Source organism: Lactuca serriola, chromosome 8 (genome assembly GCF_051521515.1).
Source record: "Lactuca serriola cultivar US96UC23 chromosome 8, Lser_US96UC23_V15, whole genome shotgun sequence".
In the NCBI taxonomy this organism is placed as follows: domain Eukaryota; kingdom Viridiplantae; phylum Streptophyta; class Magnoliopsida; order Asterales; family Asteraceae; genus Lactuca; species Lactuca serriola.
This window is the reverse complement of record NC_136415.1, coordinates 161116027-161188115: the sequence shown is the minus strand read 5'-3', so window position 1 is coordinate 161188115 and position 72089 is coordinate 161116027. Positions and strand designations below refer to the sequence as shown.

General features: G+C 38.8%; 3 protein-coding genes across 4 annotated transcripts; 2 read left to right on the top strand and 1 right to left on the bottom strand.

Moving 5' to 3' along the window:
• The first annotated feature begins 3913 nt into the window (after window positions 1–3913).
• On the top strand, window positions 3914–6306 carry LOC145068531 (uncharacterized). Its single transcript, XM_079015511.1, has 4 exons — window positions 3914–4815; window positions 4968–5198; window positions 5318–5782; window positions 5906–6306. Exons 1-4 carry the CDS (start codon window positions 3922–3924, stop codon window positions 6155–6157), a joined length of 1842 nt encoding a protein of 613 aa, XP_078871637.1. The 5' UTR covers window positions 3914–3921; the 3' UTR covers window positions 6158–6306.
• Window positions 6307–38559: 32253 nt separating this feature from the next.
• On the top strand, window positions 38560–55791 carry LOC145065701 (mannose/glucose-specific lectin-like). Of its 2 annotated transcripts, XM_079012751.1 has the most exons (7): window positions 38560–38661; window positions 38749–38789; window positions 38896–38961; window positions 43933–44186; window positions 54224–54448; window positions 54573–55037; window positions 55448–55791. In XM_079012751.1, the coding sequence occupies exons 4-7, from the start codon at window positions 43947–43949 to the stop codon at window positions 55694–55696; spliced, it is 1179 nt and encodes a 392-aa protein (XP_078868877.1). In that variant the 5' UTR covers window positions 38560–38661; window positions 38749–38789; window positions 38896–38961; window positions 43933–43946; the 3' UTR covers window positions 55697–55791. The 2 variants fall into 2 exon arrangements, with proteins under 2 accessions (XP_078868877.1, XP_078868876.1); XM_079012750.1 differs by having other exon boundaries at window positions 38617–38789.
• On the bottom strand, window positions 45242–52511 carry LOC145065703 (uncharacterized). The gene is made up of 2 exons (XM_079012752.1): window positions 47519–52511; window positions 45242–45484 (listed from the first exon to the last, which is right to left on the bottom strand). Exon 1 carries the CDS (start codon window positions 51795–51797, stop codon window positions 51042–51044), a length of 756 nt encoding a protein of 251 aa, XP_078868878.1. The 5' UTR covers window positions 51798–52511; the 3' UTR covers window positions 45242–45484; window positions 47519–51041.
• Window positions 55792–72089: the final 16298 nt, after the last annotated feature.

Here is a 72089-nt window from a genome sequence, read left to right as displayed (position 1 = left end):
GTGTTAATTAAGAAAAGATAAAAAAAAATGAGAAAATGAAAAATGAGAGCATTTATTTAAAAATACCAAAAAGTGACACGTGTCCTAGTTAATAAGAGAGTGACACGTGACAAAATTATTTTCATTTATTTGGGAGGATGTCTTATTCCGATCTAGTTATCTTTGTATAGATTTATACCATAACTAGGTGAATGTCCGCACGTTGCGTGAGATATAAAAAAAATATTTTATATTAAAAATAACTAAATCATTGTTATTAACAATTAAGTAATAATTTCATAAAAAATATAAAAAATGATTTTTAGTATTGTTATTATGTTGAACTATATTATAAGAGATAATGTTGGAACTTGAAGTTGTTTTGCATATACAATGGTATATGATTAAAATAGAAAAAAAATTAATTTTTAAAAATAAATAAATCGTTATTGTTATCTATTAAATAATAATTTCATATTAAATTAAAACGTTTATATTAAATATTATCATTATGTAGAAAATACGATAATAAAGACATCTTTTTATCTATCTTAAATTTGATCATTGTGTACGACATATGATAATAAAGACAACTTTTTATCTTAAATAGTAAAAAAATGTTTTGTATCATAAATATTACCATAATTATGTAGAACATATGATAATAGTGATGTCTTTTATAAGGTTAAAACTTTAAATTGTATTACATACGGGGTTGGAAAACTTGACTAACACAACCAAATACTCGGCATGTTACTTAAACTCGGCCGCTAATGGAAGCGAGTTTGCCTAACTCAGTCAGAAGACACTCGGATCCTTATTAAACTCGATCCAAATCTAAATGATATGATCCAAAATCATTTTCGAAATTCTGAAATTTAATTGGCTACTTGTCGACAAAGACAATCTCACCAAAGAATACAATCAACGTCCTACAAAGTTAGATGCAAGGAAGATCTCATGGCTTAGTCCCTTTAAAATACTCACAATCTTTCCTATTTATAGAGGAAAATACATTCTCTTGTTTACTCTCACGATCAATGTGTGATGAAGACATTTTAATTAAACTCATTTCTCTATTTGCCTATAATTTCATTTTGTTAAATAAAAATACTAAATAATAAAAATAAAACGTTATGTAGAAAATTTATTGTTCAATAGTTCCATTTTTCAGTAATCTCGTAAGTTGCTATATAAAAAATCAAGTTTTTATTTAATAACCTTTTGTTAAATCCTAAAATTATAAATTCAGTTAGGTACTTAATATAGAAAGTTTGTGTATATGTATTTTCATAATTCAAAATGTCATTATAAAATGAATTCATTTATAAAATATAATCGAGTATATATTTCGTGCTTTTGAATCAAAGTGATTTTTCAAACAATTATAATTTTATGTTTAGGTAGTTTTTTTATATTTATATAACATTATGTAACTTATAATATTATTATAAACAATTTGAATAATCATGAGAGTTTCAAATGTATGTGGTGAAAGGAAATGCTTCATTTATCGGTCCAAATTGATCAAACTCGGACCGATTTAGCTTAATATACCAAACTACATAATGTTTTTTCTATTGAAACCCGGTTTGTATATATTTTGTGTTTTTGAATCAAATTTATTTTTCAAACAATTATAATTTTATGTTTATGTAACTTATTTATAATATTATTAGAAACAATTTAAAAAATCATGGGAGTTTCAAATGTATGTGTTGAAAGGAAAAATGCTTCCTTTATCGGTCCAAATTGATCAAACTCAGACCGATTCAACTCAATATACCAAACTACATAACGGTTTTTCAATTGAAACTCTGTTTGAGCCTAAAAAAATCATGTTCAAAACCATTTTTGGGATTTTAAAACTTAAATGGACAGTTGCTAATAAAGACAATCTCACCAAAGAATACCCTCGACATCCTAAAAATGTAGGCATAAGGAAGTTCTCATGGTTTGGTCCATTTGAAATAATTCACAACATTTCCTATTTATAGAAAATGAAACGTTCTCTTGTTTACTCTCACCATCGATGTGGGATGAAAACATTGTAATAAAACACGTTTTCTTGTTAATAAAACATTATTCAACTTATTTAGTAAAACACCTTTTCTCTTGTTTACCGTTTCTTTATTGTTCAATAGTTTTATTTTTCTATAATCTTGTAAATTGCTATCCAAAAAAGTAAATTCTTATTGAATAACTTTTTGTTCAATTCTAAAATCATAAATTCGGTTAGGTACTTAATATAGAAAGCTTGTTTATATGTATTTTCAAGATTCAAAAGTTCATTATAAAAAGAATTCATTTATAAAATATAATCTACGTAAATATTTTATGCTTTTGATCAAATTGAATTTTCAAACAATTATAATTTTATTTTTAGGTAGATTTTTTTCATATTTATATAATATTATGTAGCTTTTTTAAAATATCATTGGAAACAATTTGAAAAATCATGGGAGTTTCAAATATATGTAGTGAAAGGAAAATGCTTCTTTTATGGTCCAAATAGATCAAACTTAGACTGATTCAACTAAATATACTAAACTACATATATTTTTTTCTAGTGAAACCCGGTTTGTATATATTTCGTGCTTTTAAATCAAAGTGATTTTTCAAACAGTTATAATTTTAGGTTTAGGTAGATGTTTTTTATATTTATATAAAATTATGTAACTTATTTATAATATTATTAGAAATAATTTGAAAAATCACGGGAGTTTCAAATGTTTGTTGTGAAAGGAAAATGATTCATTTATCGGTCCAAATTGATCCAGCTCCGGTCCAACTCATTATACCCAACTACATAATTTTTTTTCTAACTGAAACACGGTTTAAACCTGAAAAAATTCGGTTCAAAACCATTTTTGGAATTCTAAAAGTTAATTGGACACATGCCAATATAGAAAATCTTACCAAATAATACCTTCAAAATCCTACAAAGGTAGGCATGAAGAAGTTCTCATGGTTTGGTCCCTTTGAAACATTTCACAACATTTCCTATTTATATAAGAGGAAACATTCTCTTGTTTACTCTCACCGTCAATGTGGGATGAAGACATTGTAATAAAACACCCTTTCTTGTTTATACAACATTATTTAACTTATTTATAATATTATTGTAAAGAATTGAAAAGTCACGAGAGTTTCAAATGAATGTGGTGAAAGGAAGTTAAAAAAGGAGATTTCAAATGCATGAGATTCAAGAAAAAATACTAGCTTTATAAGTATGTATGATTATTATGATGTCATTATAACCTTGATATTCATTTATGAATGAGAAGTGGCATCAATTCATTCATGTTAATATATTTATTAAATATTAATAATTTTTTAAGCACTTCCATAATTGATCAATCTTATATTCCATAATTGATCAACCAATAAGATGAGTACATCAATCATCAGCTTCAAAACACACCTTCAAATATATATATATATATATATATATATATATATATATATATATATATATATATATATATATATATATATATATATATATATATATATATAGGGAAGAGTTATATGGAAAATGAATGATTAGGGCAACACATATTTGAACCAATGAAAACATGACAACACATCACTTCCACAATAACTTCCACAATACATTACTTGTGAAAAAAGAAATGGACACGTGTCATTTGATTATTGGTTCCGGTAGATGTTGCCCTACTTATTTGTTTTCTATAGAACTCATTCCTATATATATATATATATATATATATATATATATATATATATATATATATATATATATATATATATATATAGAGACTTAAGACTTATAAGTTATAATATTATTTTTATTTAATTTTACATATGACACCAATTCATACGTGACAACAAAAATTCTTTGAAATGTCGATCAACCTACCAAAATATGAGTTATTAGATTTCTATTTTGGTTTTATATTTGCAGATATTGTATAGCTTATGGAAAAAGTGCGACATTTGGAAATACCGCTCGAAAATATAATCCTAGCTACAAAAAACTTTGATAAAGAAAATTTCATTGCCAAAGGTGGATTTGGGAGTGTTTACAAGGGAAAATTCCAATCGTCTAATGGTGTCATTGATGTCGCTGTGAAGCGATTAGATCCTGATTCAACACAAGGGAAACATGAATTCATGATGGAAATTACAACTCTTTCTAGTTATAGACACAAAAATCTTGTCAGTCTGGTTGGTTTCTGTTACGTAGACAAGGAAAAAATACTTGTTTATGAACATGAGAGTAGGGGAAGCCTTGACAGATATATACAAAACCCAGTCGACCTTACCTGGATCAAGCGTTTGAAAATAAGCATTGGCGCCGCTTGTGGCTTAAATTATCTTCATGATGAAGTTGGACAACAACATAGAATTATCCATCGAGACATTAAGAGTGCAAACATTCTGCTCAGCAAGGATTGGGAAGCAAAGGTTGCTGATTTTGGATTATCTAAAATAGCTCCCGCAAATATACAACACACTTTTCTTGTAACCGCTGCTGCTGGCACATACGGCTATCTAGATCCGGTGTATTATCATACTGGAGTTCTAACAAAGGAATCAGACGTTTACTCGTTTGGGGTTGTACTATTTGAGATCTTGTGTGGACAACTCGTGTTTTTAGAAGGATCTGGTTTTCTAGGTCCATTGGCTGAACGTAAGTATAAGGAGAACAAAATGGATGATATCATTATTCCTAATTTGAGGGAACAAATGAAGCCACATTCTCTCAACACATTCGCTGCCATTGCATATCAATGCTTGAAGCCCGATCGAAGTGAACGTCCAACAATGGCTCGAGTCATTGAAAAACTCGAGAACGCATATGAAATTCAAGTAAGTTTACTTTACTTATGTCGGGTGCTTTATGTTTTACCTTGTTCGTAATATTTTACATACAACGTATAATTTATATTTAACTTGTTATATTATTATTTAATTACTCTGGGTGCGTAATTAGCTATCCTTTTGTATGTTCTTTTGGCAAGGCTTCTCTCAAAGCACCAGAATTTGCTCGAGTTGGAATATGGGGAACAAAATCTAGTGGAGGTCCCCAAAATATTTGGGAGTTCATACTTAAAAAAGATCATAAACTGACGATGATAACTATTGATCATGGTGATCTAATTTACTCTCTCATGTTCACTACTGAATCAAAGGGTATTTTGTACACTTCCAAAAAGGCTGGTGGTTGGAATGGTGGAGAAACAGTTTCTGAGGTCTTAACAAACACACTAATACAAATATAATTCTTCACTCGTTTGTTTATATTTAAACATTCAATAAGAGTTAAAAGCAATCTTTTTTTAAACAAAATATTATTCTCCGACTTGGCTAGGTTATGTTTGAAGATGATGAGGAAATAATTGGCATCGATGGAACAGTTGGGGTATCAAGAGTGGAATATGCTGGCTACACAATAATTTCATCACTATCATTTCTTTCGAACAAGAAGATTCATGGACCTTTTGGTCGAGTAACAAATAATCCTTTCTCTGTTCCATTGGACAAAGGAAATTTTGGTGGACTTTATGGCCTTGCAGGCTACTATATTGATGGAATCGGTGTCTATATGAAGGCTTCATCTGACGAAATCACACAGGTTGGAGTTTGGGGAGAAAAATCTCTTGGAAATCCTGAAAACCAGTGGTCTTTCCAACTTGAGAGAAATCATCATCTGAAGAAGATAATCATAGATCATGGGGATCTCATATACTCCCTCATGTTCACTACCGAATTTAGGGGCGAAGAGAAAACTTCTAACAAGGCTGGTGGTTGGAACGGTGGAGACATAGTCTCTGAGGTACAAACATCACTTAATGAATATGTCTTGAGTTTCGTTATATTTGTTATCTTTTTTAAATCTGACGTTTGCTATTTTGGTTGACTTGTACTTTTCCTTTTCTATTTCTCTATTATGGCTTAGGTTACATTTACGTGGGACGAGGAAATTATTGCTATCAATGGAACAGTTGGTGTCTCGGGGGGAACCTATGCTGGTTATACGATAATATCGTCACTCACATTCGTCACCAACAAAAACACCCATGGACCTTATGGTAGTGTAACTGGGACCCCTTTCGCTGTACCATGGGACAAAGGTTCATTTGCTGGATTTTTTGGCCGTTGTGGCTATTATATTGATGCCATTGGTATATATTTGAAAGCTACTATATAAGTAACTAGGTCATGCTAAGGGTAAGGAATAAAAAACCTTTTGTTGCTATGACGCATTGGGATCCTTTCACACCCTTTTTTGCTATGAATCATTGGCATGCTTTCACATTGTCCTTGTCATGTAGAAAACTAGGTAGCTTTTTGTTACAAGTCTCTGTATACGGATGAAATTAGGGTATTAAAAAATATTCCAATCTAAATATCCAATTTGAAAATCCGAAAATCTGATCGGAGATTATCGGAATATTCAAATATCCGGTTTTTTCGGATTGTATTTGGATAGTGAATTGTAAAAATTCTAGATATTTCGTTATCGGGAATCCAAAATACATAATATTTATTTTTAAAACATATTTATAATATATGACATTATTAATCTAAAATTCAAAATTACAACATTATTGTGTGTTTGCAATTGTCTTGCAATTGTCTTTCTTCCATCCCCTTCGCTATGCAACCTTCACATATATTCAACTCGGAGATCTTAATATGATCTATTGAAACTTTCAATTTTTTTTATTTGCGTGGAGGTACTTTTTGGTGGTGTAAATGTTTGGTTCTAAACTTTTAATGCTAATTTAGTTTATGTTCATAGTTAATAATAAACGAAACTCTTGTTAATTTCAATGACGAGGGTTCTTTTTGATAATTGCAGTATGTCCAAGGTTTATTTATATAATACAAAATTACATTAATGGTTCATATGGTTTAACAAATGTTACAAACTTAATCCTTACTAATTTATTTTTTAGGAACCTGGTCCATATAGTTTCCAAAACTTATGTGAATGGTCTTTTTTATTAACATCATTAGATTTTTTCGTTAATATGAGAATAATTAGGTCATTTCAGGTAACAGAGATCATTGTGACCATGAGTAAATCATAAGGACCATTTAAGTAATTTTGTGTATATTTTATGTTGATGAGTTTGTGACTTTTTCATCATTCTACTTTCTTAAAATATTAATTTGACATTTGACTTTGAACTTTGTAAAATATTATTTTTATCATTTTATTTTCTAAACTTTAGTTTTTATCCCTCCTAATATATATAATTTGATTTTCCTTAATAATTTTTATTTGTTAACCTAAAAAAATCATTTTTTTACGTATGTATTTTTATATATGTGTCGGTATAGATTCAAGGTGGTTAACATTTCAACATGAATTTAGAACTTCTATTCGCTATTTAAAAAAAACACTTACTTGTTTTTTACGTACGTGTCAGTCTAAATTCGAGTTTGTCTACATTTCAATGTAATTTTTTTACATTTTCATGCTAAATTTTATTTAGGTTTTCTACGTATTAGTCGAGTCACACATAATAAATTTCGTTCGTTAACTTAACAAAAACGTATTAAATTCGACTTTGTCTATGTTTCGACGTAATTTATTATTTACATTTTCGTGCTTAGGTTATTTACGTTTCTACGTATGAGTCAGATCACATTTCACAACTTTCGTTTGATAACTTTAAAAAATGTATTATATTTAAGTTTGTCTATGTTTCGAAGTAATTTGTTTTTTGTGCTTAATTTTATGTATGTGTCCTACATATGAGTGAGGCCACATATAATAACTTCCGCTCATTAACTAAAAAAAACTCAATTTTTACGTGCTTATTTTTATTCGTGTGTCGGTATAAATTCAAGGTGGTTAATGTTTTGATGTATTCGACGAAAATCTAGAAATTTCGTTCATAAATTTGATAATAAAAACTTACTTGCTTTTTATGTACGTGTCGTTTTAAATTCGGGTTTATATATGTTTCGACATAATTTTTTTATGTTTACGAACCTATTTTTATGTACGAAAAAATAAGTACGTAGATAAAAATAAGCCGAAAAACATAAAAAAAATATCAAAACGTATACGAACTCTAATTTCTACCGACACATACAATAAAAAGCAAGTAATTTTTCTTAAAATTTAACGAACAAAAGTTCTAAATTTATGTTGAAACGTTGATCACCTTGAATTTATATTAACATATACAAAAAAATAAGCACATAAAAAATTAGTTTATTTATTTATTTATTTTAAGTTAACGAACGAAAGTTATTATATGTGACCCGATTTATACGTAAAAAATGTACATAAAACTAAGCACAAAAATATAAAAAAATACGTTGAAACATATACACAAATCGAATATAATTTGTTTTTTCTTAAGTTAACGACTAAAAGTTATTATATGTGACCCGACTCATACGTAGGAAACATATATAAACGTAAGCAAAAAAAAATATAAAAAGTACTTTAAAACTTAGACACACTCGAATATAATACGTATATTTTAAGTTAATGAACGAAAATTATTATAGTTGACCCGAATAATACGTAGAAAACGTACATAACATTCCACACGAAAACATAAAAACAATTACATTGAAACTTAGACAAACTCGAATTTAAACCGATATGTGCATAAAAAACAAATAAGTGTTTTTTTAGTAGTAACAAACGAAAGTTTCAAATTCACGTCGTAACATATATATATATATATATATATATATATATATATATATATATATATATATATATATATATATATATATATATATATATATATATATATATATAAAAGGGATAAACACGAAAATTTAAAAAGGTAAAAGGTGCAAATAATATTTTACAAAGTTGAAAATGAAAGGGTCAAAATGAGATTTTAAAAAGTAAAAGGATAGAAAAACCACAAACTTATAAATATAAAATAAGAAAATTACATAAATGGTCCCTATGGTTTAATCATGGCCACTAACGTAGTCTCTTCTATTTGAATACCAAATTACCCTCGTACTAGCGGATGAAAACTAACAGTGTCAACAAAGAGGACCGTTAACGCAAGTTTTTGAAACCACGAAGAACCATTTTTTGTTAATTTCTTTTAGTTAGGGCCAGGTTTTTGTCCTTAATAATCCAAAGGATCATTTACGTAATTTTTTCTTTATATATTGTAATGCTACTCACCGGGTATCAAAGTGTTAGAGTATCTTTTACTTTTTTTCTTTTATACAAAGCAAACATCAAAAGTTTATGTATATGACATCTTTGAAGATGTTAATATTTCCCATTTTAAGAAGGTATTTTCCTTAAAAAGCAACATTTGTTTTTTTCCCATGTACTTCTCTATTGAAATACAACCCAAGTTATTGTACATTTTCAAATTCTCATATTCAATGAAGTAGTTTAGAATTTGCATGTAACATTCCAAAATTTGGGACCAAAAATTTCATTTTTAATTTATAAATCAGATTACTGAAAACATCGTCATAGTCATATCATAACATAAAACCCATAAGTTATATAACTCAAAATAGATCGTAGTATAATAATGTCAGAGTACAAAATCCCAACAATCCCTTAGTATGGAAAATCATATGTGATGCGCTGCAGTTTTGCCGGCTCATTTCCCATCGAAGAAGAGGTACCTAAAACCAAAACTGTAATCCGTAAGCATAAAGCTTAGTGAGTTCCCCATCATAATGCATACCATACAAATAACATACTGTAAGGCATACCGGGGTGCCCGACCTACCCCTGCCAGGCGTATCTGGGTGACCGACCTACCCTGATGAGCATACATGGGTGCTCAACCTACCCATTGTCAGGCGTATTGGGGTGCCCGACCTACCCCTTGTTAGGCATATCACGGTACCCGACCTACCCTCTGGTATATTTCAACCGGCTACATGGACTATTTCACCCCTACAACTACCACATACTATCATAACATAAACATACTGCCAGACATATCTAGGCGCCTGACCTACCATCCGGTATATCCCAACCAGCTTCGGGGTCTATTTCACCTCTTCTACCACTATCACATAATATCATAACATATTGGGACATAAACATATCAGATAGTGGCATACCATATAATTATCATACAAACAATCATCTAACTACAAGTCCTACTAGTGGGCCGACCTTGGTGCCTTAGACCTAATGCTATAGAAGGTAACTCACCTCAAATGCTGGAAGTAGCTGCAAAAACTCCGGCTTTGAAATCAACCGCACTCAAACTCCTACACATAAAATATTTCCTTTAATTATCCTTTTCATAATCATGAACCTTTAAGGGTCAGCTTTGGTCAAAGTCAAAGTCAAGGTCAACACCCTGGTTAAAGTCAACATTCTAGGTTGACTCAAGTCACTTGTAACATCCCAAAATCGAGACCCATTTTTTTTTTGTTTTGAAGTATATTATTTGTGAAAATAGTTAACGGAAAACAACATTGAAATTATTTCAAACATAAAGTCACAATAACAAGTCTCAAACTACATTAGCAAATGGTGTAATATCAAAGTACAATCCTAGGTTTCTCAAATGCGGAAAATCATGTATGAAGGTGTGATGCGCTGCTACCCTGCCAGCTCCTTCCCCTTAGATGAAGAGGTTCCTGAAACCAAAACTAAAAACCGTAACCACAAAGCTTAGTGAGTTCCCTCATCATACCCATACCAAATAATGCAAAATCTTCGGTATCTTCCAACCGGTAACTGGGAACTAACCTCCCCTTCAGTATCTTTCAACCGGTAATTGGGAGCAACCCTGTAACTGGGAACTAACCTCCTCTTCGGTATCTTTCAACCGGTAACCGAGAGCTACCCTCCCATTCAGTATCTTTCAACCGATAACCGGTGACTATTCCACCCTTACTACTGCAAATACATATCAAGCGCAACAAGCATACCAAGCACAATAATCATATCAAGTACAATAATCATATCACACATTAATCCTAGATGATTATCACAAAGACAACCATCTACGCAATGCTCAAAGTCGTGTAGTGTCTGTACTGATCTTGGTATGAAAACCAACTCTCCTTGAATCCTTAATCCCTATACAACAACTTTTCTAACTTATCAATTCATACGCATAACCCTTATAAGGGTCAAATCAAGTCCAAGACAAAGTCAAGGTCAACACCTTGGTCAATGGTCAATCATTTGGTCAAAGTCAACATCTGGTTGACTCGACTCGCCGAGTTGGTCCACCAACTCGCCGAGTCCCCACATGCACAAAATGCCATAATTCCGTCCCTACTCACCGAGTCTAGCAAGAGCTCTACGAGTTCTCCTTCAACAACACATCAGACTATCTTCAACCGAATTGCCGAGTTCGTCCTTGAACTCGTCGAGTTCATCTTCATCCATATAAAGGTATTCAGTCAATGACTCGCCGAGTTCTCCCTGAACTCGTCGAGTCCATCTTCATGTGGTTGGGACATTGCCTTGAAATCGCCGAGTTTGTTCATCCACTCGCCGAGTTCTATGATTTTGCAGGTGCCTAATGAGCCTAAACAACCGAGGGACCTTCAATCTTACCATCCGGTCCATCAACAGAAAGGATTTGATGGAAAATACATCCCGACTCTCTGAGTCCCATGAACGAATCGTCGAGTCCCTCTTTGTCCAAAACTATACAGTCGATTATAATGGGTCTTAACGCATCAAAACCATAGATCTTGCCTCATAGGGTCCATTTTATATGTAAAGCTACAAACTTGATGTCCATGCATAGGGCCTTTGGCTCAAAAAGTCATAAAAAGAGGTCTACAAGATACATGGGGTGTTTATGGAAACAAAGTTGGCACCCTTATGCCATATGGACCCCCAATAGCTCCAGATCTAAAGTGCAACACCAAGCACAAATACATAATTCGATTATGGCTTCACAATGCTCATAAAAAGGGTAGAAGTAGCTCCAAATCAAAATCTAAGAGACATATGGTCAAGGTTCCAACTTTTTACCTTGAATGAGCTGAGAATGGAGCAAAACCTTTGGATCTACTAGTATTCTCTTGATCTTGCAAGCTTCCTTCTCTTCTTCAAACTTCAAACCACCACAAAACACACAAAAAATGGCTCAAGATCACTCACACAAAGTTAGGATTTTAATCTAGGGCTTTTCTGAGTTAGGAGGGGTGATGGAGGCTGATTTGGGACGAGATAAGTTGTTTAAATATGGTGCAAACCCTAAATATTAGGGTTTTTTCCAGACATATCCTACTCGCTGAGTCGGTCTTCTGACTCGTCGAGTAGGCCACTTACACCCCCGATCAAAATTCGTGTCTACTCGACGAGTTGGGCCTCAAACTCGCTGAGTCCAAGAGTAAATTACAATATTATTTGAATTTGAATACGTACCAGGAACCGGGTGTTACAAATCTCCCCTACTTATTTTAGACTTCGTCCTCGAAGTTTGCTACGGAATCCGGAAAAAGCTCGGGGTAGTGCTCTCTCATTTCGTCCTTCGGCTCCCAGGTCCATTCCGAGCCCTTGTGGTGCTGTCATTCCATCTTCACCAGCTCGACCCTCTTGTTCCTCAGATCCTTCGAATTCCTATTGAGGATCCTACTGATCATTCAATGTAGTTCAGACTGTCATCCATCAATGTAACAACGAAATTTTCAAACAAAAATTTCATTTCAAAATAAAGTATTTTCATTCAAACAAGGCATAAACATTCCAAGTGTCATGTCAAAATACAAATCATATGAATCCCAAGATCACAAAACACCTATCAGTGTGTACAGATCACGCCGGCGCCTTCCTACGGTCCTCGCTAGTACCTGAAACACATACATAACAACTGTAAGCATAAATGCTTAGTGAGTTCCCCAAAATACAACTTACGCACATACGCCTTTCCAGGCCCTGACCTTCCGGTCCCTGTGTCTCAGGGGACTTCCGTCCCTGCTGTGTAAACCTTCCGGTCCTACCCACGCCAACCTTACGGTCCACAACACAACGCCTTCCGGCCCATAACATAATCGCCTTCCGGCCCATAACATATTGCCTTCCGGCCCACATAAACATATTGCCTTCCGGCCCACATAAACATACATAGCACGCATAACAATTAACTTATCACATATAGCACATATATCACATATCATATCCGACCTTCCGGTCACACAGTCAAACCCTTCCGGGTACAGTATAGTGAGAAGACTCACCTCGTGAATATTGAAGGCTAGCAAATCCCGAAGTCACTCGTGCTCGATCCGCCGAGCTACAATCCTCCTATAACGTCATATGTCCCTAGTTAATACTTTATATCTCTAATGTTGACTATCCCTAAGAAGTCAACACAGGTCCACTCTGGTCAACGGTCAACGGTCAACTTGACCAGACTCGGCGAGTGCTAGGGCGACTCGGCGAGTCTAGACATCCTCACCAATTCTCTAAGATTCCCTTTCTACTCGTCGAGTATCCCCCTTGACTCGACGAGTTCCTCCTGGAAGAATTGCGGGGCCACCCCGACTCAACTCGCCGAGTCTGAAGAACAACTCGGCGAGTCCCAGTTAATCTTCAAGCTACTCGCCGAGTCTGCTCATCGGACTCGGCGAGTCCATGCCATGCAACCGCTCAAACTGCTTTCTAAGGTCAGATCTGCTCCGACCCTTCATAGGTCTGGCCTTCCTAGACTGATTCATCACGTAAGGTCCTCATTTCGGTGCTCATAATACACCCCATGACTCATAATTTACATTTTGACCTAAGACATAAGGATTCCAATCCAAAACCTCCATTGATTCCCGAAATGCTCAGGCATGGGACATTTCTGGACTTCCACGGGTCCCAATACAGGGTTCCAATCGCTTGGGGGACTAAGGTAACACTCAATCTAGCCACAAAAGGGTTCAATAAACCCTAAATCCATATACACATCAACATAGAAGAATGCAACTCGAGATATTACCTGAATAACGTGCTCTCTGTGTCCCCAATCCTCAGAACGTGGCTTCTCTTGTTGTTCCCTTAACCAAGCCTCCTCTTCCTTGCAAAGCAACACTTCCAAAATCAACAATGGTCTTCTACCTTGCTCCAGATGCTCACAATCAAATTAGGGTTTCTCTCAGAGGACTAGGGTGAACAATGACGGCCATAAGGTCCCTCATATACGTCCCAAACCTGAACGGTTAGGGTTGTCGCTAAACAGCGCAGACTCGCCGAGTCCATATCCGGACTCGTCGAGTCCAGTTGCGAACCCGCGACCAGATCCGCGATCCTACTCGGCGAGTCTAGGCTCCAACTCGCCGAGTCCCCTCTTAAAACACCCAAAATCATAAACATAGCAATACCTGGAATTCCGGGCTGTTACAACTCTCCCCCACTAGGACTAGACTTCGCCCTCGAAGTCTCACTCTGAAAATAGCTCCGGATGCTGCTCCCGCATCTCACGCTCCGGCTCCCAAGTCATTTCCGATCCCTTCCGGTGTTGCCACTGAACCAACACCAGAGGTACCTCCTTGTTCCTCAGAACCTTGATCTTCCGATCCCTGATGGCCACTGGTCTCTCAGCATAATTCAGGCTCGCATCCACCTGAATATCCTCTAATGGAACCACTGCCGACTCATCGGCTATACACTTCCTCAATTGCGACACATGAAAAGTGTCGTGGATCTGCCCCAACTCTGCTGGCAACTCCAAACGATAGGCTACCCGGCCTATCCTTGCAATCACACGAAATGGCCCAATATACCGGGGTCCCAACTTGCCCTCTTCCTGAATCGAATCACTCCTTTCCAAGGAGAGACCTTCAGGAGAACGAAGTCGCCGACTTGAAACTCAAGCTCGGATCGGCGTCTGTCTGCATAACTCTTCTGTCGGCTCTGGGCGGTCAATAACCTCTGTCTAACCTGCTGAATCTGCTCTGTCGTATGAAGCACGATCTCTGTACTGCCCATCACTCTCTGTCCCACCTCTCCCCAGCAAATGGGGGTCCGACACCTCCTACCATACAACAGCTCAAAGGGTGGCATACCAATGCTCGAATGATGGCTGTTGTTGTAGGAAAACTCTGCCAAGGGTAAATACGCATCCCAGCTACCCCCGAAATCTAACACACACGCTCGAAGCATGTCCTCCAGCGTCTGAATCGTTCGCTCGCTCTGACCGTCTGTCTGGGGATGGTATGCGGTACTAAAATGCAATTTAGTACCCAGCTCCTCATGGAATTTCTTCCAGAATCTGGAAGTGAAGCGCACATCACGATCTGAAACAATCTAGATCGGCACCGCATGCCGAGATACCACTTCTCTCACATATATCTCCGCCAACTTCTCCGCTGAAGAACTCTCGCTGATGGCAAGGAAGTGTGCACTCTTCGTCAACCTATCCACAATCACCCAAATTGCATCGACTCCTCTGGCAGTCCTCGGCAATTTGGTGATGAAATCCATAGTGATCTGTTCCCACTTCCACTCGGGAACCTCCAATGGCTGCAACTTGCCATGTGGTCTCTGGTGCTCGGCCTTAACCCTACGGCAGGTCAAGCACCTCTCAACGAACCATGCGACGTCCCTCTTCATGCAGGGCCACCAATATTCTCTCCTCAAATCCAAATACATCTTTGTAGCCCCGGGATGGATCGAGAATTTCGATCGATGTGCCTCCTCCATGAAAGTAGTACGCGTACCGCCCACAAACGGTACCCAAATCCGACCCTGAAAGGTCATCAACCCTCGAACATCAGTAACGAACTCTGAAACCAAACCAACGACCCGCTCTCTCTTCTGCATCTCTGGTCGCACAGCCTCGGCCTGTGCCCCACGAATAGCATCCAATACTGGAGCTATCACAGTCAATCTCAAACATACATCTCGCAGTGGAGTGCTCTCCGCCCTGCGGCTCAATGCATCGGCTACCACATTAGCCTTGCCTGGGTGGTACAGGATCTCACAATCATAATCCTTAACCACATCCAACCACCTCCTCTGACGCATATTTAGGTTGGGCTGATCCATCAAATACTTCAAGCTCTTATGGTCCGTGTATATCGTACATCGAACCCCATACAAGTAGTGACGCCAAATCTTGAGAGCGAACACTACTGCCCCCAACTCTAAATCGTGCGTGGGATATCTCGCCTCATGAGGCTTCAGCTGCCTCAACGCATAAGCTATCACATGACCCCTCTGCATCAATACTGCACCCAGCCCCGAAATCGATGCATCGCAATATACTACAAAATCCTCCATCCCTTCCGGGAGAGCTAATACCGGGGCTTCGCACAACCTTTGGCGAAGTGTCTCAAAGGAGGTCTGCTGCTCGGGACCCCATGAGAAAGCTACACCCTTCCGGGTCAATCTGGTGAGCGACACTGCGATCTTAGAGAAATTCTTAATAAATCTCCGATAATACCCTGCCAACCCAAGGAAGCTCCTAATCTCCGATGGTGACTTCGGCACCTCCCAGCTCATCACTGCCTCAACTTTGGCCGGATCAACCAGAATCCCTTCCTGGTTAACGAGATGTCCTAGGAACTGGACCTCCCGCAACCAGAAATCACATTTGGAGAACTTTGCATAAAGCTTCTCCGATCCCAATACCTCAAGGACCTCCCTCAAATGCTCCTCATGCTGCTCTCTAGATCTCGAATACACTAGAATATCGTCGATAAATACACCTGCATACCCGGTTCATGAGATCCATGAACACAGCCGGGGCATTGGTGAGCCCGAAAGGCATCACCACAAACTCATAATGCCCATATCGCGTCCTGAACGCTGTCTTCTGGACGTCCTAATCCCGCACTCTCACCTGATGGTACCCTGACCTCAGATCGATCTTGGAAAACCAAGATGCTCCCTGCAACTGATCGAATAAATCATCGATCCTCGGTAATGGGTAACGGTTCTTGACCGTCAACTTGTTCAACTCCCGGTAATCAATGCACATCCGGTGTGAACCATCCTTCTTCTTGACGAACAGAATAGGTGCTCCCCACGGCGAGCTGCTCGGCCGAATGAATCCCTTCCCCAGCAACTCCTGAAGCTGCGAGGACAACTCTTACATCTCTGGAGGTGCAAGACGATAAGGCACCTTAGCGATAGGCGCGGCCCCCGAAACCAGATCGATACCAAACTCTACTTGCCTCACAGGAGGTACTCCCGGCAGCTCCTCGGGGAAAACATCTGGAAACTCACGCACCACTGGGACCTCCTCAACTGATCTCGGTCTCTCGGAAACCTCCCGCGTATCCATCACATACGCCACAAAACCCTTACAGCCCTGCTGTAGACACTGCCTCGCCCTGGCGGCCGAACAAAAAGCTGATCCCGAACGGGTACCCTCGCCGTACACCGAAAGAACTCCCCCACTAGGGTCTCGTATAGTCACCAGCTGACGCTCACAGTCGATAATGGCGCCGAATCAGCTCAACCAGTCCATGCCCACAATGACACAGACATCACCCATCGCAATAGGAATCAGGTCAATCGGAAACTCAACCCCGAAAATTTCTAACACACATCTCGGAGAACCTCCGTGGCATAAATCACTCTCTCGTCAGCTATAGAAACTCTCAGAGGCCGACTCAACGACTCACGACTAACGCTGATATGCTGACTAAAAGCCAAAGATACAAAGGACCTACTCGCACCCGAGTCAAATAACACTAAAGTAGGCACAGAGTTCACCAGGAAAGTACCTACGCATATCATAACATAAGCATAATATCTCGACATCAAAATAAATACATGAAATAAAGCATACCTGCCACAACATCGGGCGCAGCGCGGACCTCCTCCGCAGTTAGCTGAAAGGCTCTCCCACGAGCCCTCGGGGCCTCGGCCTTCACCGGTCGAGTCTCAGTAGCCCTGGCAGTAGGTGCAGATCCCTGAAGAAGCTGAGGGCACTCGGCCTTCCGATGGCCTGTCTAGTTGCAATGAAAGCAAACCGTAAACCCCTTGGGGCAATCCCTAGCAATGTGCCCCTCCTTGCCACACTTGTAGGAAGCACCATATCGACATGCCCCATCATGACCCTTGCCGCAATTTCCGCAAGTGCAGCCCTTCAGACCTCCCGTCCTCGAATCGGCGGACTTAGTCCGCTTGGCCGCCGGCTGAGACTGAGCCGGCCGCCGGTCCACCCGCTGAGACTTGGCCTCCTCCCTGGCCTGGGTCTCCAACTCAATCTCGCGCTTCCTGTCATTCGCCTGAAGCTCAGCAAAGGTATGATAGGTGGAGTTTGACACAAACTCCCGGATATCCCTCCTCAAAACACCCAAGTACCGGCTCATCCGAGCCTGCTCTGTGGACACCAGCTCGGGGCAGAACATCGCCCTCTCATGAAACTTCCGCGTGATCACCGCAACCGAATCAGTACCCTGCTTGAGGGTCAAGAACTCCTGAACCAATCGTCCCTCTCCACCGGGGGAACGTACTCGTCTCTGAACATAGAGGTAAACCCCTCCCATGTCACTGCTGAAATCTCTGCCAAAGTGAAGTTCGCCGTCACGAACTTCCACCAATCCTTCGCTCCCAGACGGAGCTGGTTCAAGGCGAACCGTACCTTCAGATGCTCCGGACATGAACAAGTGTAGAAGCACCCCTCAATATCAGCGATCCACCTCATCGCAGAAATCGGATCCTGCGTCCCATCAAACTCAGGTGGCTTCGTGTTGCTGAACTCCCGAAACAGCAACGAGTCACCCCCTTGTGGCCTGGCAGCAGCCACAGCTGCGGTAGCTGCAGCGGCTGCAGCCTTAGTCAATGTGGCGTACCGCTCTTCAAAAGTCTCCATCAAAGTGGTCTTAATAGACCCAAACATCTCCGGAATCTCAGCCCGGATCGCTGCAGCCACCTCCTCATGAATCATCTGACGAATCTCCTCGTCACTCACACCGCTCGAACTCGCTCCGTGGCGTGGTCTAACCATGATGTCTCTGAAATACAACATAAAACTATCAGAGACTCCATCGAGTATAATCGCACTCGATAACGCAACCCTACTCAGTCTCCGATATCCAGGGATTCTTACTTGGGTCTCCCACTGACCCGGTGTCTTTGGTAGTACGGGCCCAATACTACCGACCCCACCGCATCAGCATTCATCCCATGTCTTCCTCCCCAAACCCCGGATAGTGAGTACTCTACTTTTGATATGCACTATCTATCTGCACGCTATCAAGCATCTCATGTCGGCAAACTTCCCTAGACTAAGGCATCACAAATCAGGCCACTCTAGTCCTATCATGAATACCTAGTCTTCTAGCATGCATAACAATTCATATCATATCTTATCTCTTAACATAATATTGTAAGGTATTTTGGGGATCTTTACCGTTCGGGCGCTGACTGATCGTACACACTGCTTCTTTCTTGTTTACCACAAAATTATTTACAAAAGTTTATGCCTTTATTTCAAAAGTTTTCCTCAAATCCTCGGTTTGAGTTCAGTTACGCCCGAAGGTGCACCCGAATCCCTCAAACCTAGGCTCTGATACCAATTTGTAACAACGAAATTTTCAAACAAAATTTTCATTTCAAAATAAAGTATTTTCATTCAAACAAGGCATAAACATTCCAAGTGTCATGTCAAAATACAAATCATATGAATCCCAAGATCACAAAACACCTATCAGTGTGTACAGATCACGCCGGCGCCTTCCCACGGTCCTCGCTAGTACCTGAAACACATACATAACAACTGTAAGCATAAATGCTTAGTGAGTTCCCCAAAATACAACTTACGCACATACGCCTTTCCAGGCCCTGACCTTCCGGTCCCTGTGTCTCAGGGGACTTCCATCCCTGCTGGGTAAACCTTCCGGTCCTACCCACGCCAACCTTACGGTCCACAACACAACGCCTTCCGGCCCATAACATAATCGCCTTCCGGCCCATAACATATTGCCTTCCGGCCCACATAAACATATTGCCTTCCGGCCCACATAAACATACATAGCACGCATAACAATTAACTTATCACATATAGCACATATATCACATATCATATCCGACCTTCCGGTCACACAGTCAAACCCTTCCGGGTACAGTATAGTGAGAAGACTCACCTCGTGAATATTGAAGGCTAGCAAATCCCGAAGTCACTCGTGCTCGATCCGCCGAGCTACAATCCTCCTATAACGTCATATGTCCCTAGTTAATACTTTATATCTCTAATGTTGACTATCCCTAAGAAGTCAACACAGGTCCACTCTGGTCAACGGTCAACGGTCAACGGTCAACTTGACCGGACTCGGCGAGTGCTAGGGCGACTCGGCGAGTCTAGACGTCCTCACCAATTCTCTAAGATTCCCTTTCTACTCGTCGAGTATCCCCCTTGACTCGACGAGTTCCTCCTGGAAGAATCGCGGGGCCACCCCGACTCAACTCGCCGAGTCTGAAGAACAACTCGGCGAGTCCCAGTTAATCTTCAAGCTACTCGCCGAGTCTGCTCATCGGACTCGGCGAGTCCATGCCATGCAACCGCTCAAACTGCTTTCTAAGGTCAGATCTGCTCCGACCCTTCATAGGTCTGGCCTTCCTAGACTGATTCATCACGTAAGGTCCTCATTTCGGTGCTCATAATACACCCCATGACTCATAATTTACATTTTGACCTAAGACATAAGGATTCCAATCCAAAACCTCCATTGATTCCCGAAATGCTCAGGCATGGGACATTTCTGGACTTCCACGGGTCCCAATACAGGGTTCCAATCGCTTGGGGGACTAAGGTAACACTCAATCTAGCCACAAAAGGGTTCAATAAACCCTAAATCCATATACACATCAACATAGAAGAATGCAACTCGAGATATTACCTGAATAACGTGCTCTCTGTGTCCCCAATCCTCAGAACGTGGCTTCTCTTGTTGTTCCCTTAACCAAGCCTCCTCTTCCTTGCAAAGCAACACTTCCAAAATCAACAATGGTCTTCTACCTTGCTCCAGATGCTCACAATCGAATTAGGGTTTCTCTCAGACGATTAGGGTGAACAATGACGGCCATAAGGTCCCTCATATACGTCCCAAACCTGAACGGTTAGGGTTTTCGCTAAACAGCGCAGACTCACCGAGTCCATATCCGGACTCGTCGAGTCCAGTCGCGAACCCGCGACCAGATTCGCGATCCTACTCGGCGAGTCTAGGCTCCAACTCGCCGAGTCCCCTCTTAAAACACCCAAAATCATAAATATAGCAATACTTGGAATTCCGGGCTGTTACAAGCTAAATATCCTCCAAAGGCACCACTGCTGAATTGTCCACCAGGCACTTGCGGAAACTAGGAGACGTGAAAAGGGCTATGAATCTGACTGAGTCCGGCTAGCAGGTCCAGCCTATATGCCACCTTGCTCACCCGGGCGACGACCCTAAAAGGTCTAATGTACCTGGGGCCCAACTTTCCTCGCTTCCTGAACCAAATGACGCCTTTCCAAGGCTACACCTTCAAGAGCACCATTTCCCAGACCTGGAACTCCATGTCCGAACGATGCCTATCGGCATAACTCATCTGCCGACTCTGAATAGTCTGAAGCCTACTCCGCACCTACTAGATCCTCTCCGTAGTGTTGAGTACCACTTCGGTACTCCCCATGACCCTCTGGCCAACCTCACCCCAACATATCAGTGTCCTGCACTTCCTCCCATACAACATCTCAAAGGGAGGTCGGTCAATACTCGCATGATAGCTGTTATTATAGGATAACTCTGCCAAGGGAAGGTAGGTATCCCAGCTACACTGAAGTCCAATACGCACGCCTGCAACATATCCTCCAATGTATAGATGGTCTGATCGCTCTGACCATTCGTCTGTGGGTGGAAGGCTGTGCTAAAGTGCAGGCGAGTTCCCAACTATCGACGATGTCTCATATTCAGATTTGACTGATCGATGAGATACCTCAAACTCTTATGGTCCGTGTAAATGGTACAATGGACCCCATAAAGATAATGACGCCAAATCTTGAGGGCGAAAACAACTGCCCCCAACTCTAAATCATGCGTCGGATAGTTCGCCTCATGAGGCTTTAGCTGCCTCAAAGTGTAGGCAATAACATGCCCCCTCTACATCAATACCGCACCCAAACCCGAGATGGACGCATCACAGTACACAAAAAAGTCCTCTACGCCCTCTGGTAGGGCTATGATTGGTGCCTCACACAATCTCTGTCTTAGTAACTCGAATGCGGCCTGCTGTTCAGGCCCCCAGCGAAAGACCACAAATTTCCTTGTCAACCGGGTCAAAGGCACGACTACCTTGGAGAAGTCCTGAATGAATCTCCGATAGTAACCTGCCAATCCTACGAAGCTCTAAATCTCAGATGGAGACCTCGGGACCTCCCACCTCATCACGACCTCTACTTTGTCCAGATCGACTAAAATCCCATCCTGATTGACAAGGTGCCCAAGAAACTGCACTTTGCGTAACCAGAACTCACATTTGGAGAACTTGGCATACAAGCTCTCCCTCTTAAGAGTATCCAAGACCTCCCGCAAGTGCTCCTTATGCTGCTCCCGAGTCTTGGAATAGACCAAGATGTCATCAATGAAAACTATCACAGACCAATCCAACATCGGTCTACACACGCGGTTCATGAGATCCATGAACGTGGTAGGAGCATTGGTGAGCCCAAAATGCATCACCACAAACTCATAATGACCATATCGCGTCCGAAAGGTAGTCTTTTGCACATCCTCCTCTCTGACCCTCATCTAATGATATCCTGAACGCAAATCAATCTTGGAGAACCAAGATGCTCCCTGAAGTTGGTCAAAGATGTCATTAATCCTCAGGAGTGGGTAAGGGTTCTTCACCGTAACCTTATTCAGCTCCCGGTAATCTATACACATTCGATGCGACCCGTCCTTTTTCTTCACAAATAGAATCAGGGCTCCCCAAGGTGAACTGCCCAGTCTTATGAATCCTTTGTCTAATAGCTCATGAAGTTGTGTAGACAACTCCTGCATCTTAGGAGGGGCCAACCGATACGGTGCCTTGGCTATCGGAGCCGCACCAGGGACCATGTTGATCCTGAACACTACCTGCCTCTCTGTAACACCGTAAAATTTCAAAACAATTTTTCGCAATTTATAAAAGCATAATTCATTTAATTTTCATAAAACATCATTGTTTGAAACCCAAATACATATCATATAAAAATCCCAAGATCACATAACATAAAAATCCCGTGTGTGTACTGGTCAAGCCGACGCCTTCCCACGGCCATCACTAGTACCTGAAACAAATAACACTAAACACTGTAAGCACAAAGATTAGTGAGTTTCCCAAAATACCATACATAACACATATTAGCCACTCGAGGCTATAACTCCGTGGGTCCGTGCATCCAAACTCTGTGAACCCTCAGGTTCTAACTCTGATAACATGCATAACATAAATCACATATAAATCATGCAGTGCAACATACAACACATAAATAGCACACAAATACTCTAGCACATAACTCTAGTCACCAACTCAAGGTAAAGTATAGTGAGAAGACTCACCTCGCGTATCTCGGTAAATTCGCAAATCCCTGAAGTCACTCTCCCGCGCTATAATCCTCCTATAACACATTATATCCCTAGTTAACACTTTCACCACTAAGATTGGCTAGCTCTTATCAAGTCAACATATGTCAACTTTGGTCAATGGTCAACGTTCAAATCTTTGACTGGACTCGCCGAGTGCACTCGAGTGACTCGGCGAGTCTATACGTGTCCCCGGACTCCCTTGGATCCTCTCCCGACACGTCGAGTATTCTCCTAACTCGACGAGTTCCACCTGGCATGAGTTGTGGGGCCACCACAACTCAACTCGCCGAGTCTCAAGAACAACTCGACGAGTTCCAGCTTGACTCGGTCCACCTGTCCACCCGCTCTGACTGTCCCTGATTCACTGAGTCAACCCTCAACTCGGCCAGACCACTCGCTGAGTGGTTCTGGGCAATCTTCATGCTACTCGTCGAGTCTGTTCTTCAGACTCGGTGAGTTCATGCCATGTATCAGCTCAAACTTGCATCTAAGGTCAGATCCGTTCCAAAGGATCATAGATCCAGTCCTTCCAAGCTCATTCATCACGTAAAGTCCCTGACTTGGTTACCATGCAATGCCTACAAGGCTTCTTTTGAGAAAATGACATCTAAAATGGAAACCTAAGTCCACAACTGAAAAGGAAGGGCATAAAGCAGGGCATTTGGGACTCTCTAGACCTAATAAGGTCTAGGTCTAGGTACCATTTCCCCATGGGACCTCTCACACTCTAAATACAAGGCAAATAAGGCATGAAGAAACCCTAGATTTGACTACATACATAAAAACACGAGAATAAGCTCTGAATAATACCTCAATCAGCATCTTCTGATGAAATGATGTTAGATCCAAGCTCCCCAACTCACCTAGCTTGGCGTTCCTCTTCTCTTCTTGCTAGCACACACACAAAATGGTGATTAATGGCCTCTCTTCACACTCACAAGGACTCACAGCTGCTCTGGATCTCTCAAGGTCGAAGGTAGCCGCAATGAAGGGCTATAATGCCCCTTAAACAGGGCTTAGGGTCGGGAAATTAGGGTTTCATTAAACAGCATGGACTCGCTGAGTCCGGACGCGAACCCGCGTCCAAATCCGCGATCATACTCGGCGAGTGTAGGCTCTGACTCGCTGAGTCCCCTCACAATTACCAAAAATAAAAGAATAATTAATACCTGGGAATCCGGGCTGTTACAATTCTCCCCCACTAGAACTAGACTTCGCCCTCGAAGTCTCGCTTTGCAAATAGCTCCGAATGCTGCTCGCGCATATCACGCTCCGGTTCCCAAGTCATCTCGGACCCCTTCCGATGTTGCCACTGAACCAAAACCAAGGGTACCTCCTTGTTCCACAGAACCTTGACCTTCCAATCTATGATCGCCACAGGTCTCTCAGCATAATTCAGGCTCACATCCACCTGAATATCCTCTAACGGAACCACTGCCGACTCATCGGCTATACACTTCCGCAATTGCAATACGTGGAAAGTGTCGTGAATCTGACCCAACTCTGCTGGCAAATCCAAACGGTAGGCTACCCTGCAATTTTCCACTCTTCCTAAATCGAATCACTCCTTTCCAAGGAGAGACCTTCAGGAGCACAAGATCGCCGACCTGAAACTCAAGCTTGGACCGGCGTCTGTCCGCATAACTCTTCTGACAACTCTTAGCGGTCAACAACCTCTGTCTGACCTGCTCGATCTGCTCTGTCGTCTGAAGCACATTCTCCGTACTGCCCATCACCCGCTGACCAACCTCTCCCCAGCAAATGGGGGTCAGACACCTCCTTTTATACAACAGCTCAAAGGGTAGCATACCGATGCTCGAATGATGGCTGTTGTTGTAGGAGAACTCTGCTAGGGGTAAGTACGTATCCCAACTTCCCCCGAAAACCAACACACACGCTCGAAGCATGTCCTCGAGCGTCTGAATCGTCCACTCACTCTGTCTGTCTGTCTGGGGGTGATATGCGGTACTAAAATGCAGTCTACTACCCAACTCCTCGTGAAACTTCTTCCAGAATCTGGAAGTGAAACGCACATCACGGTCTGAAACGATTGAGATCGACACTCCATGTCGTGACACCACTTCCCTCACATATACCTCTGCCAACTTCTCTGGCGAAGAACTCTCGCTGATAGCAAGAAAGTGAGCGCTCTTCGTCAACCTGTCCACAATCACCCAAATTGCATCGACTCCCCTGGGAGTCCTAGGCAATTTGGTGATAAAATCCATGGTAATTTGTTCCCACTTCCACTCGGGAACCTCCAACGGCTGCAACTTACCATGCGGTCTCTGGTGCTCGGCCTTAACCCTACGGCAGGTCAAGCACCTCTCAACAAACCATGCGACATCCCTCTTCATACAGGGCCACCAATACTCTTTCCTCAGGTCCAAATACATCTTAGTGGCTCCTAGATGAATCGAAAATTTGGACCGATGGGCCTCTTCCATCAAAATGGTATGCGTTCCTCCCACAAACGGCACCCAGATACGCCCCTGGAATGTCATAAGTCCCCGACTATCGGTAACAAACTCTGAAATCAAACCAACAACTCGCTCTTTCTTCTGCATCTCAGGCTGCACAGCCTCGGCCTGTGCCCCACGAATGGCGTCCAACACTCGAGCTATCACGGTCAACCTCAAACATACATCCCGCATCGGGGTGTTCTCCGCCCTGCGGCTCAGTGCATCGGCTACAACATTAGCGTTGCCTGGGTGGTACAGGATCTCGCAATCATAATCCTTGACCACATCCAACCATCTCCTTTGACGCATGTTTAGGTTGGGCTGATCCATCAAATACTTCAAACTCTTATGGTCCGTGTATATCGTACATCGAACCCCATACAGATAGTGACAGTATAGTCCTTTAGGCGCAGCTGCCAGGGTTATCTTGTTTATCGACAGTATCGTTCACATCGTTCACAATACATGTCAATGGGTTTTTAGAGTACACCGGTGAACACATCGTTCACAACACCTACAGGTTGCGAGCCTGCTAGTGTTCCACTGGACTGTCTAGAATAGTCCGTGGTTGTTATCCATACTCTGCTAAATGACAGGGCCATCATTTGGGGAAAGGCTTCTCACATCGTCCACCTCTCACCCTTACCTCATGGTCTATAACACCTCTCAACTCATCATCCAACGCATACTCCATCTATTACATCTACCCATGTTTTACCCCAGCATTATTGTAGATATAAAATACATATACAATTTAAATCATTTAAAACATGTATAAAATTGTTCATCTAGCATACAGATAATATGCACACACAACACGTAATTTATGTAAAATACTTCATATCTATGTGTAAGCTGAAAGTAACTATGCACTCACCTGAAAGGTGGTGACTCAGCACTCGAACAGCATTGTGATACCCTCAAAACAATTTTCCTTCGATAAAACCTAGTACCAATACCACTAGGGTTTAGTCTAACGATAACCGCGACAAATCAATAGTCTGACTATTATTATTATTATATAAGCGTTAAATAACACTCAATATAACTCATAATAATAACCCAAATAATTATTTTAAGGACCTAATAACATTCCTATAATTATTTGAAAGCTATATTAAAAATTGCGTAAGTGTAGCACACTTACAACGAATTTTATCAAAAACTGGAACATATTTGGAGCAGCGTTTCGAAACCGAAAGACACTTTTACTCGGGACTCCGGGAGCCTCGGGGCTTCCCTCGGGAGCTAAGGGGTTTAACTAGGGCTTAGGGGACTCAAAAGGGGTTAGAGAGAGAAAGTAGTTTAGAGAGAGAAGTGAAAATGTGTGAAAAATCCGGGAGAATTCGCATGGTATTTATAGGGACCGAAGTTCGGATTTACGCTGGGTGTACTCCTCGGATAAGACCGCCAGCTCGGACCCAACTATCTTGCACTCCATCGGATGGATCAGATCAGACCTACGCGGGGCGTAACTTCTTTGGACGCGGGGCGTACTACGAGGGTTGCGTGTCACAATTCGAAGCGAAGTCTTGGTCAACAAGCAACGGCCCAGATGCAGCCATGTCATCAACCTCGCAACAGGTCTCACAAATTTACTTTCCGACTTCTAAAAATCATAACTTTCGCATACGAGTTCCGTTTTTGACGTTCTTTATATCCACGCGAAGGTGGGAACGTACTCTACAACTTTCCTTTAGACTCCGTCAGCTAATTTTGAATCGATTTTAAATTTTATATTATCAACAGACCGGGACAGGATTGGTCCGTTAAATCCTCATAACTTCTTCATCCGACATCCGTTTTCGCCCGTCTTTTTCTCGTTACGCTACTTTTAACGAGATCTTCTATTCTATTTTAGGTCGTGTCGGCTAAAAACCGCTCGATCTAATATTCAAATTTCGGGTTGTACACTGCTAACTCGAAACTTCGAAAAATCATAACATCTTCATACAAAGTCAGATTTGGGCGTTCTTTTTATCGATGTTCTTATTTTATCTTATTATATGACATTCGTTTAGGGCGCTAAGGCTAAATCTCACTCCATCTTAAAGTCACTATTTACGCTTCCCGGTACCGTGCCGGTTCTGTCGCGAAACTTCGACAGGTCATAACTTTTTCGTTATAACTCGGATTTCGGCATTCTTTATATGTACCGAAACCTTGAGACTTATTCTACAACTTGGTTAAGATTATTTATTCTAAATAATCTTTTGCTGAAGTCGTTTTCGACACTTATCGCCTATAAATTGACTAGCCAGATCTACGGGCGTTACACATCAATCTCAACTTCTGCTCCAATCACCATTGACTCAACCCAAACTCAAAATTCTCAGACTTAGACGAAAACAAGCCAATCATTTGCGAGTCTGGAGGTTCCCGTTGTAAGGAGTGCACCTCAAATTCTTTTAACAATTACTGCTACCACTGTTCACTCTCCTTCTCAACAATCTCATGAAGGTTCGAGTACCATTTTCGAGACTGGTGGATCTTCATCCATTCCAGAATATTCTCCCACTCGACCGTCACTTGATGAAGCTTCTATTAGACTGGCGAAACACCTGGCACAATCTTGTCCAAACCCCTCACGCGGAAAAGGAATATCCTTTAGAGAGGGACGGACAGGTGATGACAAATCTTCTTCACCCGATCTTCGAGAAGAAGTTGGGATTCTTCATCAGGAGCTCTTAGAAAAATCAATTCAGATTGATCAGCTCACTGCATACATCTTTGAGCTCAGGGAGAAAGATGAAGAAAAGACCAAACAAATCAAAGCTCTGCAAGCAAGTCTTGGATCCGTATCAGCAAATTATTTCAATCTCAAGAACGTTTTGTATGATGCTTTCGGTGAAAGAGTCAAAGCTCTCTTCCAACAGCCTCATGGAGTTGTTGATCCTCCTACATCTCAAACACATTCTAAAACTGATGATCTTCCTGTCAACCCACCTGCTCCCAGAACAACCACTATTGTCAACAGGTTTGAAAAAGAACCAGAAGGGAGCAGAGCTAGAATCACAATTAAACAGGGCAAAAGAATCGTGACTGCAAATCAAAGCAAAGGCCTTTTATTCATGAAAAATACCAATGAAAATTGCAAATCAAAAGACCCTGTTCTGACTGTAACAGATTTGAAGAAGAGAAAGTTCGGTGACGAGTATGGTGAGAGGTCCGGTATCCGAATGTGGGCCTTTGATCTAGAAACGAATTTGTGGGTGGTGAAGCGAAACTCAGGAATATCTGAGTGTTACAAAAGCACCCATGATTTCAATTCTTGGACTAAGACTGATCTAGCAGAATTATCTAGGGTCCCATTCCACAATCCCTCTCAAGATCCAAGTGCATCTAACTTTAAGAGGTTCCTTGATAGGCAGGTCAAAGAAAATTTTCCTAGTATGAAGACTGCCAGAGCCCTCTATCGAAATGATAAGGATGTTCTCGACCCAGAAACAGGCAAACCCATGAAGATTATCCTATGGCCTGCTACAAAACAACAAAAAGAAATTCCAATCCCTCAGCACTTCCAGGAGGGATATCTTGACAATATGGAATTTTGGGCATACGTTGACAAAACTGCAACTGCTGCTATCAAATTTAGGGATCGAGAACATGTTCTGAGGTTGATTAATGCAAAAGATCTTCTTCGTTTTCGAGAAAGGGACATCTGGACTCTGGCTCGTTACCAGATAATCTGCAGAAAAGACGTAATGGAAGCTGCAACTAAAGAATTCACCGCAATGGTGGCCACAATCATCAATCAAAGAATGTGGTTGGGATCCATCGGAAGATCAGATCTAAGATTGTTTAAGAAGCCAATTGAGAAGCCAAAGGAATGAAGACAAGGCTATGCTAGTCTCAAACCAAGGGGGAGACTAAAAGAACATAATATTGTGGTTTGAGCTAGGCACCGATTTTGTATAGGTGACAGTGTCAGTTTTGCAGTGTTGTTAACTGAACTTGTATGTGTGCAGCCTCACACATGTGTGCGGCCGCCCACGTGTGTGTGGCTGCACACTCATGTGTTGTTAGGGGAGTCTATATATATAGCTGTGGTGTGTGTCAGTTTCGGTGTGGCTGAACACTACTGTGATTGTATTTTCTCAAGGTGTACCTGACATTTATTCGTAATAGATGTGTGCATGCTTGATCTTACTTCTACTCATTCTACATTTCAATTTGATTACACTTTACTTTATTGATTACTGAATTGAATCCATTAATTTGGGACTTACACTTCTGCATGTGGGCCGTGATGGACTCTCCATTCTTCATTCTGGTCGTAATCATGGAGGCTATGATTTCATACTTTTCTTTCCTATCACATTGATGGTATCTTTCCATCACGTCATGATGCATTTCATAAGGGAAAATGTCCTCATAGGACTCCTGAAGTTCAGCAGTCATCGCAACAATCATTACACACAACACTTTAGTTGCATCCCTCTCATGGGCCTTGTATTTAGCAATCTGTTCGGGAGTAGCAGTATATTCATCCATTTCCTTAAGCTCTTTATCTAGGACATATTCTTTATCCTCATAGTGAATGGCCATTCGGATGTTTAGAATCCAATCATTGAAGTTCGATCCATCAAAAATGATCCCCCCCACATAGGCTCGTGAGGGAGAAATAGACAGAAGCAGTTGAGTTTGAAGCAGTGTTGGAATACATCTAAAAAAGAAAGACAAAGTTTAGATTAGATAAGGATCATTAATATAACCTCCAAAATGGAATATTAAGGCCAGGAACCAACACAATATTTTACAATTTGGAAGAGAGATGTCATAATTCAATAGCAAAATATTTGAAGGTAGGTAAATGACGATTTACCAATTTCCACCATGAAAAACGAAATTGATTATTAAATATTAATTGAATTGAAATTCGTAGATTGTTTTGAGATTCATTGAACATTTCAATGGCATGTTTAAATCTCGATTATGCTCTTCAAGTTTGTGACTAGGATGCCGAGCATCACAAACAAGGTGTGAATAACCATGCAAATTAGCTTGGTACTATCGATGTTACAAATCACCTAATAAATGTGCCGGTTAACCACATACGCTCCATTGATCCATAATTAACACCAAGCTACGCTTTGCCACCCTTGACATGATACAACCCAAAAATACAGTCCGAAAATTTCATATTTAAGTCATTAATAAAACCATAAATCATCCATCATCATCAAGAAAATCAAGAACCGTGGATATCAAAACATCATGTCAAATATTGTATCAAAATCAAATAAGAAAATATCAGAGTCTAAAACAATCACATGTTGAAACTGAGCTGTGTGTCATGCAATCATCTCGAGCCCTTTCCCTTTCTAGTGGAAGTACATGAAACCAAAACTGTAAACCATAAGCACGAATTTTAGTGAGTTCCCCCAAACTACCACATACCATACACATAACATATAACGTATCTTGGGCCCAGTCCCTACTACATCCTGACTGGCTCGACATCGGCTTGCCCGACATCGGGCTTTGTCCGGCATCGAACCCTATTCGGCATCAACCCCGCCCGACATTGAGCAAATCTCGACATACATATGAGCATATCAACTAACATATAACATAAAACATATACTAACATGTAAACATTCCTCCGGCCCCGCTCGGCATCGGACCGAGGTCTGGAAACATGCTATCATAACATACTAACTAGACATTCCTCGGGCTTGCCCCGACATCAGACCAAAGTACGAGAACATGCTAACTTTTCTCAGGAATCGCCCCGGCATCGGACCGGTGTCCAGAAACATACTATCATAACATACTAACTAGACATTCCTCGGGCTTGCCCTAACATCAGTCCAAAATCCAGAACTCCTAACACAAAACAAGCACATGCAAGAATCACAAAGACATCAAGCATACATGCATTCATCGGGACCGCCCTGGCATTGAATCGAGATCCGGAAAAGCATATAACTCTACATTGAGCCCCGTTCGAAATTGTACCGTGGTCCGGACTACTACTAACTAGACGGGTCGGCCTTGGTGCATTAGACCCGTTGCTACTGGAGAAAAACTCACCTCGTAAAGTTGTCTGTGAAATCTCGTGGTGAGGAATATCTGGTAGCTGCTCCGACGTCTCTCTGCTATCAAAATCACAGTAATACTTAGTCAATATCTAAAACTCCTTCTCAGAGTAAATTGACCATTTTACCCTGGGTGAAGGTTAACGCTCTGGTCAAAGTCAAGGTCAAGGTCAACTCCCAGTCAACCCAACTCGCCAAGTCATCTGCTGACTTGTTGAGTTCTATGCTATCATACCCAATGGTAAGGTGGGTTAACTCGCCGAGTCCCTTCACAGACTCGACAGGTTCCATCCCTATAGGATCGAGACAAAACGAATCAACTCATCGAGTCCCTTCACGGACTCACCGAGTTCTTCAGCTTCTTGGTCTAAATCTTGTCCAAATGGTTGAGTTTCTTCCCAACTCAATGAACATCACTCGGGAAACAGAAAAGGTCTGAGGACTACAACCCGACTCGTCGAGTCATATGAACAACTCGTCGAGTCCCTTGCATGCCAAAACCATGCAGTCGATTCTAAACGATTCCATTGCTTCCAACTCACAGATCTGGACTCCTTAGGCTAGCATAACACGTAAAGTTGCTAACTTTATGTGCATGCATGATGATATAAGGCCAAAACACTCATTTCAAACTAGAATGGAGGTCTAGTCATTGTATGGGGCTATGGTTGAATAAAGGTGGCAACTTTGAGTTTCTAAAGCTCAATAGTGCTCAGATCTGAAGTCCTTTCATCCCCAAGAGTTCAAATCTCGAAATGACCTTGGAAATGGCCTATAAATGACAGCACTCAAGCTAGGAAGGAGATCTAAGTGAATAACAGTCAAGGTATAAGCTTTATACCTCTATGAAGACAGAAATAAGTCCTTAGTTCTGGATCTCCAACCTTCCTTCTGCAACTCCAAGCTTTTGCTTCCTTCTTCAAGCTTTAGATCACAAAAATGACAAGAACTAGCTTAATATCACTCAAGGCTAAGTAGAGTTTCGAGAGTGGCTTGTGGAGGTGATGGGGGCTGGGGTGGAGACCTATAATGATGTTTAATTAGGGTGCAAACCCTAAAGATTAGGGTGTCCACCTGACAGACCTACTTGTCGAGTCAAGGCTTCGACTCGTCAAGTAGACCACTTAAATCTCGTGTCCAATCTGGCATCTACTCGATGAGTTAGGGCTACTACTCATCGAGTAGCTTTTAAAAAATGAATACTTAGCAACTCCAATACGTAGCAGGAACGGGACGTTAAAATTCTCCCCCACATGTCTTAGACTTCCTCCTCGAAGTCTATTGTATCCGAAAACAACTTTGTGTAGTGTTCCCTCATCTCCTCCTCGGGCTTCCACTTCCATTCCGAACCCTTCCAGTGTTGCCACGGCACCTTAACTAGCTCAACTTTCTTGTTCCTCAACTCCTTCGTCTTGCAATCCAGGATCGCCACTGGTCTCTCAATGTAATTCTGGATGCCATCAACCTGAATGTCCTCTAAGGGCACAACCGTCATCTCATCTACTAAGCACTTCCATAGCTGGGAAACATGGAAGGAGCTGTGGATCTGACTGAGCTTGGTGGGAAGATCCAGTCTGTACGCTACCTTGCCCACCTGGGCTATGCCTCGGAAGGGGCCGATATACCTGGGGACCAGCTTGCCCCGCTTGCAGAACCGTATGACACCCTTCTAGGGTGACACCTTTAGGAGGACCATGTCACCATCCCAAAACTCCAAGTCTGAACGCCTCTTGTCGGCGTAACTCTTCTGCCGACTCTGAACAGTCTGGAGCCTGCTCCGAACCTGTTGGATCTGCTCGGTGGTCTTGAGTTCTACCTCAGTACTCCCCATAACCCTCTGATCGGCCTCACCCCAACAGATTGGGGTCCTACACTTCCTCCCGTAGAGCATCTTGAAGGGAGGATGGTCTATACTGGTGTGGTAACTGTTGTTATACAAAAATTCCACTAACGAAAGATACGTATCCCAACTGGCACCGAAATCCAAAACACATGCACGAAGCATGTCCTCGAGAGTCTGAATCATCTTCTCGCTATGTCTGTCTGTCTGAGGATTGAAAGCGGTGCTGAAGTGGAGATGAGTACCTATTTCATCGTGAAACCGCTTCCAAAATCTGGATTTAAATCGGACATCTCAGTCTGACACTACGGTGACAGGAACTCCATGTTGTGCTACTACCTCTTGTACATAGATCTCGGCCAGCTTCTCGGCCGATATGCTCTCCTGGATCGGGATAAAGTGGGCTCTCTTGGTTAACTAATCCACAATGACCCAAACCGTATCAACCCCACGTGTGGTCTTGGGAAGCTTAGTGATAAAATCCATAGTGATGTCTCTAAATTTACTCTCGTTGCCTGTCATATGATTGTTTCCAAACTTTATATGTGTTGAATCATTTTATTTAAGTCTCTAAATTTACTCTCGTTGCCTGTCATATGATTTCTTGCACCTGCGTCTAAATAACACATACTAGATTTACTTCCTTCAACTCCATTTGACTTTAACCGAGGATGTATCTTTTCTTTATTTAGAAATACCTCTTCTACCTCCTTACAAGCATTAACCGATGAAAAGAATAGTGGTTGTTCAGTGTCCACATCTTCTTGAGCATGATTGCTTTCATGATTTCTCTCTCATATTGGATTCGTGCATTTCGTGGCGCGGTGTCCATATTCTTAACAATTATAACATTGAATAATGCTCTTGTATTGACTACTGGATGTGTTATAGTTTCCATCTCTCTTTTGGTAGGAGACTACTCTCCTACGTCGTCCACGTTTGCCACGTCCTCAAAATGACGCATATCCATTTCAATTTTCATTCTTTGAAACATTTTATGATTGCAACTTGTTTCTTTTAGACCATTCCTCATGTGCCAAGAGGAGTTTCTTCTCTTTAGGTTCGTCATGGCCCTTCATTCTTTCTTCATGTGAATTCAGTCATCCAATTACCACTTCTACTTTCATTTTGTCCAAGTTTTTGAATTGCTCGATAGTTGATGCAATCCGAGAGAAATTAGACAAGACTGCTTGTAGTAGTTTCTTCACCACGTATGATTCTTCTACCATGTCTCTCAAGACTCGTATTGTGCTCACGATATTGTTTAATTTCACAGCGAACTCATCTATATCTTATGAATCCCTCATGCTTAATGCCTCAAATTCTGACTTCAAGGTTTGGATTCTCGCCGTTTTCACTTTGTTGGCTCCCAAGTACATGATTTTGAGAGTGTCCCACGCCTCCTTCGCTATTTGCCTTTCAGCCGTTGACAATAAAAAGTATTCGGGTATTGCTTGGTAAATGGACTCTGTAGCACCTGGTTCCTGATACATAATTATTTTTAATAATTATTTAAGTATCTTGCATTTTGGCCTTGGACTCGGCGAGTTGAAGGACCAACTCGCCGAGTAGAAAGGGGATGGGACTCGATGAAGGACCAACTCGCCGAGTAGAAGGGGGATGGGACGCTGTATGGACAAAAACCCTAATCTGAGGGTTTGCACCCTATTTAAACAATGCTATGTCGGTCATAATGTCCTTTATGCTCCCAGAACACCTCTCATTGAAACCATAGCCGTTATTGAAGCAATCTAAGCCTTGTTGGTGGATTTTGGTGCTTATGGTCTTAAGAAGGAAGGAGAAAAGCTTGAGGAAGCATGTAAGGACCAAGGGAACCCAAGTTTGTGCACTTCCTAGAATTCATTGAAGGTAAAAAGTTGTAACCTTGCTCTTTCATTTGATAGAACGCTTTTTGGGGAGATTTAGGGCTTTTATAAGCCATTTTTGATGGCCAACCATGATTGCAAACATGGTTGGGGGTTGGAGCTTCTGAATCACGTCATTAAGGGAGTCACAAGGCAGTTGGGGGATGCTTTTGCACCCATGAAAGGTCCCATGCATCATAAGAGCTTGTTTTATGTCTTTTTGAGCTCAAAGTCCCATGCAAGCACGTAAAGTTTGTAACTTTACGTGCTAGATCGATTGTAGAAGCTTGGATCTATCTTTTGATCAAAGGTTGTACATCAGAAATCGAGGATTTAGAGTGTGGACGTAACCAACTCGGCGAGTCCGTTCTTGGGACTCGACGAGTCCAAGGCTTTGAGTTCCATATCTGTTGAGGGTCAAAAGAACTCAGTTGAGTGTTAGAAGGGTTGTATCTGGACAGAAAGAGTGACCCAACGCATTGGACATAATTTTGGACCTGGAGTTCATGGGACTCAACGAGTGCTAAAACAAACTCGGCGAGTCCAAGGCAATCTCCTTAAGATTAAAGATGAACTCGACGAGTTGTTCATACAACTCGGCGAGTTGAGGACAGGACTTGTTCATTAGATGATGGTGGACTTGACGAGTGTTCATACAACTCGACGAGTCGGATGAGTTTCATGCGATTTTCATATAAGAGAGGAACTCGTCGAGTCGATTCCAAACTCGACGAGTCGAGACGTTGATAAGGACGAGTAAAGGGTTAGGGACTCGGTGAGTTGACGGCCCAACTCGGCGAGTCGGGTCAACTTGAAGTTGACTTTGACTAACCTTGTTTAGGGTTTCACGTGCTGTGTGTTGACCTGAAGGTTGTCGTGTAGGGATCGAGGAGTCGGAGGGAGTCGACTTGTGTGCCGAGGAGAATTCAAACACTGCACGACATTGATGTGAGTTACCTTCCAATAGGGGTGGTTCTAAGGCCACAATGCCGGCCCACCAAAAAGGGGTATTTAGAAGATGGTTGTCTTTGTGATAATTATCTTGGTCTGGCTATGTGCTTTGGTCATGAGATTTATCTGTATGATATGTTATGTGTATAGTAGGGATTAGTTTTCCTAACAGCGGTCCTTAGGACCGAAGGGTAGGTTAGTACCCGGATATGCCTGACTATATGTTTATATCTGTTGTTGCATGCTAGTAGAGGGGGTGGTATAGTCCCAAGTTACCGGTTGAAAGATACAGATGATGAGTACCGGTTGAACGATTCTGATGATGGTTACCGGTTGAAAGATACTGACGATGGTTACTGGTTGAAAGATACCGATGATGATTACCGGTTGAAAGATACCGATGATGGTTACCGGTTGAAAGATACCGACGATATTGTATGGTATGTGGTATAATGGGGGAACTCACTAAGCTTTGTGCTTACAGTTTTGGTTTAGGTTTCAAGTACCTCTTCGTCGAAGGGGAAGGAGCCGTCGGTGTAGCAACGCATCACACACACACACACATGGTTTCCGCATTGAGTTTCTGGCATTGTACTCTGGTTTTCATTATTTTTGATGTCATGGTTTGAGACACAACATTCTGATTTTGTAATGTGATGTTTTATCGATAATGTTTTGGTACAATGTTTATTAAATTTATTAATTCAAAAATGAAATTTTCGGGCTTGAATTTTGAGATGTTACAGCCTCCATTGCCATCTTATCCTTCTTGACCTCTACAATGGTGTTTGTGGTTCTTGGCTCAACTGCATCACAGACACCTTGAGCTTGCATAAAAACCTTCATTTTAATGGCCCAATGGCCCAAGCACATCACAGACACCTTGAGCTTGCATAAAAACCTTCATTTTAATGGCCCAATGGCCCAAGCAGTGTAGTTACTTCTTGAGAGCATAGGGTAGTTAAGTTTAATAGTTGAAACTTCTTTGTCATTCTTCTCGCTCATTGTGGTCACCCGGGGTTGATACTTTGGCGTACACCAAATGTTAGCCTTTTAAATGTAGACTATATCACATGGCAAGGATAGAAATTGAGAAAAACAAAAGAAACAAAACAGTGGGGGCAAAAGCTTCACACTTATTCATTTTTGGGAGGTTTTAGGGTGATTGTGAGTACACTTGTCCATTTAAGCTAAAGAAAAAGCAAGAAAACAGGAAAAGACCACACTACTATGGCCAACATGGCACATGACTTATTCAAACTTATTAAATAAAAAAAAACACGTTGAAAATTCTGGATTACATCAACACATTCAGCCCCATAGAAAATTGTACGGTCTCTCCGTATCTAGAATTTTGGTAAATTCTTTTACTTGTGTCCACTGCATGTGCATGTGGGTACGTATATGATTTATGAATTGTATCACATTCCAAACCTCTTTGAGATTGGTGTAATACACTGAGACGATCATGTTGTCTTGTCATGTTATTGTAATAGTTCTTTAGCTCATACGCTCAAGGTGCGTTTTTTTAAACCTTTCTTCAAGGTCTGACCATATATCTCGAGCAGTAGCATCATACTTCAGACTGCTCTTAATCTCTTTCTCCATTACACTGACAAGCCACCCACAAACCATTGCATTGCATCACCTCTAATTCATCAAATCTTTCGATCCCATTGTCAAAAATATGAGGATGAACCATCAACGACGCTAATTTTATATTTGGTGAATTATGCATCTGTCTCATTTTGCCAGTCACCATAATTCTTGTCTCGCAAGAGGTTTTCTCCGATGAAGTTTGACAAGGTGTGTTGGAGAAAATTGGATAATGACGTATTTTATGGTGTTTTTCTCTGTCGTTAACTGCGAGGATTCATTTGTATTATTTCTTTTCAATAAGGGATATGAGGTGGAGATATATAGTAGGACCCATTTATATCAACTCTTCGTAAAATAGTCAAAAAGCATATCGTGGGTATCTAAGCTCCATCCATATCGTTTTGGTATATGATACCATACTTTCACACATGGAACACGGCTTTAGCATCTTCGCAGAAATATAGCAGGTTCGGTCATCACTAAAACGTGGACACCACTATTTATTTGAAGGCTTGATTATGTATATATATTTATACGCTGCAAATACTGATTAGGTGCATTAAGGAAGTAAATAATCTTCAGCGGAAATTCCAAGGTTAGTTTGAACTCTTTCCAATTCGATGGAAGCTTCTCTACTTGGAATGAATTTGATTCAGTTCCTCGTATGTATTTTGTCTGATTGAAATATATTTTGCTCGCAGTTTCTTGAATGTTGTCTATTGCTTTAATTCATAAAGTGAAGATCTAGATTTTGGATACTGTAAAAGGTACGTTTGCTTTTTAATATCATCTTACCAGTCTATTAAAACAATTCGTAGAATTTGTTGGATAATTCAGAATCTGGGACGAATTTTGCACCATGGGTATTTAGGGAATTCTCTCCTTTTAAAGATGTCTTGAGTTAGTTTAGAATCAAATTGGTATATATAGGGGGTTAATTAGTAGTATTTTAATTCAGATTTCCAGCAATAAATTCTTTGGATAGAGTGTAATAGATACAAATTTGCTGTTTAACCAAGTGGAATTTATGAGAAAGGAGAATACTAATTAAAATTGGCTACATTATTATACTTTGTTCTTTTTATTAGTTACGCATATAAGTATCATATACTTTTTAATAAAGCTTATGTTGGATGAATGAACTCTGATAGAGCATGTTTTTTTTTTTTATATATATTTTTGTGCATTTGTTGTAAAAGTAGTTACTTTGAACCAAATAGATTTCTCTACCTTCTCCATGATGATTTTCTTGGCCCTTAATGTTTATAGTGGGAATATAGTTGCTAATTTTGTAGATCAACACCACAGAGATATCGTGTAGATTTTAAATTGAAATAGAATCCTTGCCTAAATCATGAACTCCTTTTCATCGATCCCTACGAAGCTGAACACTTCTCTACTGGTTTTCTATTTTCAGTCTTTCCTACCAGCATTGTACAAACTCGAATGCCCATATATATATATATATATATATATATATATATATATATATATATATATATATATATATATATATATATATATATATATATATATATATATATATGCTAGGTTATAATATGGATGCACAACTATTGTACGACGTGTGAATAATGCTATTGTATGAAAAATTACTAAGAGAATAGGTTATTTAGTAATGTGAATATGTTAAACTTTACACAACTATTGTCATTTTCATGTATTCTCACTAATTTTATTCATTTTTGTTCTTACACATCGTTTTTTACTCATTTTTATTCTTACAGAATACGACTCAATAAAGATTCTGACAATATTCTGACAGAATGATAATAATAAAAAACAGTTTATAATAACCTTATAGACGATTTAATTAGTAAGAATGTGTGATAATGACAATAGTTATGTAAGATTGAACATATTTACATTATTAAACAATATATTTTCTTTGTCATTCTCACAGAATAGCACTGTCTACACATATTTTTTCAATAGTTATGTAAGATTGAACATATTCACATTATTAACGAGGGTCATTTGATCCACCTATTTTTCCAATATTTATTATAATGTATATATCCAAAAAAATTAGGACCTATCTTACAAAAAAAATAAGGGGCTTACCTTATGTGGAACAAAAAAGAAAGAAAAAAAAGTCTATATTTAAAAATATTTCTTTGATTTCAAATGATATATGTACCGCTTATAGTTAGTGTCACATCGACCAACTAGAAATAGGTGATAGATGATGTCTTATAAATAAAATGATGAGAGAAAAAATTAAAATAACTTTGTGCTTAATAGCTAGATGTGACGTAGCTAGTAAGTCATAACTTTGTGCTTAATGGCTACATGTGACTTAGCTAGTTAAGTCAGTTGTTTTAAAAATATAATTCATATATTTATAAATATTGTGTTTTAAAGGTCCAAACGGTCCGGTTGAATTAGGTTTTTTGGTAAACCGTTCGGTTGCCACAAATTGCTAACAAGCGATTTTTTAGATAAAAAACGTGTAACAAGAAAGTTTCCCGTTTCAATCGATCGAACTAGTCAGTATGGTTTGGTTTTCAAAACTATACTTTTATCAGTCCGATTGAACATGATAAAGGAACCACGTGAAATTTTTTTCTAGAATGGCCTATATATATATATATATATATAATAAAAAATTATAAAAGATATATTAAAATTTATGGTTTTTAATTCATCGAAAAGAATTTAATATTTGTATAAATATATTTTAAAAATAAAATAAAAAACAATATTAAGTGAAAAGTAACCATTTTTTTTTAATTCTAAAGAGATAGAAGAAGAGTGATGAGGGAAACGAGGTGGCACGTGTGCCAAAAAAAAAACAAGTTGAGAAATGAATACTCTTACGTGTAACTAAAGCTAGCCATAATAATTTTAATTCTAACATAGTTTCTTATCAAGAAGTATTATCATGAATTTAAAAGAAATCATTGAAGTGAGGACCGTAAACCAACAAAACTATATGTGGGTATATGTTATAGAAAAGTCAACTATCATTCTATTTTTCCTTTCTATCCAAATTCCTATTTATTTACTTATTTATTTAACCGGCAAATAGAAAATAATATTAAAAACCCAACCAATTCATTATCACAACAATAATTTAAAACATTTCTCAGTAATTTACAATTTTAAATGAGCAGCAAGGAAAAGTAAAGGGTTATTTAGTTCTTCTATATACTAATTTATAAACGATAAACCCTTTAATTATTTAATTCAATGCTATGGAAGCAAGTTAATCTAATTAGGCACTAAAATAGTCTAGAAGTGTCTTTAATTATATTATATGTTTATTTAATCAACACACTAACTTTTCTCAAGTTTTCAATTTTATAAAAAATATATATTTTTTATTAATTATATTTTGTTGGCATAACATTTGATTTTCATTTTACTTTCACAACATTGTCATTGTTAATCAATTTACATACATAGCTTTTAATTTAACTTGAAAAAAAAATTACTTGACTACTTTTTAAATTTTGAACATGATTTCAAGTATCAGTTATTATTTTCAAGGTAATATTTCAAGTGATAGATATTATTTTCAAGGTAATGTAATATAAAATTTTAAGTTTATGTTTATTGTAAATATTATTTTGAATTAATAAAAATCATATATCTTTTGAAAATTTTAGTTACTATAAAAAAAAGTTTGGCCAAAATTTTGTTAATTTGATATTTTAATTTTGATTTTACATTTGTATAATATCAAAAAAAAAAAAAATTAACATGAAATAAATTCTGTAGAAATTTTTTCAACATTATTTAACTTTTTTATTTACATTTTTAGTTTAACACCATATTGAAATTCTCAAAATGAAGTTTACTATACTCGTAACTATAAATTAGTCTCATTAAAAAGATATTATTTTAAATCTACTTTGAATTATTAAAATTAAGTATATTATTTAAAAAATTAAAGAATTAATAGTATAAATAAAATAATAAAACAATTTAGTGGATTGGTACAAATAAATATAGTTGAAATAAAATAAAATCTATTATAATCGATTTTAGAAAATTTTTGTGTGTTGCGTAAAATAAAATAATTCACTTCAAATTTTGGCAAATACATGTTATTGAAAGTAATCTATGTTATTAACATTAAATATTCTTAATGAAATAGTTATTTGTATATTCAGTTGATATATAAAATTTTAATTATTTTCAATATTATTTCTAGATAAATATCTAATATAATCACATTATTCAATAGGTTTTTTTCAACCACATGTTTTTAAGATAATGGAAGATATTCTATAATTTTATGTTATTTTAACTATGGATAAGCATATGGACTGGGGAATCGGCCGGAACCGGAACCCAATGGAAACGGTCGGGTCAGGACCAAGACGATATTTTTGTGGATTTTAAAAACCGAAAACCATTAGAACCGGAACCATATGTTGCAATTTTTCGAGGACCGGTTCCAATATTTGAAGAAACGACAAGAATTGGTAGGAATCGGAACCGGTAGAATCAGAACCGGTGGTCCGGTTCAGTTCCTATTTTCCACTGAGTTTGGTTCCCGGGCCGGTTCCAACCGGGTCGGTTGTTTTGCTCCTCCCTAATTTTAACAGCCGTAGTTTATTTATTAAAAACTTACTTTTAAAATTTTCAATTATTATAAAAAAAAGATTTTTGATATTTTTAGTTTTTTTTGGCATTTTAAGTTTGTTGTATATCTATATATTTAAACCTTCGAACAATTTTGAAAAAAAGCCATTGATCAAATTTTAATTTAAATGATATTTTGATTTAAATTCTGTATTCAACCCTAATTAAGTTAACATATCAAATATATTATGTTATAAGTTAAAGGTTTAACTTAGATTTTGAATTTAACTTGATAGATAAATTACGAAATATAATATATTATATCAATAATTCAAAAAGCATGTTGTTAACATATTAATATTTTATATTTAATAAATTAAATAATGTTAGATGTTTATCTCAATTTAATATTATTTTTTATGATTAATTGGTTTTTAAAATTACTAAAAAAAATTGATTGCGTAATGGTTATTTATTGTTTGTGAGGTAAGGTAATATAATTTAAAACTTTATGCTATTAATAAATATTATTATTGTTAAACTATTTCAAACCTACTTATTCTTATTAAAAAGTTATTGAAGACTATTTTATTTTTTCTACTTATTTCATATTAATCAACCAATTTTGAAAGGAAATGAAAACTCATTCGAGCTTCAAATTAATTTTAAAATTACTTTGAAATAGTATTATAAAAAAGCAGTAAAATATTAAATTTTACGTAGAAAATTTAAATATTTCACAATAACTAACCAATTTGGAAATATTATTGACAAACATTTTAAAAGTAATTAGAGTTCTAAATATATGTGGCGCACGGTAAATAGACTCGTTTATAGAATATATTAATATTAATATTAATTTGCAGGGAAATGTTCTATTTGTAAAAGCCGATGGACTGATTTTTGTCCAATTTTAGCTAATAAAGTTTCTAAAATTGACTACTTTAATAATACGCCAAAACTAAAAGTGGTAATTAATTGTTAAATTAAATGTTCTAAATTGATTTCAGAGATCAATTCCTTAGTCGCAAACTTAGAGCCAATCTCTTAAATCCTCATTTTATCTAAACCAATAGAAAGATATTCATACGAAAAGTATGTAATCGTGAATCTTCTTTTATGCATATACTTGTGTGATCATCATCATGAGAAATATTAATTCCATTTGTTCTGTAATTCCTTTACAGATTAATTTGTGGTTATGAAAATGGGTACAAACTGGATGAGTGCGCCTAGGTCAAGCACCCTATTTTTGAAAGGGTTAGGTGAATTCCTTGATGTTGAAAGCAAGAATAATGCAAACTCTAGTGGAGATATTAAGTGCCCATGCGTCAAGTGTGTGAATAACGTGTGGTTAACACGTGACACATTAACCGAGCACATTGTCTGTAATGGCATTATGAATGGATACGATGCATTGATAGCTCAAGCCACCACACAGGTTTATCTTTTATTTCTTTCCATATTAGATGCAACTTTAACGATCACAAAAGTATCTATTAGACTACCGCCGTTAAGGGGTGTTTGGATTAGCTTTTTAGCTTATTGTTTATAGCTTATTTGTAGTGGGAATAAGCAATAAGCATGGGGAGAGATGCTTATTAAAATTAGCTTATTTAGCTTAATAAGCTGAATTTTATCCAAACAATAAACTTAGCAATAAACACCTCTTTTTTTTCCTATCCAAACACTCCCTAACAATTCACTGCAATTCAATTTTTCTATAAAAAAATAATTTATCTTTTTTCCGCATATATAATCCAACCCAATTCAATTTTTTAGATTCATTACCAACCAAACACAATCTATTTTATATTAAATTTTTATATTTACAAAACTATATCAATATTGGTCTTATTTTGTAGAGAAAAACCAATAAAATATTTTAATATATTTTATTTTACTTTTTATTAAAGATAAAATTGATTTATTAACACAATTTAGTTTTTTTAAAGAAAATGTAATTGATTTCTTCTAATGAATATCATACATACTTATAAAGCTAACATTTTTTCTTGAATCTCAAGCATTTGAAACCCTCTTTTTTAACTTCTTTTCACCACATTCATTTGAAACTCTTATAACTTTTCAATTTCTTTACAATAATATTATAAATAAGTTAAATAATGTTCTATAAACAAGAAAAAGTGTTTTATTACAATGTTTTCATCCCACATCGATGGTGAGAGTAAACAAGAGAATGTTTCCTCTTCTATAAATAGAAAATGTTGTAAAATGTTTCAAAGGGACCATACCATGATAACTCCTCATGCCTACCTTTGTAGGATTTTAAAGGTATTATTTAGTGGGATTGTCTATATTGACAAGTGTCCAGTTAACTTTTAGAATTCCAAAAATAGTTTTGAACCGAATTTTTTCAGGTTTAAACCGTGTTTCAGTTACAAAAAATATTATGTAGTTGGGTATATTGAGTTGAACCGGAGTTGGATCAATTTGGACGAATAAAGGAATCAATTTCCTTTCACAACAAACATATAACGACCCAATTTTCAAGTCCAAAAATTTCATTTTAATTAACTAACTCCTAAAAATATTCTTAAGAAAATATTGTGAAATCACATCATCTCATAAAACAATGTATCATATCTGAAAACCCAAGCCATAAAAATAGTAACATGTCAGAGTACAATCCCAGAATATCCATAATGCGGAAAACAATGAGTGTGTGTATGATGTGCCGCTACCGCGCCAGTTCCTTCCCCTTCGCTGAAGAGGTACCTGAAACCAAAACTGTAAACTGTAAGCACGAAGCTTAGTGAGCCCCACCCCCCCACCCCACCATTGTACCTCATACCATACAATCACATAGCATACATACAATCACATAGCATACATACCCGGTACGGCTATTCTGGGGTGCCGACCTACCCGTACGACCATTCTGGGGTGTCGATCTACCCGTGCGGCCATTCTGGGGTGTCGTCCTACCCGTATCAAGCCATTCTGAGGTGCTGACCTACCCATGTCGAACCATTCTAGGGTGCTGACCTACCCGTCGGTCCTAACAATCGACTCTCGGGGACTAATCCACCCCTACTGCTACTATCACATATATCATAACATAAACATACTATCAGACATATCTGGGGTGTCCGAACTACCCTTCGGTCCTAACAACCGAACATGGGGACTATTCCCCTCCTACTACCACTATCACATATAATATATCATGCCAGCATATAAACATATCATCACATACTGTCAGACATATCTGGGATGTCTGACCTACCCTTCGGTCCTAACAATCGAACTCTACTACCATCACATATAACATATTATGTCAGCATCTAACATATCAGGTAGTATCAAATCTAGATGATATCACAAAGACAATCATCTAACATACAACTCCTAATGGTGGGTCGTTATTGTGGCCGTAGACCCACCGATACTGAAAGGTAACTCACCTCGTTAATAAATATAGACAAGTGGGCATGAGATCCTTTGCAATCTAAGACGAGCCAAGGGCGTGGCAACAAACTAGTTCACAATAAACCCCCAATGGTGGGTCGTTATTGTGGCCATATAATTTTTATTTTTTTTAATGTTACTTTTCTCATGATCGGCTCGCAATAAACCCCCAATAGGGGTAGTCTTATGCATCTATTTTCCGAACACTCAAAATATTTCGACTCCAAAATATTATCCAACTTTCAACTCTAATTTTATTTCAATGTTTCCACTTGAAAATAGGATCTTCAACTTCCCATCGAACTTGAACTTTCATTTTCTACCTTTGAAATCTCATTTTCGACCATCAAGATAAATTTCCAGCCATTCGACTCGATCTTCTCTCTTTAACTTTCAAAGAATAGCCATCTAAAGAATAAAGGAGTTTATTGGTATGTTATTACTAAACCAAACAATAATATACCAAGAAACCTTAGTCCCAAAATCATTGACATCTTTCCACACTTAATTGCACGAGAAAGATTTGCTGATTCCATTTTTATCTCTCTAGACTATCTTATCTCTTATCCCATCACTATTCTAGAACATAGTCCCATTTTGCAGCCCAGGGTAAACATCCAGCCAATCAGCAAGCCAACATAATTGTCTGTTAATAACAATATCCGCAACCCTTGACATATCATTGGATCCTGCACTAATCTAATCTTTGCTTAAAATAAACATGCTAATGATTCCAATGGGATGCCACCAATCATGCCATAATGAAGTATTCATACCGTTTCCAAAACTCGAGACAATGTGAGGTCTAAGATACTTTCTTGCATGTAAGACTCTCTTCTATGTCTAGTATAGATTCTTAGCATAGATTCTTCTTAAACTGATATCCCAAAAATCCCCTTCTTAATACGAAAATGATAGGTCCACCTCACCCACATAGAGTTTTTATTATTTACAATGTTCCAGACATGTTTAGATAATAACACATCATTCCATCTCCTTAATTCTTTCAAGCGTAATCCACCATTCACTTTTGGAGTACAAACCATTTTCCAATAGATTTTAGCTTTTCCTTTACCCAATTCACCTCCACTCCAAAAATAACCTATACATATCTTCTTAATCTCCATAATTATGGTAGCAGGATGTTTGAAAACCGAGGCCAATACACATGTATAGAATTTAAAATAGAACTTATAAGTTGTAGTCTACCAGCAAAATATAAACTTTTGCTCTTCCAACTTAAAATTCTCATTTTGATCCTATCCACCATGGTCTTACAATCTCTTCTAAACAATTTATTGACAGGTAAAATAATACTTGAGAATTTAAATGTGAACTTACCAATCTCAAAAGGAAGAATACCATTGATAGTTTGCCTCATAGCAGGTTTGACACACCTAAAAAAGATCAAGCTTTTATTCAAATTAGCATTCAATCCAGACAAATTTTTGAAATAATCCAACGAATTCTTGATCACCCTGGGCGATCCACTATCACCACGACAAAACATCAACAGGTTATCTGCAAAACATAAATGAGTGATTTTCTGAATTTTACATCTACTATGATATTTGAAATTCGATGAATTCTCAATATTTCTCTTGAGCACAAGATTAGAGACTTCCATTATGAGAGTAAAAAGATAGGGTGATAATGGATCTCCCTGTCTCAAACCCCTTTTACCTTAAAAAAAACCTTTATCCTCACCATTAATGTTCACAGTAAACTAGGTAGAGGTAACACACATCATAATCCAATGCACAATAGTAGGATGAAACCCAAACCCAACCAAGGCTTGCATTAGGAAATTCCAATTAACTGTGTCGTAATCCTTTTGAATATCTATTTTCAAAGCACAGTTAGGAGGACCATCCTTCCTATTCTATCTCACCATTAACTCCTGGACAAGAAGGATGTTATTGAGAATAACCTTCCAGGAATAAAAGTTGATTGATTGTAATCCACAATCAGACCTAAATGGTTACGAATGCGATTAACAATAACTTTACTGATACATTTATACAATGTATTACAGTAGGCTATTGGCTGATAGTCAGTAACTTTTCGGGGGCACTCAACTTTAGGAACAAGAATTATTCTAGCAGCATTAACACATTTAGGTAGCTTCGCAGTCCAGAAAACTTCCCTAACAACTTTACATACTTCAAACCCCGCCACTTTCCAAGCAGACTTAAAAAATATTGATGAAAACCCATCTGTACCCGGGGCTTGGTTATCTTCAATATCAAACATTGCAATTTTGATCTCTTCATTAGACATGACTTTTATCATTTCAAGGGCAATACCCGAATCCAATTTATTACTAAATAACTCATTATCAATTATTCTATCACCATTGCTATATTCTGATCCAAGAAAAGCTTTAAAATGATCCACAAATTTGTCATTCAAATTCTTCCCACATATCCACCTGTCATCTTCATCAAGAATCATAGAGATTCGATTCTTATTAGCACAGCTCTTGACAGATTTATGAAAGAAGCTTGTATTCCGATCACCCTCCTTCAACCATTTAATTTTAGCTCTCTTAAAAAGAAACTTCTCCTCATCCTCACATGCCACATTAAATTCAAAGAGAACCTTGGCATGTTCATCCCTTATCAAATAATTAAAAGGATTTTTATCTATTTCACCTTGCTAATCATCCAACATTTTCCTTAAGTCTTGCAATCGCTTGAAACATCATGATTACTATATAATCTACGACATGGCTTCTTTAATAAATTTAATTTCTACGTCACTTTAAAAATAAATCCCCCAGCAATTTTAGTACCCCAAATTTCCTTCACCATCGGCAAAAATTCATCCTTGTCAGTGATAAAGTTCACAAATTTAAACGGGTGAACCCATCTAGATTGACATATAGGAATAGACAAAATTTTTGAACTATGGTCTGAAATCCGATATGGCTTAAAGATCGCATGGGCCAAAGGAAACTTCTCCAAAAACTTCAAGTTTGCCATAATGCGATCCAACTTCTTAAATAACCCATTAGACACTGCTGTAGATTTCGTCCATGTAAATTGAAGACCAGAACAATTAATGTCCTCCACCTCTATAGAGTTAATACACTCTATAAATTCAGCAACACGCTCCGGTATTCTGGAAGAACTTTCAGAATATTCAGAAGGCTTCATAGCCACATTGAAGTCACCCAAAAGAACCCACGCCTTCTTATTCACCACAGACTTATGTTTCTCCAAATTCTACCATAACTCTCTTCTGTCTATATACCACGAAGCAACATATATTTAGGAAACAAAAACCTCAAAATTGGAATCCAGAATTCTAATAAAACAGTGCATGACCTGATTAGAATGAGACAGAACCATTAAGTCAAATTTATTAGCATTCCATCCAACAATAATTCTAGTACCCGATTTGCAAGAACTAGTATTCGATACTAGTCCTAAATTCTAAACACTTTAGCATAAAGTTTCTTCAAATTCAAATCAGAAACATGAGACTCTAATATACCACAAAGCTCCAGATTATTAACTTTAATAATCTCAAGCACCTCCTTCTACTTAACCACTTTATTAAGTCCCCTAATATTCCAAGCCCCTAAATTCATCATTGAGACACATTAGGGCTTTTTGGCATTTCCCCCCTTAAATGCCTGAGATCCAATAACTTCATATTTTTCACAACCCCACTATTATTCCCACTGACCTGATTAGAAACAACAAAATTCATATAAGAACCACCCTTAACCATTCCTATATCACGTTAGACTAACATCACTATCAGTAACATCAGATACAACATGAATTTCTTTTCTATTAATCATAACATCCTCCTCCATTCTTTCAACAAAATCCTCCACAATCGAACCCAATACTTCAAATCTATTAGCGTTACCTTTCTTATTTACACCTTTAGTATATATCCCTTTACCACCATTGGCAGTTTCCTTGTTATCCACATTTCCTTTATCTAAACTGGCAATTTTTATTCTACTTTCCCCATCATGTTTCATATTTAATCCCATTTTTACCATAAAATTATCCGCTTCAAACACTTGATTCTAATGGCTTACATTAGTATTCATCCATTTCCCATTTTTCCCCTTCCCATATCCACCCTTATTTCCCCCGTTGGCTCTGTTAACATTCCTTTGATTATTATTGTTGTAATTACCCTGGTTGTTTTGGAATTGTCTACCCCATCTCTTCCTTTTGTCCCATTAGTACTTGTTGCATAAGCTCCACCATTACCTCATTTTCTTACCACTTCTATAAACCCCTCATTATCCATAATTCCTTTTCCTTTAGAGTTCTGAACATTCACAGGATCAATCAACTCCTTAACCTTTTCTTTTCCACTCATCGCAACCATACAAAATTTCTCAAAGTGTCCAAAAGCTTTACAATGGCCACATCTAGATGGGCACCAAGCATATTCCACAACAAACTCCTGACTAACATCACAATTCATCATAAAGTCCCATGTTGTTACTTCAATTGTCTTCTTCCATTCTCTATCAACTGACATTTCTACAAGTATTCTCGCATAAGCATTCCTACCTTTATGCTCAAGACACATATCCTCAATGAATGTATCAAATGCTAAAGGAATCCCTATTTACTAGCTATAATACAAAGATTCTCACCACTCCATACTTCCAAAGGAAGATCATAAAATTTTATCCACACCGGAACCTTATCATGTATTTATAGTAAGGGTAAGACCCGACCTTCTTCTTTGCAAAAAGATAGGAATGTTATTGAAAATTAACCATGGACTACCATCCAAAATAGCTTGCATCCCCTATTTCACTTAAGAATTTAAAGAAAAGGAACCCATTGCTATTCATAAACATATCCTCAAAACCCACGTTCTTCTACCATCGTTTTAATTCTTTTTGAATATCAGGAAAAGCTATTTTCTTATCAATCAAGTAACCATAAAAAGTATTAGAATATGGTAAACTTGCTTTTTTCAGGTTCTCAATCAGGATAATAGCAGGTCCATCTTCCTTCCCATCCCCTATAGAAATGTATTTAACTTCTAACTTTCGCTTATGCATTGGACCCCTTAAAGCACCTGCATATGAAAAATCAAATTTTACTTTTCCATTATTATCAATAGCATTAACCCGATTTCCTTTACCAGCTGGCCCCAACAAGGAAGGCTCCATGTTAATGCTATTAATAATAGTTCCCATCCTATTTGTATCCTTACTCTGCACTGAATTAGCAGTCCTTTCACCCATCTCATTTTTAGACTTTGTAACACCTTCCTTCATATTAATTAGATTACCATTCTCATCGCTACATACAATAGAATCATTGCTACCATCACCCCCATTATCCGTATCAATTTCAGTATACTTCAACTTGCTATCATTCTCCACTTGATTAAGCTTAACTTCATTAAGAAAAGAAAATCCAACTTTCAGATCAAATTCTTCATACAGCCTACCACTTATCACCTTATCCTTATAACCAGATTCATCCTTACTCATACTAGTAGTAACAACATTACAATCAACATTACTAGAAGATATTTGCCCAATAACATCATTAACAACAATCGATGGGTTAGCAGTCTTCATTTGATTAGTAATGACTTTCATTTCATTATTAGGACTTAGCATCTCATCCCTAATTTTAGAGTTCTCCCAATTTTTAGATAGAGAAGATGTATTACCTGATGGAATTTGAATTTCAGGCACATTTGATTTCTTCACCCCAGCTTGAATCTGAATATTCTTAACCTTCACATACTACACCTTAGACGATTCCATATTATCAATCATCTGCTTACTCGAATCTGATTCCCATATCTCCTTACTCGCAGATTCCAGTTCCGTTACTGAGTTATCATAATATCCTTCTGCATCCAAAGGAGAAGTATTATCCATAGTTTTTCTTGCCCGATTCTTCACTCTGAAAGCTTACTCTCCATCTTCCATTCAGCCTTTCCGATCCCTGTAGTAACTGCTCCTGTCGCACTCGGCTTACGACGAGCTCTGAAAATAGCAGCTGAAGACTGCTCAATAACACTAGGAGGTACCATTTCATTCAGATCGACTTCAATCCTGCCATACCGGACCACAACACTTTTGTCTGGAGGTTTCACTTTGACTTCTTTCAATCGATCCGGTTTGGATGATGCTGCCATTTTGTCAACGAAGTTAGATCTGAAATTACTTCAACGGGAATGGAGATGAAACAATTCACCGGTGAAGAAGCAACGACGAAACCTAGCCAAAAACGCACCTTCGGTCAGAGAGAATTGTATAGAGAGAAAAAGTAGAGAGAGAAAGCGTTTTTTAAAATTAGATTTTTATACGCACATGCATATTAGGAAATGAGCACATCCACATTTTACATGTCCACATGGGCACATGTCATATAGACATACATTGTATACGCAACAGCATGTGGGAAACGTATGTCCATTTTGATTTTTTAAATATATATGATAATCTATGTAACTTTCATCACAACTAAAAGTTCTTTTGATCTCTACCAAAATTTAGTTTTCTATGTATTTGTATATAGGAAAATGATTATTGAGGGTAACTAACTGTTGCGTTTGTTATTATTTGACTTCCTTTTTTTTTGTACTTAATATACCATCAAACTTGTTGTATGTGTTCAACATAACCCTTTTGACCGGCTTTTGACCCGCGATAGCCGGTCAAAAGGTTATCGTGAACACAAACAACAAGTTCAATGGTATGTTGAGTACAAAAAAACGAAAGGGATCAAATGAGAAGAAACTCAACAGTTGGTTACTCTTCTTAGTCATTTTCTCCAAAAAGTTAAATGAAATTAAAGTTGTAAAATTATCAAATATTGCAACCATCTTTGGCCATAACATACATGAAGAGCGTTTTGGAAGGGTAGCTTCGTTAAAACATGGTCTATGTTATGCTTACTATGGTTAACTGTCAACACCTCTCTGCAAAAGGATATGATTGTGTATGAGAGGTATATTTATCAGTATAAACGTTTACCTCAAAATATATTATGGTGATGTGTCTGCAAAACCTACATGATATAGTACATATTGATGTTGTATCTTATCCCATGAATTCGATCTTAATGTTAAGTAACTCAAAAATCACAACACTTGTGATTCCATTCGTTTGTAGACTTGTCTAGAATCCATGATACGATAAATCATTTGATTGGAAATGTGAATATTGTCATGAAATGCACTTCCTTAGTCAAGATTCCCCTAATAAATATTCAAGTTCATTAGAAAGTATTACATGTATGAGTAATGTTCTTTCGTGGGTTATGTTTTGAAGAGAAGAAAATAAATCTCATAAAGAAATTAATATAAGCAAAAGATGACGTAGGATTTGCTGTAAATGAGTAAATAGAAAATGACTCTAGAGGGCAATTAACTGTTGCGTTTATTCTCATTTTGTCAATTTCCTTTTTTTTAACTCAATATACCATCGAACTTGTTGTTGGTGTTCACTATCTCTTTGACCGGCTATCATAGGTCAAAAGCCGGTCAAAAGGGTTATAGTAAACACAAACAACAAGTTCGATGGTATATTGAGTAAAAAAAATGACCAAATGAAAACAAACGCAATAATTAGTTACCCTTAATAGTCATTTTCCCTTTGTACGTGTGATGTATTCTTCACCAAAATAATATTGATATATTTTACCCAAAATATGCGGATTTGAAAGAAAATTTTTGATAAATAGAATATGAGTCGATTCAAACTAGATACGGGTATAAAGTTTCGTTTTGAATAACCGATTAATTTGACCATAAATTATAGATTTCAATCAAATCTACCTTTTCTTGAACGCTATGATTATTACTACAAATTGTGATATGGGGCTACCAGAGCCATACATTCAAATCCGGTTAACGTTTATACACGCATGATTCCAATTCTGAGTAGATATATTATAGGATATATATAGTTAATTTGTTACATTTGGAGAACTCAATGTTGTACAATGTGACAATATATTTCGTCTTAAATTGCATCATTTAATTTTTCCTTCATAACTTTTTACCTGAGTTCTATACTTTATTTGTTGGCAGGTTCATAAAGAAGTTGCCAAAGTCGGAATATGGGGAAGAAAATCAAAAGGGTCTCCACAAAATCACTGGTCTTTTCGACTTGACAATAATCACAAGCTAAAGAAGATAACTATAGATCATGGTGTTCTAATATATTCCCTCATGTTAACTTTTGAAGATAGCAAAGGATGTTTGCATGATTCCGAAAAAGCAGGTGGTTGGAATGGCGGCGACCAAATTCATGAGGTAAAGAATCTTAGTTCTATACGCTCACAAAACTACTAATTTACACCTAAGTTTCTACATGATTGATTGAACATGTCTGATGTAAATATGCATTTAACTCTTCTCTTTTCCTACGATGGCTTAGGTGACATTTGATCCTGATGAGGAGATCGTTGGCATTAATGGAACTGTTGATGTATCAACAGGGGTATATTCTGGTTACACTATTATAGCATCGTTGTCTTTCATAACCAACAAACGGACACATGGGCCTTTTGGTCAGACAACAGGGACACCTTTCACAGTACCATGGAACAAAAGCTCTTTTGCTGGATTTTATGGCCTTGCTGGTTATTACATAGATGGCATCGGTGTCTATTTAAAGGCTTCTCAAGACACTGCACGAGTTGGACTATGGGGAACAGAGTCTAGTACTGGTCCTCAATATCGATGGTCATTTTGTCTGGAGAAAAATCATAAGCTCACAAAGATAACAATAGATCATGGTGACATGATATCTTCTCTCGTGTTCACTAGCGAAGATTTTCTAGGTTCTGTCCATGTTTCTAACAAGGCTGGTGGTTATAACGATGGATCTACAATCTCTGAGGTAGCATATATGTTTGGAACTGGTTCATGATTTAATGTAGAGGAAATTACATATTTGGTCCCCAAGTATACCTGGTTTTTTCAATTTCGATCTTAAAAAGTTTTGACCTGAAATTTTGGCCGATATTTGAGGAACAATGTTTCCTTCCAACATTTTTTCGTAAAATGACTCTTTCTTGTCCATGAATATAACTGGTGTTTGCAAATTTTCTAGAGATTTTTTTGGTACATGCATTAAAAAAGTGTTACAAAAAACCTTCAAATACAGACCAAAACTGCAATAATTTTTTTTTTTGGGACAAAGATTGCAAAAATCAAACCACATTAAAATTGTAATTTACTTTTTTGAAGTATTGTTGCTTCTTTTTCATTTTATTTTTATTATATTGAATAGTTTTGTTTAATTTGTAGGTTAACCTTGCATGGGACGAGGAAATAATTGAAATTTGTGGAACGTTTGGGGTCTCATCTCGGGCGTATGCCGGCAAGACCATATCATCGTTGTCTTTTGTAACAAACAAAAGGAGTCATGGACCTTTTGGCCGTGCAACAAGGACTTGTTTTTCAGTGCCCTGGCAAAAAGGTTCATTTGCAGGATTTTATGGCATTGCTAGCTATTATATTGATGGTATCGGTGTTTATTTGAGAGCTACTGAATGACGAAAATATGTTTCTAAAGTAGAAATGATTAAATTTGTAACATTTAAGTATTTAACCAAAACATGTTTTTAAATAAAAATGAAAAATTTATAGCATTTAAGTGTTGCTGATTCCATAATTACAGATCTTTTGGAAACGACATGTTTTATAAAAGGAGCACCTGGCCATCAAGCAGTAGTCGGGGCCAGCAAACAAGAGCATGAAACAATTCATAATACACTAATTATGAACATGAGAGTTGTTGACTAGGTGTGAGCACCACTCAGCCCAATCGATTCTACCCTTTTTACACCTACATTCCACACAAAGAAAAACCAATGACTTGATCTTAGCCACCATGTTCTCCGGGGAAGACGAGTGTTTGTTGAAAAGCCTATCATTTATAGATAACCAAAGACACCCTAAGACCGGACGGAGTGCTTGAGGGAAGCCGTGGAGGACCCTTTCCTGCTTACCCAAACGCCACACCGAGACTGCCGGAACGGTGGTTCAGGGAGAAGGCGGGGGAGGGGTTGCTGCAGTCTGTCTTTTCCACTTATTAGTAGGCGATTTTTGTTTTGTTTTGTTTTTTCATTCTAACCGTTGAAAAACGGTAATATATAGAAAATTATTTTTTTTTACTCAACAGCCAGATATAGGAAATTGAGTTTTTAATTTATTTTTACTCTCTACAACATCTATAAATACACACACAATTTAACCTTCAAACTCATAGCTCCTTCTATCAATTTCTCTCTATTTTTCTTTAAAAAAAATGAATCCCAACAATCAAATCAAAAACTCCAATAGAATGAAAAAAATCAATGTTTCGAGTTCAAGCACCAGCACTTGAAACATTTTTGCTATCAATTCATCTCAAGGGGTTTATCGTCCCCAACTTGATGCTCCCATTCAATCTTCACTACAATAGCAATACTAGAATGTTAGATAATTTTTCCAAATGCAAGTTCCAAACGTTGCTCGAAATATTCTTTCTAGGTATTTAAATCTTAGGTTTTTTTATGTATTTTTTTATTTCAATTAAGGAAGTGATTTTTATTTTTAATTAATTTTATGTTTATTACTCATTTAAAAAAATTATAAATCATAAAAATCAATTATTTTTATTTAAAAAAAAAGTGTGAAAGAAGCTTTGAAGGATCATGTGTGAAAGAAGCTTCTCACACACACCGCGACATTTGGTGAGGGAAAGAAAAGTGCATGAAAGGATGACATGGCAGGCAAAAAATGAGGGAAGCTTTCCGCACAAACCCTCTGGTCTAACATCTCGTAGTTTATGGCATGCATAAACAAACAACCTTTCCTTGGGGCATCCCCCCACCTAGCAATTAATTGATGTAGCTCAATGATGCTAATAACATGTGGATGTGATAAACCCATCCACACGTAGATCAACTCCCTCAACTTGAATGCTTGTGGACACTTAATTAGGATATCATAAACCCATACAACATGGAAGCCACAAGAGCGACAACTAGGGTTTACCGCCACTCCTCGAATTTGCAAATAATCCACAATTGGAGTCCACCCAAGTTGAGCACGCCATACAAAACCAAGGACTTTGATTGGGATTTCTTTACACCAAATAATCGAGGGACCAGGTACATCTATCAGCTTAAATTCCATCAGAGACCTAACCGCCTCAACCGGAAATTCACCATCTTTAGTTAGGATACACCTCCATGAATCTGAGTCAGAGCAAGAAGAATAATTAAGGAGCAAATTAGAAAGAGCATTCTGTTCTGTCACAAGACCCACAACAACAACATTCGACTTCCAAGACCAATTGGTTCCAAAAGTGATAATGCGATCAACCACCGTGCATCTTTTATGAGATTCGAAGTTGTATAAAAGGGGGAATAAGCATTGAATAAAGAACTCCCATACCATACATCCCACCTAAATAAAGTATTATCATCCTTATTAACTTTCAATTGGAGATATCACTAAATTTGAACCCTTCGTTATTTAATTCACCAACCATGTTACAATGTTCTTCCATACCCATAATTATTATTATTATTATTATTATTATTATTTTAAAATATTTGTGAGATTTCCTGGAAAAATTGTGAAAACAAGTAAGTAATCTACCCCATGGTGATTAATCGTCAATCTTTAAATGCCACCACCATTTTACAATTAGCCCTATATTCAGAGCACTAAGCGAGCCAACATCGAGTCTGCCCTTTTCCTTAGGAGTAATGACTTTATCCCACAATACCCGATGAACTTTAGTCTTCTCATCAAAAACGCCCCATAAGAGTCTCCTTCTAATATTTTCAAGGTACTCCAATATGCCTAAAGGAGCCTGAAAAGAGAAAGGTAATAATTGAGATTCATATTTGCTCCCACGGGAATTCCAAGGTATGTAAAGGAAAGTGAACTGGCTGGATATCCAGGTAAATCAATCTAATGAGTAGACTTGAGGGGGTTGTTCTTGTTGGATTAGGTGTCTAAGCCCACAACTATATTTGGTATGTACTTGACTCGATTGTAGCATGATCCTTTTGGGTTGCCTTCACCATAGCAACTTGACTAGATGAATAATGGAAAAAGAGGATAAATGTGATGTATTAACATATTATGTGAATAATATATCAAAAAAGAAATCATATTATTTAGTTAATATTGGTCAAGAATTAATTTTGTGGTCAAAGGAGATTAATTAAATTAAGGAGACTGGTATTGTAATTATAAGATAATTGCAAAATGGGCTGAGGATCCCTAAGGATAGGGGTGGACGAAATCTTATGGATAACCCATAAGGATTTCGTCCATGATAAGGATTCTGGAAGATTCATATGGGTTGCTTAGGGCCTAAGCAACCGGATTAGGTCTTTGACTGAAACCCTAATACCTTAGCTATAAATAGACCCCTTGGGATATCTAATTTCGGCCCTACACTTAACCCTAAGGATCTTAGAGCTGAAATTATCCCTCCCCCCTCTCTCTAACATTCTCCAATTGCTCTTGGTGTTTGTGATCGATTAGAGGTATTACACTTGTGATACTAAGCTCTCAAGTGTTGAAGATTCTACTAGCTACAATCAAAGATAACATTCTAACTTGTTTATTAGATGTAGGTTTCGAATTTGTATGCTAGATTAACGTTTATGGCTTTGGATAATCTTTTGTTGCATGTACAATTATGGAAAACCTAGATCCAAAGCTTTAGGGTTGCATGTGCACCATAGGATTGATGTAATGCTCAAAACCCATTAGTGGTATCAGAGCCTAGGTCGTTTTTCTATTGTATTTGATACATAGAAAAATTGTTCAAAGATGGAAAAGTCAAAAAATCTGCTTCTACCTAATGAACTTGTCGAGTCCCCATGATGAACTCGACGATTCAGGGCTACTCAACGAGTCCAAAGTCTGACTCGGCGAGTCGGCTTGTCAGTTGGCAGATTTTTTGGGATTTTGACTAGAATTGGATTGGGATAATTACCATAAATGTTTTTAACTGATAAAATTCGTTTTTTATGATATGGTAATGATTATCCTCATCCAATTATAAGATAATTGTCAACTAATAAGATAATTGCAAGTTTATATGATAAAATTAATTATTTGTATTTTTGATTTGAATTATCTTACGATAAAAGTATATTAAGTCAAATTTTAAGATAAATATTAACTATATGATTATTTAATTATTTTACAAATTTCATCTGAAAGATATTTTGAAAAGATTCAAAATTTGTCCTCAAGTTTTGGAATTTATATTTTAATTAAAAGGATTTAATTTTTAAATATTTAAATTCTAAACCCTAGAGTTTTATAAGTTAAAAACTCGACCCTCATACTATTATAATATGATAAGATTAATACTTATATATATGTATAAGACGAGTCAGTCTTACCATTAGTAGACCTCATTCACGAAGCCAATCTATAAGGGGGTATAAGGAAACTGCTTATAAAATCGCGGTTGAATGGGTGTACACTCTCACTCACCGCTTCCTTGATTGGTGGAGGGTCGTTAGCTGAATGGGTAGGATAGGACAACTAATTCCTCATTAATAAGTATAATGATTTTATAAAGTAACTAAATGTTTTCATAAATTCCCAATCTTAGTTACTTTAGGAAAAATGTGAAAAATGATGTTATTCAATGAAATTGCACTTTGCATCATGCCAAGTCGTTAGTGGAGCGTGTATGGCTAACCGACACACTAATTTGGGACTAGCAAGGGTGGAAAAGGGTAACTCGAAGTTTATCATAGATTGATGGAGCGTGTGTGGTTAACCGACATATTGATTAGAAGATAAATGACATCGAGAGTACCAAGCATATTTGCGTGGTTATTCACACTCTGTTTGTGATCCACGGTATCCCAGTCACAAACTTGAAGCACATATCAAGATTTAAGCATGCCATTGAAAAGTCCACTGGATCTCAAAAGAATCTAGGAATTTCAATTCATTTAAAACTAAATATTCTTTTTCATTTTTCATGGTCGAAATTGGTAAATCGTCATTTACCTTCCTTCAAATTATTTGCAATTAGATTATGACATCCCTCTTCTGAATTGTAAATAATTATGTTGGGTCCTAGCCCTAATTTCTCATTTTGGGTGTTAAATTGGGAATTATCTAATCTAAACTTTGTCTATTTTCTTTTTCAGATGTCTACTCCAAACAACAACGCTTCTAGGTCAAATCCTTCTGGCTTATTCTCACTCATGAACTTGTATGGGAGGGTGATCTTTGATGGATCCAACTTTAATGATTAGATTCGCCACATACGAATGGTCACCCGTTACGAGGACAAAGAGTATGTTCTCGACAAGGAGCTAAAGGAGGTTTGTAACATCCGGATTTCTAGGTATCATAATTTTAATATTTGTTTTGAGATGAGAAGAGGGACTCGACGAATTGGCGCCTAAACTCATCGAGTAGGATCGCGAATGATGACTCAGATTAATGAATGGACTCGACGAGTCTGAGAGTCGACTCAATGAGTCCGCGTTGTTGACAGAAACCCTAAATCCTCAGGCATGATCCCTATTTAAAGGCACTTATGGCCTTCATTTGCGGCTACCTTCCTAGAGAAGAGAACCCTAACAAGCTTGAGTGTGTAGAGTGAGAAAGAGAGAGCCATCTTGAGCTTTTGGTGTGATTTTTTTGCAAGAGAGGAGAAGAGCTCCAACAAGATGGACCAAAGGAGGTTGTTGTTCTGGGTTATTCAGGCAAGGAGCTTCGTTCTGAGGTACCAAATCGAACCCCTTTTCTTTCCTATTGTGTAGATTACATTTTTCGAGTTAGGGCTTGAATCACTTCATATTTTTGGGGTTTGGAATGCCTCAAACCCCTCTTGTAAGTTTGTGTTATAGATCTAGACCCTTCCAGGTCTAAAGAGTCCCGATCTTCCTGCTTTATGAAGTCCCATTGGAGTTGTGAATCTAGGTTGTCATTTTAAGAGCTATTTCATCAAATAGAGCTTGATGTATGGTGCATGGACATAAAGTTGATACCTTTACGTGAATTTTGGGTGTTAGAAGGTTAGATTTATAGGATAGAGAAACAGATCTGACCTCAGAAGGTCAAATGCGTATTGCCATGGAGGAAACTCGTCGAGTCCATAAGAGGACTCGATGATTTGGACCAGGTTGCCCCACAATTCGTGATCAGTGGTAACCCATCGAGTGAAAGGTTAACTCGACGAGTCGAGTGAGTCCTTAGGGGATTTAGAGGATATGCATGGACTCGCTGAGTCATCTGAGTGCACTCGACGAGTCTGGTGAAGGTTGGACCGTTAACTGGAGTTGACTTTCGCTGACTTTTAGGGTTTGGTCAACATTTGGACATTCGGACCAGTGGAGGGGAAAAATGGTATTTTCCCCTTCTGAGAGATTATAGGAAGGGATTAGTCTAGCCTTTGAGAATCGTTGTTAATTAGTAGTAACTTTACTTTGTGTGATTAGGCGGAGGCTAAATCAGTATTTTGAGTTCGAGACTTTCCAAGATTTCCCGAGGTGAGTCTTCTCACTATACATTACCTAGAGTGGTATCTATGTGCAGACCGGAGGGTCTTATGTGTATGTGTATGTTTGAGATTTATGTGTATTGTGTTATATTTATGCTATGTGTTATATAGACTGGACCAGAGGGTCTAACGACTCATGAGGCCAGAGGGTCCTCGATCAGACCAGACCGGAGGGTCCAACGATTTAGATCGGACTGAAGGGTCCAACGAGCTACGGGACTGTAGGGTCCCACTGAGACACATTGACCGGAGGGTCATACCGAGTTAGTACCTCGAGTGGCTTATGTGTTGTATGTGGAATCTTGGGGAACTCACTAAGCATTTATGCTTACCATGTTATGTGATATGTGTTTCAGGTACCAGCGAGGATCGCGGGAAGGCACCTGCATAATCTGTACATACGGATGGAGTATTATGTATTACGTGCTTGAGATTCCGGGATGTGTTTTTACTATGATAACATTTGATACATTTGAGTTTTGGAATTACTTATGAGATGTGATATGTTTTAAAAATGAAAAATTGTTTTGGAAATTTACGTTGTTACAAGTTGGTATCAGAGCCTTGGTTTGAGGGATTCGGATGCACCTTCGGGTGAACTTGAGCTAAAACTGAGGATTTGAGGAAAATTTTCATAAAAGAAATAATTTTTCTAAAAGAGTAAAAGGTTTTGAGAAAAGCAGAACGGAGCAGTGTGTATGATCAGGCATCGCCCGAACGGTGATTTCCCAAAATACCCTTACATTATGTGTTATGAGATAGTATGTAATATGCTATGCATGCTAGAATAGGCTAGGTATTCGTATCTAGGACTAGAGTGGCCTGATTTGTGATGGCTTAGCCTAGGAGATTACTGCTACTATGAGTTACTTTGAGAGTGAGTAGGTAGCAGTGAGGAGCTTATGAGTGGTCTACTAGAGAGTAGCCTGTGTTCAGGGGGATATAGTGTACTTGTGATCTGGGATCCTAGGAGGAGGACTTAGGGTGAATACTAATGTGATGTAGAAGGTAGTATAGGGCCCGTACTACTGGAAACACCAGATCGGTGAGCAGTCCAAGTAAGAATCCTTAGGGTACTAAGGAATAAGTAGGATTGAGTATCGAGTGCGAGTATACTCAAGCGAGTCTCTGATTTTTTTATGTTGTGTTTCAAAGACATTATGGTTGGGACATGCCACACACTAGGGGGCAATGGCGTTGGCGAAGAGGAGATTCGTCGGATATTTCATGACGAGGTGGCCACGGCGATTCGGGAGGCCATTCCGGAGATGTTTGGGTCTATCAAGACCATGCTAATTGAGACGTTTGGCAGAGATATGCTGCTGTTACTGAGGCGGCTGCTGCTATATCCACTACGGCTGTCACTGCCGCGAGGCTATAGGGGGGTGACTCGTTGCTGTACCGAGAGTTCAACAACACGAAGCCACCAGAGTTTGATGGGACTCAGGATCCGGTAGTGTGTGTGTTCCCGGATGTTTTTCTCGAGGAGTTGCCGGGTGTGCCTCCGAAGAGGCAGGTGGAGTTCCATATTGATTTGGTTCTGGGAGCAGCGCCTATTGCCAAAGTACCCTATCGCCTTGCGCCACCAGAGATGCAGTAGTTATCCTCACAACTTCAGGAGCTGCTGGGGAAGGGATTCATCCGACCGAATAGCTCTCCATGGGGAGCTTCGATCCTTTTTGTCAAGAAAAAGGATGGTTCACACCGAATGTGCATTGAGTACCGGGAGTTGAGCAAGTTGACGGTCAAGAACCGTTATCCACTACCGAGGATCGACGATTTGTTTGATTAGTTGCATGGTGCATCTTGGTTCTCCATGATAGACTTGAGATCTGGATATCATCAGATGAGGGTGCGTGATGAGGATATCCCGAAGAAGGTGTTTAGGACTCGTTATGGGCATTACGAGTTCTTGGATCGATCGGTGATTGTGTTCATTAACGATATTCTGGTATATTCTTGATCCAGAGAGTAGCATGAGGAGCATCTGAGAGAGATCCTTGGAGTGCTGAGATCGGAGAGGCTTTATGCTAAACTCTCCAAGTGTGATTTCTGGTTACGAGAGGTCCAGTTCTTGGGGCACCTCGTTAATCAGAATGGGATATTGGTCGATCTAGCCAAGATTGAGGCTGTTATGAGTTGGGAGGTGCCAAGATTCCCTACCGAGATCAGGAGTTTTCTGGGGTTGGCTGGCTACTATCGGAGGTTTATCAGAGATTTCTCCAAGATTGCCGTTCCCCTCACCAGATTGACCCGTAAGGGGGTTTCTTTTACTTGGGGTCCCGAGCAGCAGACCTCATTTGAGACTCCTCGCTAGAGATTATGCGAGGCACCGGTGTTAGCCCTTCCGGAGGGAATGGAGGATTTTGTGGTGTATTGTGACGCGTCTATATCGGGGTTGGGTGCGGTGCTTATGCAGAAAGGGCAAGTGATAGCATACGCATCGAGGCAGCTGAAGCCTCATGAGACGAGATATCCCACCCATGATTTGGAGTTAGGGGTAGTGGTGTTCGCCCTCAAGATATGGTGCCACTATTTGTATGGGGTTCGGTGTACCATATACACGGACCACAAGAGTTTGAAGTATCTGATGGACCAGCCTAACCTGAATATGCGCCAGAGGAGATGGTTGGATGTGTAAAGGATTACGACTATGAGATCCTGTACCACTCGGGCAAGGCTAACATGGTAGTTGATGCTCTGAGCCGCAGGGCGGAGAGTACCCCGATTCAAGGTATATGCATGAGGATGACGATGATGACTCCGGTATTGGATACCATCCGAGAGGCCCAGATAGAGGTTGTGAGACCGGAGAATCGGAAGAGAGAGCGGGTGATTAGGCAGTTATCCGAGTTTGTTTCCGATAGCCGAGGGATTATGACCTTTCATGGTCAGATTTGGGTGTCGTTTATGGGCGGGGCACGTGGCATATTGATGGAGGAGGCGCACAGATCGATATTCTTGATCCATCATGGGGCCACTAAGATGTATTATGACGTGAAGAGAGATTATTGGTGGCCCTGTATGAATATGGATGTTGCGTGGGTAGTAGAGAGTTGCTTGACCTGTCGCCAGGTTAAGGCCGAGCACCAGCGTCCGCATGGCAAGTTGCAGCCACTAGATGTTCCCCAGTGGAAGTGGGAATAGATTTCAGTGGACTTCATCACCAAATTGCTGAGAACCGCGATGGGTGTTTATGCAATTTAGGTGATTGTGGATCGGCTGACGAAGAGTGATCACTTCCTTGCTATCAGTGAGAGCTCTTCCACGGAGAGGCTGAAAGAGATATATGTTAGAGAAGTGGTGTTGTGGCATAGAGTGCTGATCTCGATTGTGTCAGACCGAGATGTACGTTTCACTTCCTGGTTCTGGAAGAAGTTCCATGAGGAGTTGGGCACGAGATTGCACTTCAGTACTACTTACCACCCACAGACAGATGGCCAGAGTGAATGAACAATAAAGAGGCTTGAGGATATGCTTTGAGCATGTGTTATGGACTTTGGGGGATGTTGGGACACATACCTACCTTTGGCTGAGTTTTCTTACAACAAAAGCCACCATTCGGGTATTGATATGCCTCCCTTTGAGCTTTTGTATGGGAAGAGGTGTTGGACTCCGATCTGTTGGTGAGAGGTAGGGCAGCGAGTGATGGGTAGAACTGAGATAGTGCTTAATATAACTGAGCAGATACAACAGGTCAGACAGAGATTGTTGACAGCCTAGAGCCACCAGAAGAGTTATGCAGATGGGCGGCGATCCGAGCTCGAGTTCCAGGTCAGAGATTTTGTACTTCTGAAGGTATCTCCTTGGAAAGGAGTGATCCGATTCAGGAAGAGGGGCAAGTTGGGGCCTCGATACATTGGTTCATTCAGGGTAACCACGAGAGTGGGTAAGGTAGCATACCATTTAGAGCTACCTGCGGAGTTGAGCCAGATTCATGATACCTTCCACGTATCCCAGTTAAGGAAGTGTATAGCCGATGAGACGTCAGTAGTGCCACTAGAGGATATTTAGATGGATGCGAGCCAAAACTACATTGAGAGGTCGACCGTGATCTTGGATCGGAAGATCAAGGTTCTGAGGAACAAGAAGGTGCCTCTGGTTCAGGTCCAGTGGCAACATCAGAGAGGGTCCGAGTTGACTTAGGAGTCAGAGGCGGAGATGCGGGAGCAGCATCCAAAATTGTTTGCAGAATGAGATGTTGAGGGCGAAGTCTTATTCTAGTGGGGGATAATTATAACATCTAGATTTCCAGGTATCGTAATTTTAATATTTGTTTTGAGACGAGAAGAGGGACTCGACGAGTTGGTGCCTAAACTCGTCGAGTAGGATCGTGACTGATGACTCGAATTAATGAATGGACTCGACGAGACGGAGAGTCGACTCGAAGAGTTCGTGCTATTGATAGAAACCCTAAATCCTCGGGCCTGAGCCCTATTTAAAGGCACATATGGCCTTCATTTGCAGCTACCTTCCCAGAGGAGAGAACCCTAACGAGCTTAAGTGTGTAGAGTGAGAGAGAGAGAGCCATCTTGAGTTTTTGGTGTGATTTTTTTGCAAGAAAGGAGAAGACCTCCAGCAAGAGGGACCAAAGGAGGTTGTTGTTCAGGGTTATTCAGGCAAGGAGCTTCATTTTGAGGTACCAAATCGAACCCCTTTTCTTTCATATTGTGTAGATTCCATTTTGGGGTTAGGGCTTGAATCACTTCATTTTTTTGGGGTTTGGAATACCTCAAACCCCTCTTGCACGTTTGTGTTAGAGATCTGGACCCTTCCATGTCTAGAGAGTCCCGATCTTGCAGCTTTATGAAGTCCCATTGGAGTTTTGAATGTAGATTGTCATTTTAAGAGCTATTTAATCAAATAGAGCTTGATGTGTGGTGCATGGACATAAAGTTTAGACCTTTATGTGACGTTTGGGTGTTAGAAGGTCAGATATATAGGATAGAGAAACAGATTTGACCTCAGAAGGTCAAATGAGTATTGCTATGGAGGAAACTCGTCGAGTCCATAAGAGGACTCAACGAGTCGGACCGGGTTGCCCCACGATTCGTGATCAGTGGTAACCTGTCGAGTGAAAGGTTAACTCAACGAGTTGAGTGAGGCCCTAGGGGATTCAAAGGATACGCATGGACTCTCTGAGTCACCCGAGTGCACTCGACGAGTGTGGTCAAGGTTGGACCGTTGACTGGAGTTGACTTTCATTGACTTTTAGGGTTTGGTCAACATTTGGACATTCGGACCAGTGGAGGGATAAAATGATCTTTTCCCCTTCTAAGAGATTATAGGAAGGGATTAGTCTAGCCTTTTAGGATCATTGTTAATTAGAGGTAATTTACTTTGTGTGACTAGGCGGAGGCTAGATTAGTATTTCGAGTTCGAGACTTTCCGAGATTTCCCGAGGCGAGTCTTCTCACTATACATTACCTAGAGTGGTATCTATGTGCAGACAGGAGGGTCTTATGTGTATGTTTATTTTTGAGATTTATGTGCATTGTGTTATATGTATGCTATTTGTTATATAGACCGGACCAGAGGGTCCAACGACTCTTGAGGCCAGAGGGTCCTCGATTAGACTGGATCGGAGGGTCCAACGATTTAGACCGGACCGGAGGGTCTAATGAGCTACGGGACTGGAGGGTCCCGCTGAGACACATTGACCAGAGGGTTATACTGAGTTATAGCCTCAAGTGGCTTATGGGTTGTATGTGGTATCTTGGGGAACTCACTAAGCATTTATGCTTACCGTGTTATGTTATATGTGTTTCAGGTACCAGCGATGATCGTCGGAAGGCACTGACATGATCTGTATACACTGATGGAGTATTATGTATTATGTATTTGAGATTCTGGGATGTGTTTTTACTATGATAACATTTGATACATTTGACTTTTGGAATTACTTATGGGATGTGATATGTTTTAAAAATGAAAAATTGTTTAGGAAATTTACGTTGTTACAAGGTTAACCCAAACACTTCCACTCCCGAGGAAATTGCTGCGTACGAAACTCATGAGAGAGATGCTATAAAGGTTCATTGCATCATGATCGCAACAATGACCGCTAAACTCCAAAAGTCCTACGAGGACTACTACCCTTTCTAGATGTATCAAGACCTGATTGAAAGAAAAGTCTGTTGCATCAACTCCTACTACTGCTACCCCTGTCTTAGCTACTGAGTAAGGGAAAGGAAAAAAGAGGATGGCTCCATCTAAGAGCCACAAGGGAAAGTCCCATGATAGATCGTCTTCTAGTGGGACCAAAGCTGGTACTACTACTCCTTCCTCTAATCCGAAGGATGCAAAGTGCTTCTACTGTCACGATAAAGGGCATTGGAAATGAAGCTGCCCGAAGTTTCTGCAAGATATCAAGGATGGGAAAATAAAGTCCACTTTCGCAGGTATTTATACTATTCAATCTAATAAATCATCGCATGCTATGTCTTGGGTCCTCGATACAAGATGTGATTTTCACATTTGTTATGATTTCCAGGGTCTAAGAAGAAGTAAGGATGCGGAGCATGGGAAGATAAACTTGATCATGGGGAATAGGAAAACGTCACTTGTCACCAAGATTGGAGTTTACTCTTTAGTGCTTAGTAGTGGGTTAGGTTTAGATTTGAATAATTGTTTCTACTCGTCAGAAATGACACGAAACATTATTTCTTTTCATGGTTTGTATAAACATGGTTTTAGATTTTCATTTAATAATGAAATTAGTTCTATTAATGCTTTATTGAAAGGTACTTTCTATTTTGAAGCATTTCCTTGTGATGGAATATATGAAGCTGTGATGGTCGTAGACAACGTAGGAAATAATATGTTGCATAGCGATTCGTCCAATGGTTTGGACAAAGCATGCTTGTAGCATTGTCATCTTGGACATGTCAACAAGAAGCAGATTGCCCAACTCCAAAACGATGGAGTGCTCGAGTCATTCGACCTTAGGGATGATGAGACGTACAAGTCTTGTTTACTTGGAAAGATGACCAAGTCACCCTTTATTGGTACTTGTGAAAGGGTTGAGGGTTTATTAGATCTCATACATACCGATGTATGTGGACCCTTTATTGGTACTTGTGAAAGGGTTGAGGGTTGAGCGTTGTTTACAAGGAATGCGAATCGCTTCTATGTGACTTTTACCGATGATTATACCAAATATGGCTATATCTACTTAATCAAGCATAAGTCAGAAACCTTTGAAAAGTTCAAAGAGTTTAAGCAAGAAGTGGAGAATCGGCTGGGCAAGAAAATTAAGATGCTCTGATTCGATCGAGGTCGTGAGTACCTTAGTATTGAATTCCATGACTATCTCAAGGAATGCATAATCGTTTCGCAATTGATGCCACCTAGGACACCCAGTTGAATGGTGTGGCTGAGAGGCGCTATCGAACCTTGTTGGACATGGTTCATTTCATGATGAGTCGAGCTTCGTCACCTATCTCATTTTGGGGGTATGCCTTAGAGACTGCCACCCATATCCTTAATCTAGTCCCAACTAAGAAGGTTACCAAAACACCTCACGAGATGTGGACAGGGAAGGATCCCTCGTTGTCACATATCAAGGTTTGGGGTTGCGAGGCTTTCGTAAGATGAGAGACTCACGAAAAGATCGAACCTCGTAGTGAGCAATGTATTTTCATCGACTATCAATATAATTCCTTTGGATATCTCTTCTATAGACCGAGTGACAATGTTATCTTCGTTGTGAGGAGAGGGGTTTTCTGAGAGCGAGAACTCATATGCCAAGTGGACAGTGGGAGGTAAATTAATCTTGAAGAGCTTCAAGAATCAAGTGGTGAAAGGACCTCTAACACTAGCAATCAAACCGAGGAGGAAACTCCTATTGAACCTATTGACGAATCCTTACCTCTTAGACATTCTTGTAGAGTTAGTATTCCACCTATGTTGTATGGTTTCCATATAACTAGTGAAGGTGATATGTTTACTATTGATAGAACACTAGTAAATTTGGATGAACCTAACAACTATAAGGAAGCCATGGTAGGCCCAGAGTCTGCAAAGTGGAAAGAGGCTATAGACAGCGAGATTTAGTCCATGTATGACAATCAAGCTTCAAACTTGGTTGACAATGTACCAGGTCGTAAGATGGTCGGCTGCAAATGGATCTTCAAGAAGAAGACCGACATGGATGGGAAAGTACACACGTATAAGGTGCGGTTGGTTGCAAAGGGCTTTACTTAAACTCCTGGAGTTGACTATGATGAGACCTTCTCATTAGTAGCAAAGATTAAATCTATAAGGGTTATGCTAGCCATAGCTACAATTCATGATTATGAAATATGGCAAATGGATGTCAAAACTGCTTTCCTTAATTTGAAGTTGGCTGAAGATGTTTACATGAGTCACCCAGAGGGTTTTGTCGATGCAGCGCACCCTAATAGAGTGTGTAAGCTTGAGAAATCCATCTATGGATTGAAACAAGCATCTCGTAGAATGAATCTTTGTTTTGATGAGAACATCAAAGAGTTTGGTTTCTCGAGAAGTGAGGATGAATCCTGCGTATATGTCAAAGCTAGTGGGAGTATAGTTACATTTCTCGTATTGTATGTGGATGACATACTGCTCATAGGGAACGACATCCAAACCTTGCAGGAGGTTAAGTCCTGACTTGGGTAGTGCTTCGCTATGAAGGATCTCAGAGAAGCCGCTTATATTCTAGGGATAAGGATATAAAGAAATAGGAGTAAAAGATTAATATGACTTAGTCAAAGTACTTACTTGGACAAAGTGTTGAAACGTTTTAGCATGGAGAATTCCAAGAAAGGGGAGTTACTAATCCAAAGCAATACCAAGTTGAGTAAGACTCAAATATCGATTACCAAAGCTGAGATAGCAATGATGAGCCGAGTACCTTATGCTTTCGCAGTTGGCTCAATCATATATGCTATGACGTGTACTCGCCTTGATGTGGCCTTCACTTTGAGCATGGTTAGCAGGTATCAAGGGAATACTTGTAGAGCTTATTGGACAGTAGTAAAGAACTTTCTTAAGTACCTACGAAGGACTAAGGAATGGTTCCTTATCCTCGGTGGGAGTGATGACTTGAGAGCATGAGGGTTTAGTGACACCAGTATTCAGACCCACCGAGATAATTTCCGCTCTTAGTCGGGCTGGGTGTTTACCCTAAATGGAGGAGCAGTGACTTGGAAAAGTTCCAAGCAGGAGACTGTAGCAGCAATCGAAGTGTCAAAGGAGGCAATATGTATAAAGAACTTCATCGGAGATCTTGGAGTTGTACATGCCCTAAAGGAGCCTATAGAGATTTTCTACGCTAACGAAGGTGCGGTTGCCTTGACCAAGGAACCGATGGATCATGGCAGATGCAACCATATCGACGGAAAATATCATTTCATTAGACATTGGGTAGAAGAGGGACTCCTCGTAGTGAAGAGGGTATCGCCAAAGGAGAACCCAGCAGATCCCCTTACGAAGGGACTGAGTAGGTTTAAGCACTTGCAGCATGCTAGGAGCATTAGGCTAAAGGACGATATAAGTTTTAGTGATTAGATAGCTTTTTATAAACTTGTATAGATAAATTGTAATTGACATTTTGATGATTAAATAAAGGTGTTTTATTTATAAGTAGTGTTACTGTCTTGTGTCAATTATTTACTATTGTTTCACTTTGCATGTTTTGACTTCCTGGATAATAAGATTATTTAAATTATCCAGGCCATCATATGTTGGAAGTAGATATGAATCAAGACTATCATGAATTGGCTTGTAGATGGTCTAAAGCATTTAGACATAGCAAAAGCTTGCTACAATGTTCATTAGTGCTTCTGAAATACGATTTGAGTATTGGATTAAACCCGCGCTCACATGAATCACTTCATAGAATTTAATCACGAGTGATTGTGAGACAATAATATCATATAGTCTTTAAACCTAGATATATGAGTTGTTGTTTATGAGTTGCTTATCCATTGATAATGCATAAACGCATCAGTAACTTGATGTTATAAAACACATTGTTGTGTATGATTTAATGAGTAAATAGTACACGCATATACATTAAAGTTTATTTATTCCTTTTATCCTAAGATGATTAAAAGTGATATCTTGGGCCCCTCGATGATTTTGTTTTAATTTATGTGTCGGGCCCGGTCGGGACTGAGTTGATGTGTTCAACTACGTTCTATGTCAGACAAATCAGAGATCGAGAAACAGACTGCTAGACAATAAGTATGACTACGTCCATGTAATTGTCTACACGATATCTTGAGAACGGATGATTATACGATCCCTTATCTAAAGGACAAGTTACTGATAAGATTAAAGTTGACAGAGGCTTTTGAGAGCTACGATTGCTAATCAGATTCTAAAGTCGTACTTGCATTTATAGTTACTAGACTTATCCAAGTGGGAAACTGTTGG

What these genes read in the sequence shown, in the direction of transcription:
- LOC145068531 (XM_079015511.1), top strand. Translation starts at nt 3,922, where the DNA reads ATGGAAAAAGTGCGACATTTGGAAATACCGCTCGAAAATATAATCCTA. An exon ending in GTGGAGAAACAGTTTCTGAG is followed by an intron (nt 5,199 to 5,317) that starts GTCTTAACAAAC and finishes CGACTTGGCTAG; the next exon opens with GTTATGTTTGAAGATGATGA. An exon ending in GTGGAGACATAGTCTCTGAG is followed by an intron (nt 5,783 to 5,905) that starts GTACAAACATCA and finishes ATTATGGCTTAG; the next exon opens with GTTACATTTACGTGGGACGA.
- LOC145065701 (XM_079012751.1), top strand. Translation starts at nt 43,947, where the DNA reads ATGAAAATGGGTACAAACTGGATGAGTGCGCCTAGGTCAAGCACCCTA. An exon ending in TAGCTCAAGCCACCACACAG is followed by an intron (nt 44,187 to 54,223) that starts GTTTATCTTTTA and finishes ATTTGTTGGCAG; the next exon opens with GTTCATAAAGAAGTTGCCAA. An exon ending in ATGGATCTACAATCTCTGAG is followed by an intron (nt 55,038 to 55,447) that starts GTAGCATATATG and finishes TTTAATTTGTAG; the next exon opens with GTTAACCTTGCATGGGACGA.
- LOC145065703 (XM_079012752.1), bottom strand. Translation starts at nt 51,797, where the DNA reads ATGCTAAGTCCTAATAATGAAATGAAAGTCATTACTAATCAAATGAAG.